General features: G+C 43.3%; 7 protein-coding genes and 1 long non-coding RNA gene across 17 annotated transcripts in view; 6 read left to right on the top strand and 2 right to left on the bottom strand.

The window, feature by feature from the left end:
* nkain2 (sodium/potassium transporting ATPase interacting 2) overlaps positions 1-5989 on the top strand; it is a 96813-nt gene extending 90824 nt beyond the window's left edge. Inside the window, exons 7-8 of the mRNA XM_017409269.3 lie at positions 975-1056; positions 5513-5989. Coding sequence (XP_017264758.1) covers positions 975-1056; positions 5513-5522 — 92 coding nt within the window. The 3' untranslated portion in view covers positions 5523-5989. The remainder of the gene's footprint in view (positions 1-974; positions 1057-5512) is intronic.
* A 6958-nt stretch (positions 5990-12947) lies between these two features.
* rnf217 (ring finger protein 217) lies at positions 12948-26918 on the top strand. Its single transcript, XM_017408987.3, has 7 exons — positions 12948-14005; positions 18435-18656; positions 19693-19857; positions 20734-20831; positions 20911-21014; positions 22112-22183; positions 23716-26918. The coding sequence occupies exons 1-7, from the start codon at positions 13031-13033 to the stop codon at positions 23799-23801; spliced, it is 1722 nt and encodes a 573-aa protein (XP_017264476.1). The 5' UTR covers positions 12948-13030; the 3' UTR covers positions 23802-26918.
* A 68-nt stretch (positions 26919-26986) lies between these two features.
* LOC112450293 lies at positions 26987-29851 on the bottom strand. The gene is made up of 2 exons (XR_005234511.1): positions 29718-29851; positions 26987-27653 (listed from the first exon to the last, which is right to left on the bottom strand). It is a non-coding gene; the product is annotated as an uncharacterized LOC112450293 (long non-coding RNA).
* tpd52l1 (tpd52 like 1) lies at positions 29783-46193 on the top strand. Of its 7 annotated transcripts, XM_017409166.3 has the most exons (11): positions 29783-29940; positions 31407-31505; positions 34508-34528; positions 36374-36492; positions 36572-36720; positions 38712-38813; positions 41019-41051; positions 42971-42985; positions 43486-43524; positions 43780-43840; positions 44729-46193. In XM_017409166.3, the coding sequence occupies exons 1-11, from the start codon at positions 29916-29918 to the stop codon at positions 44849-44851; spliced, it is 786 nt and encodes a 261-aa protein (XP_017264655.1). In that variant the 5' UTR covers positions 29783-29915; the 3' UTR covers positions 44852-46193. The 7 variants fall into 7 exon arrangements, with proteins under 7 accessions (XP_017264655.1, XP_017264660.1, XP_017264662.1 ...); XM_037981541.1 differs by lacking the exon at positions 41019-41051 and having other exon boundaries at positions 29784-29940; XM_037981544.1 differs by lacking the exons at positions 29783-29940; positions 31407-31505 and adding an exon at positions 32716-32938.
* Positions 45396-48470, bottom strand: hddc2 (HD domain containing 2). Its single transcript, XM_017409175.3, has 6 exons — positions 48348-48470; positions 47689-47810; positions 47444-47546; positions 47278-47346; positions 46984-47122; positions 45396-46905 (listed from the first exon to the last, which is right to left on the bottom strand). The coding sequence occupies exons 1-6, from the start codon at positions 48420-48422 to the stop codon at positions 46754-46756; spliced, it is 660 nt and encodes a 219-aa protein (XP_017264664.1). The 5' UTR covers positions 48423-48470; the 3' UTR covers positions 45396-46753.
* Positions 48471-48640: 170 nt separating this feature from the next.
* On the top strand, positions 48641-50733 carry cenpw (centromere protein W). Its single transcript, XM_017409176.3, has 3 exons — positions 48641-48922; positions 49020-49133; positions 50556-50733. Exons 1-3 carry the CDS (start codon positions 48836-48838, stop codon positions 50580-50582), a joined length of 228 nt encoding a protein of 75 aa, XP_017264665.1. The 5' UTR covers positions 48641-48835; the 3' UTR covers positions 50583-50733.
* Positions 50734-54443: 3710 nt separating this feature from the next.
* LOC108231829 (R-spondin-3-like) lies at positions 54444-59241 on the top strand. 2 transcript variants are annotated; one of them, XM_017409174.3, is made up of 6 exons: positions 54444-54801; positions 55078-55269; positions 56779-56919; positions 57009-57155; positions 57250-57436; positions 59083-59241. In XM_017409174.3, exons 1-6 carry the CDS (start codon positions 54717-54719, stop codon positions 59222-59224), a joined length of 894 nt encoding a protein of 297 aa, XP_017264663.2. In that variant the 5' UTR covers positions 54444-54716; the 3' UTR covers positions 59225-59241. The 2 variants fall into 2 exon arrangements, with proteins under 2 accessions (XP_017264663.2, XP_037837468.1); XM_037981540.1 differs by lacking the exon at positions 59083-59241 and having other exon boundaries at positions 54446-54801; positions 57250-57454.
* Positions 59242-60326: 1085 nt separating this feature from the next.
* Positions 60327-64724, top strand: LOC108231742 (E3 ubiquitin-protein ligase rnf146-like). 3 transcript variants are annotated; one of them, XM_025004423.2, is made up of 4 exons: positions 60327-60435; positions 60510-60541; positions 61493-61562; positions 61967-64724. In XM_025004423.2, exon 4 carries the CDS (start codon positions 61968-61970, stop codon positions 63033-63035), a length of 1068 nt encoding a protein of 355 aa, XP_024860191.1. In that variant the 5' UTR covers positions 60327-60435; positions 60510-60541; positions 61493-61562; position 61967; the 3' UTR covers positions 63036-64724. The 3 variants fall into 3 exon arrangements, with proteins under 3 accessions (XP_024860191.1, XP_037837603.1, XP_024860192.1); XM_025004424.2 differs by having other exon boundaries at positions 60340-60431; XM_037981675.1 differs by having other exon boundaries at positions 60336-60541; positions 61493-61642.
* The last annotated feature ends 3534 nt before the right edge of the window (positions 64725-68258 follow it).

Raw genomic sequence — 68258 nt, 5'->3', positions numbered from 1 at the left:
GTCTGAAGACGTGTGACTCAACATCTGTCCATTTTCTTTACTCACTTTTCCATGCAGGGTCGTGGGAAGCTGGTGTCTCTCTCCAGGGGTTGTGGGTCCATCACAGGGTCCTGTTCACGACAGTTTTGGGCAAAAATAACGAGGGAATCAGTCTGATTAATTATACCAGTCCTGAGATTAAGTCTAAGCGTTTTTTGGCTCAGCGTTGCCAACAAACACTGGGCTTCCTTTGCAGTTAGCTTTACAGATGCAGGTTATTTGAGCAGATCCTTTTTACACCTGCATCTATTGTCAGTGTGTGGTTGGTTTGACCCGTTGTTCTTTGTGCCACAGTAAAGTTACACAAACAACCTGAGAAAATAGGCTGTGTTATGGTGCCACAGTCTAAAATGGACGGCAACCGTTTAAATTTTAGGGTTTTTTTTAGGTCATTTTGCTGCAACACTTTACTTTCAACACTGCTAATCAGTGTTTTATTATTATCATTATTAATTGTAGGGGTAGAGGAAGCTTGGCGAAACATAACAAGTGAACTATCTTCCAGATTTACTGCAGACTTTATCACAAGCTCTGCGACATCATAGAAAAAGAAACAAACAAATAAAAAAATAAAAAAATCCACTTCCTGTTCTCGGCGTTCCAACCTTTCTGCCTCAAACCGAGGAGAACAACCACCTGCCGGCAGCTCCTCAGCTCAGAAATCAGCCGAGCCATCCAAGATAATTTAAGGCTTAAGTGCACTTCATAAACATAAATATATTGCAGCATAATTCGCAGCCCTGTTCATAAAAATAGACTTGGATTTGCAAGTTTTTCCACACAGTTTCATGCAGATTTATGCCTTTCGAGTCTGAGGAGCAGCAGAGCACAATATGTTCCAGTTAGCCCCGCTGTAGGTGTATGAGGTCTGGTAGGAAGTTCCCAAATCTTACAGGCTTTCTTTAACTAATGTTTGTTTGTTTCTGTGTGTCCAGTTGATTTTATAGGAGGATTTGACTCCTACGGTTACCAAGGTCCTCAGAAGACTTCCCACCTCCAGCTACAGCCCATGTACATGTAAGTGGAACCATTTCTGTCTACAGCTGTCTGGTTTAAACGCATTAGCCATGAAAATGTGGCTAAAATCCCACGCTCCAGTCAAGCACATCGGTAAAAGTGAATAACGTTGATTATCTTGTTACGACACGGCGTTCCACAAAGACACCTCCGGGGCTTTGACATTTATCCGTGTGTTATTTTGATAAATCTCGCCCTTATAAAGACCGCTGCAGACCAAGCACACCTCCGTGGCAACGCAGCTCCCCGGCAGCAGCAAACCCGGCGCAGAACAACGCGGCTCGCCACAAAAGGCCGGGCAGAAACTGCTCGAGTAATTCAACAGGAAAGCAAAGAGAGAGAGAGAGAGAGAGACAGCGAGAGAGAGAGAGAGAGGCCTGACCTTCAAACGCAACTGTTGGTAATCCGGTCGAGCGTCTGCTGGATGCGCCGGAACGGGCTCGGCCCACGTTAGGCCTCGCACCTGGAAAGCCCGAAGAAAGCCCTGCCGACGTTCAACGCTCCGCACCCTGCTGAATGTCAGGAAATGGTAGGGTTAGGGTGAAGGACCCGGACGCAGGAAGATGAGCAGATCCGGGAGTGTTTTACTAAAAAAAAAAAAAAAAAAAAGCAGAACAAACTAAACGGCGCTGCCTTGGTTGGGAAGAAATTTAGACGCAGAACAAAGAATAAAAGTGGCGTAAAAACAAGAATCAATCAGAAATCTAGTGAAGAAAGGACTACCGGAACAGGAAACCAGTGTGTTAGTTGACAGCTGTGAAGGGGAGCAGAAAAACTAGACTCAATGACAAGAACAACACCCAGAACCATGACACGGACACCCTCAGCTGTTTTAGAACACTGAGGGCGAGCAGCATGTTAGGCAGGAAGTTTAAAGACTGGGGATAGTTGGTGCATTCCTCACTGGTCCCTTAAAGCTTAATCAATTTGCCTATGATCCCTATCTTTAGCTTTTGAGCGTCTCCTTGACCCCTTGTTTGAAGTCACAAGGAGTTGAAATAGTCCACTGTGGAATGGGACGCAACTTCAACAAGCCGATTGGTCGATGAATTGCCGCCGACTCGTTTTAGTAAAATCTGTGCCATGCAGCTTCGTAGCTTCTGACAGATGCTGTCAACTCTGTTTGAGAAAGAACAACAAATGACAGCAAACTTGAAACGTTGGAAGACGCCGAACTTGACATTACAGTGGTCGTTGTGGTGGTAAAATATTTTTTAATGGAGCAAATACTCCATTAATGGATTTATAATCCACCCAAAACAGTGTCAGTACAAAACGCTGATGAGCAGTTTTGTTCACGCAGAACAGATTAGATTTTGATTTATCAAAACTATGTTGTTTTACAAAAGTCATTCTTGTAACAATGAGAATTAGAAACGATAATAAACTTGTAAAAGAGTTAAAGTAAATAAAAGTTTTTATTAGGGGAAATTCATGGTTAAATATCCAAGAAATCATTTAATTTCATGTTCACGTCTTTGAACCTCCAAGGCTGCAGCTACAGGCTTTGTTGTTCCAAAGTTGGATACTTTGTCGTTAATTTTGACATCATTTAGAAAGGACTCACATACGTTTTAGTCCTAACACATCAATAAAACCAATAACAGTTTATTGTAGTTCTGCTTTTTTCCACATATGGTATTTATGTAAAATTCCTTTAGCTGTGTTATCTTTCTTTCAAGTTTAAAGCAGGTTTACACGTCTGGAAGAATTTCATTTAGTAGCCGAGGGGACCGAAGGGACTCGTTTGATTGTAACGGTTAGGATGAAATGGGACTGGATGTAAATATTCCTAAAACCCCTCTCTGTCAACACTGAAGTCTAATTTTCCTCTGGTTTTAATCCACACTCACATAAGACGATGTAGGCGTTTTTTTGTCCCAAATGAGCGTTCGAGCTAATAATTTTTCAGCCTAATGTCAGTGCTTTTTCACTGCCCTCCAACACATTAAATAAATGTGGAGTGTGTGATTAAAACTATATCATTTATTTATTTATTTTGTTTACTGAAGCTGTATTTTATGATCAGCTTTTATAATTACCCTCACAAACTAAAAAAATGGGGGAAAAAAACGAACTCTTGTTGCGTTTGTTGCTGTATGATCTTTTTTGTTTTTGTTTTCCTGTATTTGTGCGCCGGAGTTGAGTTAGTATGAAACTCGAGGAGTAAAATCCAGTTTTGTCGAGCCCCTCGGCTGTTTGGAGAACGAGGAGCCAATAAAAAGTCCCAAAAAACTGCGCCCGCGGTCCAGGCTTCCCCGTCACCTGCGCTGATCTCGGCGTCTCGAGTTTGCCCCCAGGGGGGCAGCGGCACAGATAAAGCTACGGCAAAAAACGGCGAGATGGAATAACGGTGATTCCACTGATGTGCGGCAGACAGATTATCGATACCGGTTCGTATTAGACAAGGACCAGAGCAAATTAGAGGGGAGGCGCAGAGATGGAGACTCTGATGGAGCGAAGGAAGGGAGGCAGAGAAAGAGGGAAACAGAGTGATGGATGATACGGGGGACTAAACAAAGAAGAAAGCCAATAAAGGACTATTCTGTAGTTTTATGCGTCCCCTGTGAAAGCCATAACCTGGCTCATAAATCACCGACCCTCTAAATAATAGCTGCAAACACAAACACACCGCGGCAGCAGTGTAAATACACACATCTATGCACAAACGGCACACACACGTTCAGACGCAGTATTTGTGCTGATGGCTTTTGCTCATAAACATGTTAATGCACCCTCTCTCTCTCTCACACACACACACACACTCTGTTAGACTCTCAGACACACACATACTTACACAAACGTCATCAATATGCCATCATTGTGCTGCAGCCGTTGTCCCTCCTCAGTTTGGTGTTTATTGGCTCAGGCCGAAGGGAGCAATAAAACAGCATCAGCTGTGGCATTCTGTGGGCTTCTGTTTTGCTCTTCGGCACACAAAAAAACAACCATATATATACAAAAAAATAATGTCACAGCATCCACTGCTTCCACAACCCAAAAGACATCTCCTTAAATTAGCCGCTTATTAACTTTTATAACCGCATGTTAAACAAAAACAGTTTAAAAAGCACTTTTTAACATTTGTATTTACTCCACTTCTTGGACACCAGCAGCTCTCTCCTGCTTTTAGAAAGTTTGCATCAGAATGTTTGTGTCCAAAAATATAACAAGCCTAATAGTATTAATAAAAATGTATTGTCATGAGATGCTTTACTGAAGAAATGCAATAATAAACAATAAGTGACACAATGTTATAAATTAGTTCATGTTTCTGTGTTTTCAGTGTTTCTCCCTCATCTGCAGGCAAACAACGAACAAGTTAGGCTTTCAAAAACCTTCTTTCAATATTTTTTCAGCCCTGTATTTAAAAAGGCTTCCCAATGAGGCCGAACATTATACAAAGGGGTTTCCCAGCAGGGAAAAATGGCCAGTTTGAAAGGAGATTAAAAGGATTAGAATTATTATTATATTTCCTGTAAAAAAACGTTGATTCAAAGGTAGATTAGGAGGATTCGCTGCTAATTTAGTTACTGGGATCACAAGATGGTGTCTTTATTCACTCATTTTTACACAATTACAGCAAAAAGTTATGTTTTCACAGTCGTTTTTCCAGCACTGGTATTACAGAGTTGTTGTTTCAATTCCTGCTTATATCTAGTGTAGGATTGGGTTTTTTTCTTTTTATGAACAGAGAAACAAAAACGTGTTTGCAAAAATCCCCATTGTAGTGTAGATAGGGCTTTTTGTAGTATTGCAAAAAAACAACAACAAAAAAGCTAAATAATGTGTTTAAATTCAGCCCGAATGAAATAAAATCCAACTAAATGCTCCAACTACACCAGCTGCTAACATAAACTGGCACTTGTGTTGTAACTTAAGGTGTGATTTTCATGATTTTCATAGCAATTTCGGGCAAAGTAACACAAACAAAATACTTGTTCACGTAAACCAACGAGGAAATGTTCAAGTCGCAAAGTGCGATTTCAAGCAACTCTTAAAAGAAAACGTTTACCAAGGAAAATTAGTTCAACCCACCCAATTAAAACTAATCAGATTCAGACCTGGTTAAAAAAAAACAAAAACAGTCAACAGAGTGTTAGTGTTCCCATAAGAGTGTAAGATATCTCTGAGGTGTTATTATCTCTTTAAAAAAACACACAAGAGAAGAGCTCGTGATGTTCTTATCAAGCTGTAGTATGCTGTGGAGCTCATTTGTCAAAGTAAATTACTAAATCAAGGATGAAGACGAACAAAACGGACTCTGTTGAATTTATCTTAACCTCTAATTTGATCAATAATCGTGAAACTTTCCTCCTCCTTAATGTGTAATAATGTCATACCTCACATACTGAATGTTTTTATTTCAGCAGCCTGACCTGCCGGTGAAAACGGCTGCAGTTTAGTTGGTTGAATTTTTTTTTTGTTTTAACCATCTTCCTCTCTTTCTCCAAAGGTCGAAATAAAGCCAGAAGCGACTGAAGAGGCGCCGCCTCGCCAACCCGCAGCCCTGCTTTTACCACTCCGACCCTCTTTTACCAAACAGAGACACACGAGCAGACAGAGAACAGACGATGCTCTGCGATTCCAAGTCCAACCACCCGGAGATGCTTCATCAGATGGCGTCTTCTGGCTCTGTCTGCTGACTGATGAAACACTGACATCATGTGGCTGAAAGTGGTAACTGCAGGAGCCACACCGACACACGTTCTGTGAGACCTTTTTACGGACCAGTGACTATGGCTCCCTTTTTTTTTTTGTGGATATCAGCTCCAAGAAAGAAACCAAAGGGGTGCAAAGAGGCCGCAGCTCCTTGGAGATGCGTTTCCTCAGTCCTGCTGTGGAACCCAGCCTCAAGACTCCTTGAGTCCTGATAAAGTTCTGCATAAACATGTTTAACCAAAGACTGAAAAAACAAGCTGCAACCNCCTCCTCCTCCTGCAGACACAACTGAACCATCTTTGGGACTTATTTTTTGTTTCTCGGTGCCTGACAGATGACTTTCCGGACATTCAGTGAGGGAACCTGGGTGCAGGACTACCGATCGAAGAATGTTAGACGTCTTTTTTTCTACTTTGGGATCCCGGCCACAAGTCGGCAGCCCACACTCCGAGCCCCAACTTCTGCTCTGTTGTTTCTTGAATGTTAACTAACGGTGTGATCCGTGCATGTGGACAAGACATAAACACACATACACACACACACACACACAAGCTTATCACTGATTTATCACTCATCTTCTCTTCTGCTAATGTGAATCCTAACAATGTTTACAAAAGAAACTCTGTCTGTCTGACAGAAAGACTGGGACGTTCTGCGATCAGACGCAGAAGGATCGAGGATTTGTCTTTTGGTCTCCTTCTGCGCTGCTGAAATATTTTGTCTTCCACTTGAGACAGGCAGAGTGACAGAGAAGACGAAACCGAAGATGGGGGCTCGTCCTCCTCGGTCGCATCACCGAGCAGACTTTAGGTCATAACGTTCGTTCCCAGGACCCAACTTTTTTTTTTTTTTCTTACCTACAGCAGCTCAAATTAGCTGCAGGGGACGCCGACGGAAAAGAACAATCAGAGTCAGAGCAGCTGAAGTCGTCACCCGATTTTGATCTTTGCGACAAAAACTGATAGTCTTCTAAATTGAGCCGCTCGGTTCCTTATTTCTTACCGCTGGGACGGATGGCTGGTAAAATCCTGTGACTCTAAGCGGAAGAGCCGCAGGAGGCCGAGCAGCTCCCCTCCTGTCGCCCCACAACTCCAACTCAAAAGCTGAAAGTGCCAACTGACCCCCTTTTTCACGGACCGGGACCAAAAAACACGTCTAGGGATCGAATCGGCAGGGTTTCCACGTAAGAGAAGTGGACAGAAATTTGACCAAATGTGTTGCATTCACTGGACCAAAAGTCTTAAAGTCTTCTCCTCTTGCTGAGGGACACTTCAAGGGGGGGCTTCTGGTGACATAAGTAAAAAAAAAAAAAAAAAAAAAAAACAACTACACAGTTTCCACCACCGCCATCCTGCAGTTCTCTTCAGCAGATTATTTGTTTTGTAACAAAACTTTGGGTTTTAGGTTCCGGCAGGATTTTTATGTGTTTGCATGAGGTGTTTCCAAACTGTTGCATATTTAATCTCATGCTGCGTGTGACTAACTAGCTTTGTAAAAAAACAACAACAACAACATCAACTGGAACTATTTGGGTTTTCCTGGATGCTCCTCGACTCTCTTCAAAGAGTCCTAAATGTGAACTTTGTGGAGTTTTTTTCTATAAATAAGAGTCCGAAGTGTCTGCCTGCGGGAGCTGAGGAGAAAACTAGCGACTGCTATGTAAAAAGAAACGCAACTTTGGTCTTCTAGACGTTTTCTACTCGCGTGTGGCCGTGTTTACTGTTTTTTCTAGTTGACTAATAATGTATGACGTTGTGTAAAAGTGGGACCTTGATGTTTGATTTCTTCTAACTGTACAGAGTATTTAAAACGAGGACAGAACTGCTTGCACTATAGCCTGTAGGTCAGATTACGTTTCGGCAGGCGGTTAAAGGGAGGGTTCTCCTGAAAACCATCAACATCAGCACCCTTTGTTGTCACGTCACACGAGCCTTTGACCACAACGAGCAGCGAAGACATTCACGAGCTACTGGGGGCGTGTCTGCACGGTGGCGAGTACGATTTCGTCAAATATGTCGCGCTCCCCGAGAGTTTTCTCCAAGTCCAGCTGGGCTTTGGTGTGTGACCTGCAGTGTCAGCAAGTTTTAAATTGTTGAAACACACTTTGCTGTCAAACAGAGCTGCGCTGCCGTGTGTGTGTGTGTGTATGTGAATCCGTGGCGTTTACCGACCGGCGTCTGTCCATGTTTCTGCCTTACGCGCAAACATAAAACACACCAACCTTCTGATACTGATCCAGAGAAACCAAGAAATGTTAAAAAAAGAGAGGACAAACAGAAGAAAGGAGCCGCTCTCCTGCACGTTCCAGACGTGTTCTTGCTTTAAAACGCCTGATTTCAGTGACTGACTCGTGGACATGCTGCTGGAGAACTTGATGGTTTGGGGAGGAGGTGATTGAACCATTTGAATCAGGCGTGTTGGAGCAGAAAAAACCCTAAAACTTCCAGGACAGCGGAGCCTCGAGGCAAACAGGCCTCCAGGTAATCTAGAGTCAACAACATATATTTTAAGAAGTACTTTCACCACCAAGCAGATGCACTTGTGTCTTTTGAGCGTCTTTGCTGCCAGCTGGGGTTTATAATTTTGCGGGAAGTTATAACTAGGATGTTAAGAAGAGCCCTAACGTTGATCGTGTTTCTCATTCACGTTGGCAGTCAGATGGAGGTTTGTGCCGCTCTGTCTGGTTTGTGCGTGTCGAAGGATTCGTGGACTCACCAGACTGACGAGCTAACGGCTAGTTCGAGTGGAGTCGGGTCGAAAGGCCCTAAAACAACTTTAATCTCCAAAACGCTGATGTTCGTTCATGCAGAGGGTATTTTATTAGCCTTTACATCAGGTTCACGTGACAGGTTTACGTAGAGTTCTGTGGTTAGCAGCAGCTAGCTGTAGCACCTCTGGCAGGAATATTCTGATATTTCTGTGCAATGGGAACCCATTCTGAAGGTTTATAAAGCAGCGTTTTGTTCGAATTGCTGGTAAAACGTTGAGGCTGGACAGCAGCGATCCACTTTGGTTTTAGCCCAGCTCCAACTAGCCGTTAGCTCGTTAGCTCGGCAAGCTGGAGTTGTTCGGTCTTTCTGCCCGCGTGTCAATGAGACCCAAACCGGACACATCGGAGAAAATCTCCAGCTAATTAGCTGTTAGTTTGCTGTTAGTTTGCTGTTAGTTTACTGCGTTTCTCCAAACTGAGGCGGTCCACAGAGCTATCCGCAACAGGTAGGATGTTGATTACTCACGGCCTTTCCAAATGGCTCCGCTTCAAAAGAGCCGAACTGTTGCTTTAAGGCTAAACGTTTCACTCGTCCTGGCAAATAGTCCCACGGTCCACATTTCTTTTTAATAATGAAAAAAAACAAAAACGACGTGAAAGATGAACGTTCCTGTATCAAAATTCAAGTTCGGGAGCCTCGCAGAAAAACACCCGTTTGACTGAAATTGAATTATTTTTTTCTTTGTCTGTTGGTCTTTAGAGGCGGTGACTGATTTAACCCTAACCATTATTGATCACGCAGCTCTGATCGGAGCCTCAGTTTGGCAGGTTTAACGAATCATCAAAGGTGCGTAAATAATATGACCTGACCCACATGTATGTATGTATGTGTGTGTATGTGTGTGTGTGTGTGTGTGTGTGCGTGTGCCTACATGTGTGACTTTGTACCGCAGCGCTTTGTTTTCTGTGTCAGGGCGAACACTGAACCCTGCACCTACAGACCCCCCCCCCCTAAAATGTGGTGAAACGAGACGGCTGAACATGAACTCAGTCGTCTGCAGCAGTTTGAATCATAAACTCTTTCCCTCATTAGAAGAATGTGCCAATGTGGAGTCAAGTAATGCTGTGGTTCTGGGTGGATTCTGTTTGTTTTTTTTTTTAAATTTACTCCCGACTATAATGATGTCTGTTCACTCCTCGTTTTCTGATGGTCCCCCCCCCCCACACACACACAGGTGACTGTACATAAACTAGACAGCTGAGATTAAAGTAGACTGTGGAGAAGGACGGCCTGCTGTGTCCTCTGTTCTCGGATTTCTTTCAAGACGTTACTTTGAGTTAAATCATCTCGAGTTCTTCATAACGACGTTTTTTTTTTTTCCTTTGTCACGTGACGTTCGGTATCAATGAAGGGTGTCAGTGCATCAGCGCTGAAGCATCCCGATTGCTGCTGTTCATCATGTAATCCGTCTGTACGCCCGGAAACTTCGAAAATGAAACTCATCGAAATGTGCAGCTCCATCGGGAAGACTGCGCTCTGGCTTTTTACCTTTACAGAGGTGAGAGAACCCGGGCCTCTTTGGTGCTCTGGATCTCCGGGATTCATCAGTCAGACTACTAACGGGCCTCTGGTAGTTGGTCTTCACAGGTTTGAACCGGCATGTAGAGATCTTCTGTTTTTTTTTTTTTTTTTTTTTTTTACATAATGACAGTTTAAGTTTTAGGATTTTCTGAAACATTTCCGCAGAGTTCATCTGACCGCTGATGATGCTGCACGTTCCATCTGAACAAATGCTTCTTACTCCCACAACTTGTTCGTACAAACACAGGTTATACATCAAAACGTTGGCATTTCTGTCTTCTTTCACTCGGTGTGCCTCTCACTGCTGTGGGGCTTATGGTTTTCTCTCAGATCCCCTCGGCGTGCAGAGAGCGCACACCCGACCTTTGAGAAGACTTCCCTTATATTTCAGCTCAAATTTGTCTTTTCCAAACTGGAATTCAAGGCTCTTTATTTTTGACTTGTCATATATTCAACATAAAACACTAGAAAACAAAAAATTCATGTGTGACCTTCAGAGGCTTCTGCCGCTCACGACTCAAGAACTTTTGAGATCCGACTGTTTGTCCGAGGCTTACTTTCCAGTCTTTGCTTCTGTCTGCCTCTTTCAAGAACGCCACTGACAGCAGCTTTAATTTCTCTTTTTTTTTGCCTTAGTCCTTTTTAAATGTCTTATACAGTTATTACATCAGAATACATGTTTGTTTGATTTTTATCTTAGTTGGGAGTTCAAAATGTCATCAGAATGTTTTTTGGGTTTGTTTTAAAATCACTAAGAGGAAACCTGACGTGTTCTCAGCCGACACTGGAGCTTCAAACCTCTAGACAACACCCACGATCCCAAGTCACATTTGTTTAATCTCGTGTTCGTACAGTCTGATCAGTTATGGACTGAACGGGATCCCTTCGGCTTCCTCAGGCTGCAGCAGCAAGGCCGGCTGCTGAGCGGAAAGCAGCACTGAGGTTCTCACATATTTCTCTTAGATGTAAAAGATAAAAACAAAAACAAAAAGGGCCTCAAATTCCTCAGAAGGAAACATCCACAGGCCGGCGGACGACGAGGGAAAACTCCTCTTTATGCATTGATTAGTTTAAGGGTTCCAGAGTCAGAAGGAGCCTGAACCAATTTCACGGTTTGACCTGTTTTATGTGAAAAACGAGTCTGATGGTTTCCCCAGGCTTTGTGTAATAACCTCACCCAGAGGCTTCTTTTTTTTTTTAACACTGCTGGCATCTTCTGTTCAAACCAACTGGGCGCAGCCGGGACAAAAAAAAAAAAAGAACTTGACTAATTACCACGCAGCTTTCACCCTGGGGCGTTAATAAAGTATTGAAAATAAAGCTAACGACCCGTTTTTTACAGGCAGCCCAAAGGATTTGTTTTACGTAGCGACGGTTAAAAAACAAAACAAAAAAAACGTGCTCATTCAAGCTGCTTTCATTCCTCCGGTGTTTGTTTGTCTGATGAAATCAATCTTAAGTTCAGAAGGGACTTTTATGAAGGAAGGTGATGCAACGACGAGAAACTGATCTGCAGCATCTGCATGCAACAACCCGCAGCCGATGCCTTTATTCCCATCACTGCTAATATTTGGAGGATTTTAAGGATTATTAGATTATAAAATAGCTCTTGAGCAGCTCCCCCCTCCAATGAAGTGGCTTTTTGCTTCTCCTCATTTGTACTCAAGGTGCATAAATAACCAGTTAAATTAGTTTCAAATCTTTTTTTCTTCTTCGTATAATTGCTAAAGATGTTTGAGGTGAGCTTTTACTGCGAGGCGCCGTCCCTGCGTGGAAGAACTGAGGGAGTGCGGGATGTGAGGAAGAGGAGCGAGTGTGCAGAGGCTGTGGGTAAGTTTGAAAATATTCGGCTCCTCGGGGTTGAGGAGGAGTCGGGCTGACCTCAGGACAGTCAGGGTCATACTGATAAGAGCGTCTCAAGTCAGAAATGTAAACACTGCAGATTTTTCCCTAACAGGGAACCGGAGACTGCACTGGAATTTTTTATTTTTATTTTTTAAATAAATGCGCTGTGAGGAGAGAAAGGTTTCCAGAAATGAAATGACATCAGCTTCTTTGTTGACTCTTCACGGTCGACCTCAGAAAGTTGACATCTTGCTTCCTTGGCAACGCCGGACTCTGGCTCATTCTCAGTCCTGTAGCAGACCACTGTCAGACGATAGTTTTTTTTGTTAAACAACTGAAATCTGACCTTGGACTAAAGGTCTAGCACTCCTTAAGGGAAAGCGCATTTCCTTCCTCCTTTCAAGTCAGAGTTTTACACCGAAGTCTTCTTTTGTTGAGAAGTTCCATGAAACTGACGTTATGAGCAATCTCATGTGACATCGCAAGCTCCAGCTCAGTAGCCCTTTTTGTATCGGCTAAGATCGCTTAGCTGTGGTGGCCATCTTGAATTGAGTTGGCTCCAAAAGTTAATCGGTTGTAAAGGTGTACCCAGTGGTTACTATTTAAAAGTTTTATGAAAATCCATCCAGTGGGTCATGAGATATTTTGCTAACAGACAGACAGAGTTGAGGGGTGATAAAAATCACGGGCAATTAAAAACTTTAGTGCAACGCTGTATTACGAGTCTCTGCTCTGTCAATAAAACGTGTCCTGTTGTTATCCTACTGATTAAAAAACAAAACCCCACACTATCTTCAGTCCATTATTCTCACTAAGCCAAATCTAAATGTTTGCCTGGTGGGATAATCAGTGTTTTTATTCTTCTTTCTACCATCATGGTAATATAAAGGCCCATTTCTGACTCTCTGGTGAAAGAAACAATCCTTTAAATATGAAATAAATGCCTCATAAATATGAGACACTAAGTCATCATTGAGAGTATTTCATAAAAAAAGTATTTGAGGCTCTGTGTACTCCATCAGGTTTCTCATCGGCCAATCACAGCCCCGCTTCCTGCTTACGTCACCTCCCGGAAGCAGCGAGCTGCCTGCTTTGTTTTGTTTTGGTAGTAGGAGTTGGGGGGCAGAGACAGGCGAGCAGGCAGGAGGTCCGCCCGGGGCAGAGCCTCTCACTAAATGGGGAGAGCTAAATCGGGGATGGAAGATGACGGACCGATAGCCGACGCCTTCAGGATGCCGAGCTTTATTATTAGCAACATCGAAGAAGGGAGGGCGAAATTGTCCCGCAACCTGCCGACGGAAACTTCCTTCGCTGACGGTAAAGTTGGAGACTCGAACCGGGGAGTCATCCGATCCAACTCGCTCGACGAAGGCGACAGGACCTCCGCGGAGGAGAGGGATGCGGAGGGCAACAACAACAACAACTGCAACGGCGGCGGAGGAGGAGGAGGAGGAAGGAGAGCGAGGCGGAGGGCGAGCGCCGTCGAGATCCTGAGGAGAAATTTCGGGGATTCGAAGTCCCCCTCTCTCCGTCTGAGCACCAAAAGTCGGATGCCGAGCGGGCCCGAGCACGGAACCGACATAGAAAGCGGCAAAAACGAGCCGAGGGACGGCTGCGGAGCGGAATGCGGCGAGTGTCGAAAGTCGGACGCGGGAACGGGAGGTCCGGGAGATAAAAACGAGCCCACCCCGAGCGAGTCGACGGCTCCGGCCGTCCACGGAGTGGACGACGGAACCGTTAGAGATGAGTGCCGTCACAAGCGGGACAACGACGTGCTGCCGTCGGCTCCAGGCGGCTCTTCCGGCGCCAAACAGCACGTCTACTGCACCGTCTACTGCGTCGCCAACGACGCCCGCCGGGCGGACGCCGAAGCCCCGGACCCGGCGGTCGCCTCCGACGGGACGGAGGTCGGCTCGGAGACGGGGCGGACTGCGAGTCCCGGTTCGGGTCCCGAGCTGGAGCTGTACTCGCTGGACGACCTGGTGGACCTGATGGGGGACGCCTCCCAGCGCCAGCACGGGGACCAGGCCGACTCCGGCAGCGAGGCGGAGTGCTGTGAGGTGTGCCTGGAGGAGAAACTCATCGCACCCCTGCCCTGCTGCGGGAAGCACTTGTGCGCTGGCTGCTTGAAGCTCTACGTCAGTTCCCAGGTCGGTGTGCAGGGTGTGTGTGTGTGTGTGTTATAAAGACTGGTTTAAGCAGTAGTAACACACTCAAACACAATCATAGTTTCCTTTGCCACATTTGGCATCAGTCTCTGAGGCAGATTCTGGGAACTTCACCAAGAACTGACCTCACAGGTTTTAAACCCTTAAAGAAATATCTGGATGAAAGGCCCTGCTCTGCCTCTTCAGTGTTAAACCCAGAGCTGCCAGCTGTCCCCCAGATAAGGACTAGTCCTGTGTTTAAAACTAGTTAACAAATAACTCACTTCGGTCCTTGTTTTGACGAGCCGGCGTCAATCTGTCCATAGGTGAAAAAAAATGAAACAGTGATTTTCTTTTTTTGGTCTAATCAGATTTAAAGAATCATGTTTTTTTTCCCCTGCAGGGAAAGATGTCGAACACAGAAATGTACTTTGATTAACCAAAGCCACTGAGAAGATTGTTGTTCGAGCTGCTTTCAAAGTGAGAGCAGATTCCAAACAAAACTACAAAAATGGCATTTTCTGCTTAGCTTGAATGCTGAGAGCTGAACGACAGCTGAAACCTGCAGAGGAAGCTGAAGCTAAAAGGAGCAAAACATGAGCTGGATGTAGCAGAAATGCTAGCTTAAACCTTAAAGTACCAAAGCTAAATGTAAGAAAGGGCTAGGTAAATTCTAAATGCAGCTGAAGACGAGCTAAAAGTAAAAAGACAGTCGCTAGGCGCCAGAAGTAGCAAAAAAGTGAAAATAGCTAAAGACTAGCTATAGCTAAAAGTAGCAAAAGGTGAGCTACGGTGACCAAAACGCTACCCCGAAGTTGCAAAATGTCAGCTAAACTCAAATGACTAACTAAAAACTAAAAATAGCAACTTGTTAAAAGTAGCAGAAGGCTAGCTTAAAGGAGCAAAATGGTAGCTAGAAGGCTAGCTCAAAATAAAACGTAAGAAAAAGCTCACTAATGAGAGCGAAACGTTATCTAAGAGTAGCAAATAGGAGAAAAATGGTTTTTATTTGTCTAACTCTTCTAACGTGGCTCTGTTTCTGTCTGTCGTGTAAATGTTGGCGCGTTTTCCCTGGTGACGCCCCTCTCAGTCTCACGGCTCATTATTATGGAGGCAGAAGTGCCTTCTCCCTCTGCACCCGCCTGTCTGGTCAGGGTTTCTTTCAGTTTCCCAATGTTGGCAACCCAAGTTAAAAAAAAAAGAAGCAAGGCTTTATGAAATATATTTTGAAAAATAGGCCAACACCTGAAGGTTTTCTCATCTTGTGATAAATATTTTGGTGAATCTAGGTCAAAGAGCGGTTCAGATAATAACAGACTTTGTTAACGGCGGGGCTACAGATTGCTTGTTTGGTTTATCCTCCACTAAAGCGAGGCCCATAGAGACATGGATGATGGAAGAACCTGACCGGCCTGCACAGAGTCCTGACCTCAACCTGAACGAACAGAGACTGAGAGACGGACCTTCTGTCCAACATCAGTGTCTGACCTCGCAGATGAGCTTCTGGAAGGACGATTAAAACTTCCCATAAACACTCCTGAACCTGTGGAAAACCTTCTGAGAAGAGCTGAAGCTGTTGTAGCTGCAAAGGGTGGACCAACATCAGAATTAACCCCATGGATTAAGAATGGGATGTCCCTCACGTTAATATGTGTGTGAAGGGAGACGAGCAAATACTTTAGGCAATATATGAGCTTTCTTCACCTGTGTCTTTCTCTGTGCCGCTCTGGTGAAGAACCCGGGCTGCAGTGGTTATATTCACAGTCTGTCCCATCGGCTGCTGAAGCTTTAGCTCCTTCAGAGAGCTCCCAGGGGTCTTGGTGGTCTCTTTAACTATATCCTCCTTCCTCACGGTCACTCAGTTTGTGAGGATGGCCTGCTCTTGGTAGATTTACACACGTCCCATGGTCCTTCCACGTCTTGATGATGGATTTCACAAAACTCCTGAGGTTGTTTAGGGTCCTTGGAGATCCTTCTGTCTCCATCCCCTGACTTGTACTTCTCACTTATCTTTTCTCTGGGTTGAATTAGGACAGTCACTTACAGGCGGTGAATATTTTTGCAGCAGGTGCATTAACGCACAGCTGATGTAAAACGGCAGCGGAGTGTGGTCAGCTGCTGTGATGCAGATGGAATGATTGTATCAGGCTTGGGACATCCCTACAACAAAACAAAACGAAAAAAAAAACAAGTCCAAGTGTTGATTCAGACATTTTTTTGAATTTTCTACTTACAACATTCTCTTTTTTTTTTTTTTTTATAATGGCGCTCCTCAAATCGCTCATCGGAATAGTTGCAATTTTTCCCACTAACCCACCTTAATCTGTTTAGATAAAAAACGTTTTATCAGCCACCCAGAGGAATCTTCTTGTCTGCGGTTTGTGTTGCTTCAAATAATTACACAAGTGCAGAGCAGACTCGCTGATAAGCCGACTGGAAATAAAAATAAAAGGGTCGTGTAAACGGTGATGTGTAGGTGGGTTATATCTTTGCACCACAAACTGATTTTTAGCACACGGGCTTGGCGTTAACCTGAGCGACACGTCAGTAGGTGCTCGCAAAACGGCGGCAAGAGACTGGATTGGACTGGTTCGGTGTCAACCGGGCACGGACTGCAACTTATTTGTGTTTGTCGAACAATTGCTGTTGTCCTACTTAAACATACTGGAGTCAGCATGATGCAAGATGGTCGCCACAGCTAATGAGCTTAGCAAAGACAAAAATGGCTCCAACTCTTTCAAGTTTACAACTATAGAGCTCAGATTCTGTGAGGTAGTAGCTGAGAGTCATCCCCAACACATACTCTGAGCGCTAACAGATGCACAAGATCTTGGTTTAAAACTTCAGCATTAACCGCGGCAGTCTGCACTGTCTGTCTGTTAGCAAAATATCTCATGGACGACTGAAGAGACTTCGATGAAACTCTCAGGAAGTAACCATTAGATGTCCACCTGTAACTGATTAACATGTGGGAACGATACAGTTCAAAATGGCTGCCACAGCTGATCAGACTCTGCAAACACAAATGGCTACAGCTCATGCTTTTTTTTTACACATACTGAGGTCAGACTTGGTGTGGTAATAGCAGAGCGTTATCTCCATCACGTACTCTGAGCACTAACAGGTCGTGTGAGATTTCGGTTGAAAACGTTGGCCGTGCGAGGCAGAGGGAGAAGCTCGTTTTAATTGTCGCTGTTATTGCAGATCGTGGAGTCGTCCACTCTTGTGTCTCTGATCCGATTCGGGCTTGAACGTGCACAGGTGGATGAGAGGAGCTATCACTTCTAAGCAAGAACACGAAAAAAAAGCTGTTGCTCCGTCCATTTACAGATGAATTCAGTGAAGGAAAGGAGCGGTGATAACAGGCGAAGGCTTCCTGGGCGCCAGCCAATCAGAAGACAGAGTGGTTTTTAAAGAGACAGGCGCTAACGTGGTCATCCGAAGGCAGCGATGGAACCGAGTGACTAGAATAAGGGTAGCTTTAAGTTAAAAAGACAAAAACATACTGGACATATATGGCCCTAGAATTAATAAACACATACAGATGTATTTAAAAAGAAAACACTTCAGGTCTTCAGTTTAGATCACCACGGTCAGATTTGCTTCATACATTTTGTTTGAGATGTTTCACCATTCTCATTGTGTCCACGGTTTCAAACGGGCCCCCGGTCTGTCAGCACGCCGGGCATACGGCACACCGTGGCGCGTTAGTGACGGATAACGTGTCTGACCAGTCCGACCAGGCCGTGGCCTTCAGCGCGCCGGTGTTGTGGCAACAACAATAACGCCGCTATCGCTGCCTTCTCATCATCTGTTTGATAAGTTCTTGGTCTCCGTGCGGGACATCGTCAGAGATCGATGATTTATTTATTTATTTATTTTGTCTTGACCGTGTTCCAGATGCACACGCGTACAAATGACAAAAGAGCTGTGGAAAAGGAGGACCAGATGGTGAAGCATTCTGAGTGTGTGTGCATTATAAAACACACATTAGCATGAGTAAACTGAATGATTCGAAATGTTACACAGGTTATGTAATAGAGCACTCTAAAGCTGCAGCATCAGACATTCGGACTAGTGGACTTCATGAACAGATTGTGGATAGGGTGTACTTGCTGGAAGTGACTGCATTGCTCTCACTGCAGACGGATTTGTGTGTGTGTGTGTTCTTTGCTGCACATTAGCTTCCACTCTCTGCACCGCATCCTTCGGCCTTCCTCTCATCCGCCTCGCGCTCCCTTCTGTCCTGCGGTAAATTATTCACCGGATCCCATCGGCGGTGTGAAGATTTTCAATATGTAGATTCGATGCTGCCGGAACACGCACGGCCCGTGTTGCAGGGGGGAAAAATACCTGACATGTTTGGACCCATAAGGAGCAAAAATAAACTTGCTTCGAGATGTCGTAACCGACCTTTTGTTTCTTTTTTCAGGTGACTGTGGGCAAAGCTGTCATCGGCTGCCCGAACTGGACGTGTCACGGCACCCTGGAGGAGGGACTGGTGGTCTCAAACTTGACCAGCGAGGAGGCGGCGAAGTACCGCTACTTCGTGGAGCTGAGCCAGCTGGACGCGAGCACGAAGCCGTGCCCCCAGTGCAACCACTTCACCTCCCTGAAGACGCACAACCCCACCCGCTTCGAGCACAAGTACAAGGCGAGTCCGCGGACAGCTGCCGGCATGTGACGTAGCAGCGTTCTGCCTGCTTACATTAAAACAGCCGTTTTTGAGGAGAAAAAATAGACAAGAGTTAACTTAAATCACACACAAAAACCCTGATACCTTCACTGGAACAGGTGCTCCTACAAAATCACTTCCAAATCTTTTTGAGTCTACCATACTTAAAGGCTTTTCCGCATTTAAATGTGATTTACAACAGAGTTTTAGGGTCACTCGGAAAAGACAAAAAAAAAATAAGGAGGAAGATGTTTTTGTTTCCAAATTTTGAGACTGACCTTGTAATGAAGATAAATAATAGATTATAAGGTCTGTTGTGTTTTTAGGGTGGATCGACAAGTTGCCACCAAACAGGTGGATGTTTTTTTTCACTAGGTGTCAGTCAGGTACAACGCTTCGTATTAACATTTGATTCAAAGATGCCAGAGTGTTGAGTTTAAGGCTCCAAAACCATCTGTAAGCCAGTGGCCGACTACGATCATCTGTTTTAAACTGTTTATTTTATATTATATGCATTGTCTGGGAAATGAAGAGTTATTTTATTTATTTATTTTTTAATGTTCTTGTACAGCTTTATGAAAAGCTTACTTTGAGGCCGACAGTGACACTCTGCAGAATTTGACAGAAACGATGAGTTACTCACTGCTGTTTTGGTCAAACTAGGTCCCACAAATACATTTGTATGTTTGGGTCATTTCGATGTAAGTCCTGATGCTGCACGGTGGAGCATCGTTAGCATCGTTGTCAGAAGGTTTGACTCTCGGCTGGGGACTTCCTGTGTGGGCTTTGTGTCGGTTTGTGCCGGCGATTTGTCTGGGATGAATCCTGCTTTTAGCCCAATGATCAGAGGAGAAAGGCACCAGCTCTCTGTGGTGGGGGAAGAAAATGCATAAATGGGTGGTCATTTTGACTAAACTTGACAAATCCTACCTCTAATTTCAAAAGTATCTTTATTGTTTCCATTCCTCGGCCTGTTGGTAAACATTGTACATGCATCGTTTTCTCCCGGCTGTAGATCCAGTGCAGCAGTTGCCAGTTTGTGTGGTGCTTCAAATGCCACGCGCCGTGGCACGACGGCCTGAAATGCCGCGACTACAGGAAGGCGGACAAGCAGCTTCGGACCTGGGCGAGCGTCATCGAGCACGGACAGAGGAACGCCCAGAAGTGTCCACAGTGCAAGGTGCCATCCTGACTTCCCTGTTTTTCTTTTTTACCTTTAGAACAGATGAACGCTGGATGTGGTCACGGTATCAGTAGCTGGGTGTCTGTAAATGGCAAGCGGGTTGATGGATGGAGGCGGGGGGGAGTGGAAATAAGTGAATCACCGAAGGTTAAGAAGCGTGAAGGCGGGGAGGGATGATGGATGGAGAGCGCTGGAGAACGGCTGCGTGTTGAACAGCAGAGTACTGATGCATAGATGCTACATATATTGAAAATAACGATTTTTTTTTTACCCCCTACTGCACTAAACCACAGATAGTAGACTGAGTATATAAAACAAGCCTGGGTTTATGTCACAGATCTCCAGCTGATTAAAAAAAAAGACAACAAATAAGTCGTGCTTGATGTAAAATATGGGAGCTGTTTTTCCTACAGCGTCAAGCGTTTTCTCTCCGTGTTTGTCACATTGTTGCTCTGGGTCTCTGAATGTCTCCTCTGGAAGCACGGAGAGAGGACTGTGCCAGACTGCGAAGCCAACAAATTGGTGTCACGCTGCGTTCAGCTGGAATCAGTCCGCCTAACTTAACACACAGTTTAAAGGGAGGCTGCTCGCTGCCGCGGCGACTAGTGAAGCTCCATTTCACACGCTGCTGTCTGCACATTACTGAGCCGCTGTGCTGTTTTTAAGTCATCTTACTCTTAAGTATTATGAATAACTTTGTTTTTGTCTTGTCGAACAGCAAAAACTTTTGTACCAAAAGTGTGCTATTGCTTATGTAAAGTAGCTGCTTTAATTGAAAGTCGTTCGATTCTGGTCACACCGTAATAAATCAGTCCATCTCTGTCAGAAACTATTAATCAGATTTTCCTTCTTTATTCGTCCCTTTGTCCTCAGATCCATATTCAGCGCACAGAGGGCTGCGATCACATGACCTGCACGCAGTGCAACACCAACTTCTGCTACCGCTGTGGGGAGCGCTACCGACACCTGAGGTCCGAGTCCTCCTCTGTCCTCCCTCCGTTTGGCCTTTTTAGCGTCTTTCTGGTTTCATCTTTCTTTGTCCCTTGCCAGGTTTTTTGGAGACCACACGTCCAACCTGAGCGTGTTCGGCTGCAAGTATCGTTACCTCCCTGACAAGCCTCACCTTAGAAGGTTGGTCCGAGGATCTGTCTGTGGTAAGTCGGTGTGGGAGTAGTTGAAACACTCGCTCTTTTGACGCGTTAACTCTAATATACAGGGTGGGCCATTTATATGGATACACCTTAATAAAATGGGAATGGTTGGTGATATTAACTTCCTGTTTGTGGCACATTAGTGTATGGGAGGGGGGAAAACTTTCCAAGATGGGTGATGACTATGGCGGCCATTTTGAAGTCGGACATTTTGGATCCCAAACAGCGGAAGCCCAGACCTTCCTCTGTAGGGTAGTCAAGTTCAGCAGGAATCTTTATAATCACTGATCATAAAACTTTCGGATAAAACTTAAATGGCTGAGGTGGTTTTGTTGGTGGATCTATTTAGGATGTCTTGTCGGCATTGTTTCTTGGCACGTTCCACTCGAAGGAGACCCCGAGGAAGACCCAGAAATCTCCAGTGAGATTAAAAAAACCCTTTACAAAAATGTAGTTCTTTGTGTTTAATGAAGGTGTTAATTTGTAAATCTTTGCGTTTTAGTATCCGATGTGATGTCCTTGTGCAGCAATAAGTGCAACAGTTTTCACAACTTCTCGTCAGTCCTGCACCTTAACTTCGAGGAGTTTTTGCCCATTTCTCTGAACAGAGCAGTCCTAAATCTTCTTCCTCTTCTTGTCATATTACAGTCTGAGTTTTTGGTTCTAAAGCATCATTTATCTTCAGTCGTTCTTGGGTGAAATCACTGCGGTGCAGCACGTCTCACCATAGCTTCAGATATCCAGATGAATTTCTGTTAAATTCACAAGCAAAATGCGTGAAACGCGTTGTTTCGTCAGTGTACGGCGAACCTTTCTGACCCAGATGAACTGGACCGGAGCCCCGCCGAGGACAGCTTCGTCTTAATTATAATTATTCATTCAGTTATCAGATCTGTAAGGCCGTAAGGTTCCAGGAAGCTGAACTCCTGACATATCTGTTCCTCTCGACTCGCCAGAGTTGGTTATATCAGAACCGGGAGCTAATTTGTCCCCTAACAAGAGGCCATTTGCCCATTACGGCGTTTCGCTCATTTCCAGCTCTGGTTGATTTTGCATTTAATGAGTTGCACTGAGCTCCTGTCTTTCTTTACTCCTCGCAGCCTCGAAGATGCTGATAACTCCGGTGGTCCTGGTGCTGGTGGTAGTGCTCGGAGCTCTCGCGCTGGTGATAGGTAACACACACGCACACACGTGGACACACACGTGGACACACACTCAGACGAAGGCCGTCCACGTGTAGCCGCTAAATGCCTTATCTGAGTCACAGATTTTCTTTGCACAGCGGCTGCACTCCACTACAGTTTCAGTAACGGCTATTTTTACGTTTTATGTCAAAGAGAAGCAAACTATTCTTGTTTAAAAAAAAAAAAAGAGGCAGGGATCCAGCCACCGGATCACTGACTGTCACATCGTCTTCATCCAGCTGGAGACTCGTTTTTTCAGCCTGCGCTGGGAGTTATCGGTGCTTCAGCCAAACCGTAATTAGCGTTAATCTCTTTTCTGTGTTTGTAAATCCCACGGATGATCTTCTAAACACTAATATGATGTGATGGAAGATTCACATTTACTTTAATCGAATTAGTGTTGTGCAGCTGACTCTTTCCGTCTCTCAGCTCAATTAATTTTTCATGTGCCAGATCTGCTTGCTTTGAGCTGTGATGTGGAAAACTCACATAAAATCCCTATCCTAATGATCGCCTGAGAATATGTATTTGCAGATTACATATAGAGTTTACTGGCTGAGATTTATTTTTTTTTAGAAACTATGTTGATTTAAGAAGCAGACATTTTGGTTTCTTTTCAGTCCACATTCTTACCTGTGCTGCAATTTATTTAAGGTTCGCTACGAATGCAGTTCAGAGGGTATATTTTCTTCCTAAAAGTAACATTTCCTAGTTAACCAATTAAATAGAGTTAAATAGAGCCTCTCCATTCTATCTGGAAAACACGGCGCTGTTATTATGAAGTTAGCGTAATGTGCTGGTCAGCTTCCTTTGGGGTCTGCCGGTGTTGTACAGAAAAAAGCACCCCGGTCATTGGAAGCAGATTGATAAAAAGGTTTTAATATTTCAAAATGTTCCTGTCTTAAAATGAGCTTACGCTGCGTTCCATTTTACCTCAGAAGTCAGATCTTGTCTGGGAATGACGTCATTCCAGTTGCAAGTTCGGAAAACCTGTGGGATTTGTTGTTGCCCAGTGGCCCAGCTAACAGTTAGCAACACAAACCAAATTTAGCTGCATTTTATGGATATTTATTTGCTGTTTTTTGTCTGTGTCTGTAGTGTCAGCAAAATATTTCATGAACCCGGATGTTAGCAAACACAAAAGCAGCTGCAGTTCAGTAAATTTTTAGATATTTGGCTAAAATCGGGTGTGTTAGTAGCTGAACTCCTCAGCATGTCTTCTGAACTATTGTGAGTCGACCCTGTCTGTCTGTTAGCAAAATATCTCATGAACCAGAGGACAGATTTTGCTCAGACTTTCAGAAAATAACCACTGGATGTACATCTGCAACTGATTAACATTTGGAGTCCGTCCAATTCAACATGGCCACCAAAGCCATTCCAGAAATGGTTGTAACTTAGTCGGTTTTACAGATATTGAGTTAAAATCTGACGTGGTAGTAGCTGAGAGTCATCCTCAGCATATTCTTTGCTAATCAAACAGGTAATAATCTGTGTAATCCTCTTCTGCCTCCCTGCAGGTTTATTTGCTTTTCCAATCTACTACGTGTGTAAGAGGAGGAAGAAGCAGCAGCAGCACACCCGAGGCTCGGGACGGTGGATCTGACCTCCTCTAACCTTCGAACCCCTGCTTACTCGGCTCAAACGGACGAAAGCCGCGTCTCCTCAGAGACGGACAGGCCGGCCCGAGACACGAGAAGACTCTTTAAAAACAAACGTCAGCCAACGGACGCTGGGATCCTTTTTAACAAGCGAGGGAACGCGTAAACACAGAGTGAGGCCTTTTGTCGTCGCACATCATCAGATGTAGTTTATTTATACTGCATGGGAACGCTTTAATCGGGACGCTGGACGTTGAAACGGGGCAAAACGAAACCCTGTCTTGTTAAGTTAGGAAAACGGAATCAACAGCTGTCTCGAACGAAGCTCGCCAGAGTTTCCGAGCTGTCTAAATGTCACCTGTCAGGTAAAGCACACTCTCCTACTAGCCAACACTTGCCATAGACTGTTTTATTTTGTTTTTATTTCACCCCTTTGTCTCAGATTTACAGACAGGAGAATGAATCCAAACAACAACACGTAGTTTTGTTAGCTTTTCGGATAGCGTCAGCATTTCGGTCCTCTCCGGAGAAAGTGCTGAGGCAGGAAGCTTTTAGAGTGGTCGATAATCAAACTTAGGAAGGTGCCAAAATGAGACATTTGAGGGAATAGTTGTTTTTTTTTCCCTTTTTGCAAATACTCTTCGTGCTGGCAACGAGCCACGACGGAAACACGAGTGCAGGGGGACATCTGCGCGTCGGTTTTGGTCCGCCTGTCACCGAACAGAGGCTCAAATCTCGTTGAAGGTTGTGAATTTTTCCAGTGAAACCTGAGAACCCGCACCGGAGAAAAATCACATATAAAGGCAGGCTAATGCTCGAGACTAACCTGGATATCCAATTCCTGCCAGGAGCTTTGAAAACTGGGCGTGTGCCGAGTCTTGAGACGTGGTTTCAAAGACAAAACACACACACACACACATACACAGCACAGAGTCTGAACATGCAGACCCCTCAGAAACAAAAACAAAAAAAAACCTCCTCTTGTTTTTTTGTTTTGATTCTGCCTCAGTTCGTCTCCGGTGTCCCCCCCTGACCCCCCCGTCTACCTCCGTGTTGTCTCGTTCTTGCTGTGCTCGCACACGTTCCTTATGTTCTGCCTGATTATTGTGTCATCAAAAAAACAAACAAAAAAAAACAGCTGTGCCAAAAACAAAACGCTAACTGTGTTAGGACACGCACCTAATCCCGTACTTTCCCGTTCTTTTTTTTTTTTGCTTCTGGCGCCGTTTTGGTTGCCGTTACTCTCACATTCTGCAGAGTCCGTGTAAAAGGCAAACTCCAGACCAGAGTTATGAAACGATTAAATGGTGGAAAAACTGTTCAAAGGCGCAGAGAATAAGTGGAAATGTTACAATGTTACTTATTTTTTTATTATTGACGTGCAGCTTTTTCTTTATAGCTTCATTAGTTTGCAGTGCACTGGATATGTGGCTGTAAATTACAAGGTGGTCAGATTTCATACTTTTTTTTAAAGAATTAATGCAGAAAGGCTCGTTTTCTTTCTGAGTTTGGAGGCTGCTGTTGTTAAAATAGCCAAAAGCGACACAGGAGGAGGAGCACTTTCGCAGCAGGGATTTTTGAAACGCTTTAAAGGTCAGCTGATTGTCACATAACCCTTCGTTCCTTCCTGCGTTTACTCTCGTTCTGCAACGTCGCTGCTGCTCGTGGATGTTTTTCACCGGATTCCGACCTCAGCGGCGAGGTGGAAGCGAGGGAATGAGCGACAACTCCCTGGCCTTTAGATATTTAAAAAGAGTCGCTGAATATTTTGTGTGTCGATCGCACCGATCTGTGACATAATCTGCTTTTTTTTTGTGTGTGTGTTGTTGTTGTCGTAGCGCTCCCTCCCTGATGATTTACAGTTCAGCAGCAAACCAAAGAGGCGTGGCTAAGCAGGGTTATTTGTCACAGAGAAGATGATGCAGGGTCAGGCGAAAATAAACGGGCTGACAAAGTGATGGGAGGCGAAGACGGAGAGTTCGGAGCACTGTGTCACCGAAGCCTCACCGAAGGATTAATAAGACAAACAATAGGATTTATGTTTCTGCATGACAGAAATTTAGCGTCATCGCAGGACAGTGAAACCCAGAAAGCATCCTCCTCCGTGCTGACGTCTGCCAGGGTCCCGGCCCTCGGTCTGAACCCTCCCTCCCTTCCTCCCCTCTCCCTCTCTCTCAGGGAGTCAGCTTTGTGTCCGCTGCACCCAGAGCTCCTCGTCGGTGAGCCGTGCCAAAGAAAAGCGCCGCGGATCCGAAGCGCTTCCTGGTACGTCTGCCAGCCGCTCCCTAGCAACCGTGCTGGATTCCAGGAAGCGAGAGATCAAAACAGAAAAAAAAAAATGCGCTTGCGTTGCCAACTCTTGACTGTGTCTGTCCGCCTGACTCAGCTGGGATGTGAACGTTGCAGAGGGGTCAGGGGTTTGAAGAAGGGGGATGGGGGGGAAGACGTTCAGTCAGTCACTTCTGGGAAACGATGTGGGTCAGTGAAAAGGCCTGACTCAACCCATTTGACGTTACTGCACCGTCACGATTAACGGCTACCTTTTACTGATATGAAGGATGAAGATTTGGGCTTAAATCATTTTTCAGGGTTTTATGCAACGTCACGAACAAGTATTTCCTCCTTTTTTTTTTTCAAAAACGGTTGCCCTGAATGTGGACTTTTCCACCACTGGCATTGTTATCTGACTGATTATTAACCTGCTGACAGGAAACACACTTGAAAAGAAAGTGACATGAAATATGAAGGTGACAAGCAGATTACTTCCTTGCATGTTTTATTCCCCGAGTCTGAAATTGCAATTTACACAAAAACAACATCTTTTTCCTTTCTTTACTTTACTGTAAATGCAAATAAATCCGGTTGCGTTGTGTAGGGTACTTGTCAGCTGGGAAGTAGATTATTTTTCTTCTCCTGGTTGTTTCTGTTCCAGTCCCAGTGATACTGGCATAAATGGTGCCTTCACAGCAGCTATAGATCAGATTACCAATTTGTGGTACAGGGACTTTTTTTTTCACAGATCAAAAATGGGGGGGATAAAGATCGCAGCTCACCCTTCATCTTTTTCTTTTGTGTTTGTAAGACATTAAAAAAAAAAACAATCAGCGAACTAAACCAAAAATCGGGGAGAAAACTGTACAGAGGACCGAACGCGGAGACACATTCAGGTTTTTACATTTTGAGACTCAAGTCCGGGGGGATGGGGGGGATGTGTGTGTGTGTGTGTGTGAGCTGCATCTCAAGAGAACGCTTGTAAATTTGCACATGTGAAAAGTGTCACTTTATTTCGGCTCACGTTAGCCCGGACGAGCTGCTGAACTGTGAACCCCGCCTCCAGGAACCAGGTGGACTATATGAGACTTGCAAGAGGCGGTCAGGGCTCTCTCAGCGAAGACGACACAGAAACGGTGTGTTATGGCTGATTTGACAGATTTATTTCTGCTCTGAAGTCCGGACTATCCAGAATGGAGCAACGGTGGAGTTAGCAGTAACCTCAGGGTGGGTTTTCACTCTTTAGACATGCAAAATAGTTGGAAAAAAATGTGTATTTATGTGTATACACTACAATGTTTCTGAGTATCTTCTTACAAAGAAATAAACTTTGCACCAAGAATCGTCTTTTTTTTAAAACTGCTGCCACTGTTGGAGACATCTGCTGATAACACTGTTGCTCAGACACAAACACTGTTTCCCCTGAGCGTTTCAAAGACAATAAAACACTAGCTGAGGCAAATGACAAAGTGTGTTTTTCTCACCCGTCTGGTAAACGTCTCACCTCAGCTGTGATGCCAGTTTTACGTCAGCAGGGGTCACCATTGCACCACGAGAGGCAGCTTGCCATTACAGCTGCAGGTAGTCTGCAAAAATGAAGCAGCAGTGATTAGTTACAGTATTTGGATAATTAATGATGTGTAAAAATGGTAAAATAATATTAAATGTAACTGATTCCACTCGAGACAAAAACATTGTTTAAAAAGAGGAAAAAGCATTTTACAGAAACAAGTATTCACTCGGAAACGAGTACTACGACGATTTTACATGAACTTGTTTCCTACACAGTAAAACTTTCTCCACCAACAAATAATTTGCTGGTTTGTTTTAGAGTTTTTATAAAGTATGTTGCACCCAGCAAGCGAGAAAAGCTCTTTTTAAACAAGTACTGTACCCAAAGCAGCCGTATCATTACGACCACTTTCTTATTGCTGAATGCTGCCAAAACCAACATTAAAGAACAACTGGGAGTGCTTTTACCACAGCTTCTGTCGGAGATGAGATCTGCACGGATTAGGCTTTTGTCTCACACATGCCGTTAAGATTTTTTTGTGTTTTCTTTTTTTTTTTATTATTTTGTTTGCCATTTCTACATAATGTACTCATTTACTTATAGTGTTTTCCAGAGCTGACCAAGTATGGACGGGGGGATAGTATGCTCTCAGACTTATTCTCCTTTCTATTTTCTAAAAGAAAAAAGTCAAAATTTCTAAAGTAATAATTTGCTCAGAAGATAACGATATTTACAGATAAAGGTTTAGCTGACATTGTAAAACAGTGAACCTTACCAACTTTATAAATGTGCTGTTTCAGAGCAGAATTTTTTCACAGATTAGTTCAGCCCCTTTTTTCTATTTTTCTTTAAATAGGAATTTATTGTGTGGATGCCGACACTTTTTCAGTTTTTTATTTTTCCATACATCTGACTACTTCAGCAAACTTTGTGCCATTTTAGCCATCGATATATCCAAACTTTCAGCTCATTCACGAAATGGATGCTGCTACATTAGTTTTTGTAACTTTTATAGTTTATTTACAAATATTTTCCCAAAAGAAATCTCTTTCATTCCTTCAGAACACTGTTCTCTTTAATATCTACTTCAACATACTTCCTTTAACTTTTGACTACTGTTCTACTACTTTTAGCTTTGAGGCAGGCTTTTGGCTACTTTTAGCTTCTAACCAGTCATTTGCATTTTCAGCTATACTTTCACTACCTTTAGCTTTTAGCTAATCTTTTGCTACTTTTACTTTAAGCTAGCCTCTTGCTACTTTTAGCCTTCGACTAGTGTTTTGCTATTTTAAGCTTTTAGCTAATCTTTGCTACTTTCAGTTTTTTTTGCTAGTATTTAAGTGCTTTTACTGAAAATGTTGCTACATTTAGCTTTTGGCTAGTGTTTTGCTACTTTTTGCTAGCATTTTGCTACTTTTATCTAACCTTTTGCTGCTTTTAGGTTTTAGCTAGTGTTTTCCACATTTGGCTAACATTTGCTGCTTTCTGCTTTTATGTAGCCCGTTTGCTATTTTTTTAGCTTCTACCTATCCTGTTGTATTTTTAGCTAGACATTTATTACTTTTAGCAAAGCTTTTGCTACTTTTAGTTATTTTTAGCTTTTAGTTCGTTTCCGCCTGCGACCCAGAATGGAGAAGTGGGTAAAGAAGATGGATGGATAGTTAGTTTTACACATTTTAGCTTTTAGCTAACATTTGTCAATTTTAGTCTTTAGCTAGTATTTAACTGCTTTAAGGTAACAATTTGCTACATTTAGCTTTTAGCTAGCCTTTCGCTATTTTTAGCTTTTTGCTGTTATTTCACCTCTTAGCTTTTAACTCAGTTTTAGCTTCTAGGAGCAGCAGTCATTCAGCATTCATACTGAATTTCCACAGAAAATACATTTTTTCCAGTTTTGCTATTTTTTTAGTTCCCTTCAGCTAGCTAACACTTAAATACAGTCTGCACTGTACATGGACATTGATTTTTGTTTGTTTGTTTGTTTTGTTTTAATTTTCCAAAACAGCCTAAAAGTCAACTGAGAAATCAGGAAACTCAGGAAGTTTGAGCTGTGAACAGAACCATGAGTAGAGTGACCGGTATCCGACCGGACGTAGGTAGTTTTACCGACAGGATATAAACATAAACAGTACTTTACCCGGCGGTGGTCGTAATGTTCTGGCTGGTGCAGCAGCGCGCGCTCTAAGCTCCGCCCACGAGCTTTTTGCCAGGCGCGTGACATCCAAAGAAAAGCCTCCTCTCCTCCTCGGCAGCTCTCTGTCTCTCTGTCTGTTTACTGATCTTAGCTGAGCTTCACCTCCGGAGGTTACCGGGAAACTTCACCTGAGCGTCGCTGATGGAAACCAGACAACAACAACAAGGTGAGTCCGCGCCAGCTAACGGGCTAACAGGCTAACGACGGCACTTTTTAATGGCTCAGAGAGAGAAAAAAAAATAAAAAAAGAAATGTAGTTGTTTTTGTTTTTCAACTAGCTGAGCTGAAAACGTTTTACAGCAGCTCTACAACAACTACAACAGCCCAGGTGGAGGACGAAACGCTGCATTTATCTGGAATTTGAAGACATTTTCACTGGATAGGGCGAGAACTGCCATGAAGCTAGTTTAAGGAGCTCCATAGTTGATTGCTCAAAAAAACAAAGAAGCAAAAAAAGTCCTGATAGTTTCGGACTGCATGTTGTTTTCTGCTGCAGACAGGTTATTTGCATGCTTCCCAGCACCCCCCCCCCCCCTTCTTGTAGAACATCTCAGCTCTTGTTGGGTTTTGGACAGGAAAGAGATGTTTTAAAGAAAGAAGTGTGTTGCACCTCTGCCATCAGAGGGATAAAGTTGTGTTTATCCAGACTCCTGCTGCTCAAGGATGTGCATTTTAATCAGGGAATATAAAACTCCTGCCCCACCCCAAAAAACTAAACAACTTTATATTATCTTTATGTTATAGGTTATAGAGAATTAACTAAAAGCTGCGAACTTCTAACCTTTAGAGTAATTGTTTGGTTTTACAGGTTTGTGTTTACATTGCTGCTGTTGGCTTGTCAGCTTGACATCCGGTTTAGTTTTAATTGATTTTTTTTTGTTTGTTTCCAGCCGTATGACCTCTGATTTGGCGTGTCCTCATGACCACTGGGACAAATGGTAATCTTGTGATCTAAGGCATTTCAGCCCTATGAAGCTCAGACGGACATAGAAGGGTTATTCTTCCACAATTAAACAAATTTGGAGGCGGATGGATGCAGTCGCGAGCTTGTTAGTTTGATGCGAGTCAGGCCCTGATCCTCCCAGATGATGAACCAGGAGGCGTTTCAGTACCTAAGGGTCCGCGCAGCGAAAAACTTTGCATTAAAGCCTGCCATCGTTGCTTCCCTAAAAGTCGACTTGAAGGCCGTTGGTCGAATGTGGAACTGGGAAGGAAGCGATTCTGAGTGAGACTGGCTTTATGCTGGCCCGTTTCCTCCTCTCTGGCGTGTGGCGTAATAAGATCTCATCTGCGTCCGTAGAGCACGCGCTCCCTCGATGACCTCCGATATTCTATCTAGATTGTTCGTTTTGCTAATCTGCCGGGGCGCCAGTTTGTTCCCTGTGTGCAGGTGGCCGGAATCAGATATATCCTGTTTGAAGAGTTCAAGACGTTAAGATCTGTGCAACCCAGAGCGAAAAAACCAGATCTCCAGTCCCCGTGCAAACACACGAGATAAAACTGCAGCGACACACGGGCGTGGAGTGGACACTGGAGAAGCGCCACATCTCTGTGCTTTGTGTGAATAACCACTCTCCTTTTTTTTTTTTTCCTGCTTGTTTCCTCCCGTGCTGCTGCCTCGCTGCGCTGCAGAGTTGTACTCTAGTGTTCTGAGCGAAGCAGTGGTGGACTGGGGCGGCCTGGGCCCCGGAGAGGAATGGGTTAACCCAGCCGCATACGAGGGAGAGCTGGGTAAGACTCCACACTCCAGGTGGAACGGAAGCAAATCCCGCAGCCGGGACAGAGAAAACCTGCTGCTGGAAGCGGCCAAAGCGTCACTGATTTGAGTTGTCCAGAGAAGCTTAAAGGTACTCGCTGCAAACTATTAAAAAAAGCAGTTTGAAAGGGTTCACTACAGCAGTTTTCCAGATGTATGGAGACGCAGTTCAGAAATGGGGGTACGTGCTCAGTGTAAATAAAGCGCTTGGCTGAATCCAATGAAAACCAGGTGTAAGCTTGAGCCACGCTGACCGACGCCGAAATCTGTGTTGGCGAACAAATGCAGCGAAATCCTCGGCCTTCTTGATCCCCTCCTTGTTGTTGCCCTATTTTCAGTCACTTCGGTTGTTCCTGCAGGTAAACAAACTCAGGTGGTAGTTGGCACCTGCCTGAGTTTTAACTCAGAGAGACGTTAATACGGGAACAAAACTGTTTTTTTAAGTGGGCCCGGTCTCCGTGACTCGACAGTGCAGCGAGTACCTTTAAAAGCCACCTGAGATCAGTGCAGCAGCACTTTTCTCTTCTGATCTGATGTGATTTGGTGTTGATGTGGTGAAGGAGAGGAAGTGAGCAAAATGGAAGACAATGAGGCCGTCTAAGGATGGAAAAAAAACCTAAAGTTTACTTTGTTAACGACGGAGCGTTCATTTTTCTTATACTGCTACGCAGTAGGGGGGTAACGGTACGCCTGAGTCACGGTTTGGGACAAAATGGAAAAAAAGAAAAAGCTACTTTTTTTTTTTGACCCGTCTACGATGGGTCAGTGTTCCTGATCTGTCTGTTTGTCTAAAAGAGATGCGTTTGTTATTTTTCATGTTAAAGTGAGAACCGCTGGGATGTCGTTCAGTTAACAGGGAGCACGTTACAGCGCTTGTTGACGTGCAGACCGTCCTTTAACGGGGTGCACTTCTAGAGTTGCGCTGTGTTTTTTGTTTCGGAACAGAAAATGAGGTTCGTAAGGAGAACTGAAACATCTCAAGCGAATTGCCCTGTAGGTGTGAAGATTGTGGATTTTTCTCAGAGCAGGACCGATTTCCGAAGATGCGTTCAAAAACAACAACAACAGAAAAGAAAGAACAAAGTGCGACGAAACGTCCTTCATCGGGTTCCGATAGTTCCTCCGTCCCTCCCAGTCAAATTCAACCAAATCCGACGTGTTTTTGTTTTTATTACCTGAACCAAAAACTCACTGACTTTTTGCTCAGGTCCGAACCGGTTTCACTCCCCTGCCGAGGAGGAGTCGGCTGGACGGAGTTCGCATGAGGAGGACTCGGCTCAGTTGGTCCGAAACAGGGAAACCGGGACGGGCGGGGGTAGAGCCTCGTGGCGAGGAGGGCGGGATCAGTGGGTCCGCTCTGACAACTGGGTCCTGTCCACCGCCTGGGACATGCAGCGGGACGGCTCAGGTGAAACGGGACGTAGACTTAGAAACGTGGGCAGTAGGTCACTTAAACTCTGGTTGAACATCTAAACATCTGGGCCCCCGTCAGGACTACAAACACCACACATTGTCTGTTTTCCTCAGGAAATTTATGTTTTCTTTGACATAATATTGGCAATAATAATATAAGCAGATTAAACTTTTTTTTAAGAAAATCAATGAATGTCAAAAAGAAATGCGTGTTGCAGTATTTGCATATTATTTCCAATGTCAATCCACTTTGATTTCTTCAAAGTGGATTGGCTTTAAATAAACAAATAAAACCATTTAAAATACAAGTAAACAGTCGAGCAAGCATTACGGTTTTGCGGATTAAAATCCTTGATGTTCTTAGGTGCATGTTTTTGGGAATATACAGCCTGTTGAGACTTCAACCAAAGTTAGACGTTTTCGCCGATGTAGAGCATTTAGCCCACTGCATTGCAAATGTGAACACAATGAACATTTCTTAAACAAAATCATCATTTCTGTGAGACAGAAATTGGATCATTTTTAAGGCTCTTTTTCATTTTCCACACAACAGAAAAGGTGGACAGTGGTAACATTTGAAGACATAATTATTTTCTGTTATAATTTTGATTTTAAATAAACATTTCAGGTGATCCTAAACTGAAATGCAAAGAATCCGCATCACGCACCTCCAGAAGCAGCTCTGACATTTCTTCTGTTTTCATAAACAGTACGACTAGCCCAGATATTTAGCTTCCACCTTTTATTTGTTTCAGCTTAAATCTGGCATTTACACCACTTCACACACACACACACACACACACACACACACACAGACACACACACACACACACACACACACACACACACACACACACAAAAAGAATCATCTTGCCTTAGACCTAATCTAGCCCCCAGATTCTGGGTCAGCAATTGCAAAAGCATTCCCCTTTTAAAAGAAATCTTGCCCTCACCAAATAGAGGCCCGTGTTAGCTTAAAGAAACCCTGCTGAGTTAGCAGACTTGGGAAAATAAAACCCGTGCAAGCATTATGTTAAGAGAAGGGCGTAGTTTTTGTGGAAATGTGTTGCTGATCTTCAACTATTATGATCAGCCCTTTTTATAGATGTCTGCCTTTTAGACTTCTCAGATTTTAGAAAACCCTAAAAATAAGAAAAGAGTTTAACCCTTAAACCGGAAGCCCGCAGCGCTCCATCCTGATTCGTTTCTTTCTTTTACATTTCATTAGTGTGTAAACGGGAACGAACGCTCGACTCGGACGTGAAAAGCTCCCATTTGAGCTGCAGGGGTTAAAAAAAAAAACAAAAACAGGCTCATTGTCCTCCTCTTGTTAGCAGAAAAAGCTCGTCTTGAAGTGAACCACTGCATGCTGGGAGTGAGTCAAGTGCTTTGAGCTGCATGTGTGTGTATGTGTGTGTTTTAGCTGCTGGAGTTGCTGCTTGATTCCAAAGCACTGAACTGCCCATAGGTTTCCTGTTGTAACCGGCAGTAAGTTTAGCTGTATACCAGTTTTATTTTCTCACCTCATGTCTCCTAACGTGTCTCATAATGCTGCCTCATGAAGAAAGAGGACACCTCACTGCAGGTACAGTAGTTCTGTTCGTTAACGTCTGGTTTAAATGTGAAAAAAATCGCCACAGGTTCTCAACGCCAAGCGGACCTGCTGTTGTCTAACAGTGCGTAGTGTCTGCTGTATCTGCCCTGGTTAGCTTTTAAAATACCCCGAGTGAAGCCCCTCCCGTATGACAGGACAAATCATTCGAATGTTTGCGAGTGTGTGAATCTGTTTGTCTTCTGTTGGTGTCTGTTGGTTCTTGGGTTTTTAAACGATCCTCTCCAGCTGGAGGAAGCAGTTCAGAGCCTCGTTTCTTGTCCTGGCAGTTGGAGATCCTGTAATTGCTTGTGTGTGTGTTGGTGGTCTGTCAGCAAAAAAAATCCTGTGTAACACTCGACGCGTTTTAATAAAACACCCAGGAAGGAATGACAGGATGTACAAGTGATTAACCTTTGGAGTCAGTGCAACGCAAGATGGCTGCCACAGCTAATCAGCATGAGCAAACACAAAAATGTCAGACCTCAGGTCATTTTTTCTTTCTCAGATATTGAGGAAACATTTGTTGTGGTAGTAGCTGAGAGTCATCAGTGAGGTTAGAGCTGGGTTCAGATTTATCCAGCTTTTGTTTGGTGTGCATTTTGGATCCTTTTTTTATTTATTCTTTAATAATTGTCAACCAGGAAGTGTCCCCAAATAAGGACAATAGGTGTAAGCTGAACAGAACAGAATATGTGAAGAGAAGCCGATGTCCTCATATGAGGACGTAGGGACTTAAAGAAGTTGAGCACCATGTTTCAGAGTTAATTGGAAGGGATCAACCTTTCAAAAGTGCAAAATAGGCGTTCCACACGATCCCATTTTAGGACCATTGTTTTTTTGTTTTTTTGTTTAATTACATGATTTGTTTTATTTCTTGCCTGTATATAAACGACTGACCTGAAGGATGTGAAGTTGTTCAGAGTTAAATGTATGCAGATGATGCTATCATGTATGTGGCTGCAACGACTCCACAACAAACACCTCGCAGAGTGACAGAAAAGACACGACTTTACCGTTGTCACTGATCAAAGGCCCATTTTAGAGATTTCTTTTTTTTTTTTGCTTAAAAAGAAAAAAAAGACTAACTGGGACTAGATCTACAGATTAGCCTTTGGCTAGAAGGCCTCTGTGCTGTGTCTGATCCAAATAAAAAATATAGAGACTTGAATAGAGCTTACATTTTGTGTTCAAGCTGATTCATTTCCTCGGTGCCCGTGAATTCTTTAGCCTAACCTTTGAAATCTGGGCAGAGTTTGCGTTGGCTTGTGTGCCAGACGGTAGTGTTGTTCAGCCCGGTTACAGCAAGATAATCCACATCAGTTAAACCAGATTAAAGTCCTGCAGACTGCAGCCGCAGATTACGTAACTGTCAAGAGACGGCGAGCGGCCAGACGTGGAGACAAAACGATCAGAGAGACGCAGGCTGGACATGGACAGCGGCACTCAAACACTTTTCCAGCCAACGGCTCAGGAAGGAATGCAAAGTGGAAAAAGAAGTGGGAGCACTTCCTCTCTGACGTGGCCGAGTTAAAAATGCATGACACAGCAGACCACAGCTGAGGTGGTGTAACGTTGCATGCACTGTTGTGGCAGAAGTATTTAACTGTAGGGAGTTCATAAACTGGAAGATGTAAAAATTGGAAGTAAGTTGTGTTCCTCTTGAAAAAAAACAACAAAAAAACAGAAGTTAGTTTGTTCCCACCTGGCTACACAACCGGTTTCTGGTAAAAAAAAAAAAAAAAAAAAAAAAAAAAAAAAAAAAAACACCAGGCATTTAAATATCTGGGCAGCTTCAACATTTGCACGTTGTGGTTTTTTTTTTTTTTTTTCAAACAGGTTTCCTGGACTCGGAGCCGCTGAAAGAGGCCGATGAAGACTTGGTGTCCGAAGTCAACCTGAGCAACTCCGTCATGACGGAGGAGGAGAGGGAAGAGATCCAACAGGAGCTGGCCAAAGTATGCACAAACATGCCCGCGAGCCACCGAGACGTGACGCTCGTCTCAGTTCGCTCTCTATCTTTCTGTGTGCGCGCAGCTGGAGGAGGAGATCGGCACGCTGAGGCAGGTTTTGTCGTCCAAAGAGAGGCAGCAGGCAGAGCTCCGGCAGAAGCTGGGCGTCTCTCCGTTTAGCGAGCTCAAAACCAACTTCAGCAGAGGCTGGCAGGACGTGCAGAGCTCCACGGCGTAAGTTTCTGAGCCGGCGTGCGCGCGGCACAGGCGGAAGGCTGAAGCCTGGGCGATATACTTTGGAGTTTGGAGAATGTTTGCATTCATCTGTGTGTTGCAGCAGCACAAAGCTGAATGGCTGCTATGTTTGCCGTCAACAGAAGTGCCCCTTGTAGGACACAGGCTCAAAGTAAACCCACAGAAAACAGAAGGTCATTCTTTTTCGTTCACAGCCAGCATGAGCTCACAGGCTGAAGTGAGTGTGTTTAGCAAATACTGATCTCATAAAGGCAATTTAATGGCTCAAACCTCAGCTGGCAGCTGCACAGCGTGCATGCAGTTATCTTTGGTGTGCTCACTGAAACAGACATCATAAATGTAATTTTAAAAACATCACTCGAGGCAGTCGTTGACCCCAGGACACAATTAGCAGCTCATGTTCTATGCAGGCACAGGAACTGATTCTAATGTTTCTGCTAAATGTGAACTTCCTACTATGGGAACATTTTACTTGGGTTATTTTGCATTTGATACTTCACTTTTGTTTACATTAACCACTCTGTAAAAGATGACCACAAAATTGTGAGTTTTTCTATATATGCATGTATAAAGAAAAGGCTAAGTACTTCATGTAGTTTAAGTAGTTTATGTGCCGACCAGTTACGAGTGTGCAAATAATTTCATTTGCAAAACGCTGGCACATCTAAAACGGGCACCTGAGGGCACACTGTAAGCAGGCACACCATGAGTGGATCTAAAGTGTTATCAGGCAGTTGCTAGAGCAACCAACAGTCAGTCAGAGCAGCGGTGCAGGTCATCGGACGCAGAGGATGCCTCGCAGATGATTAGGTTAGACGGCATTACCAGCACATGAAGCGGGTCACATTGTGGGTTTGCGTGAGACCGGGTGGGCGTGCAGATGTCAGAGCGGGCCCAAAGTTGGGACCAATAAGTACGCGAGGGCACCCAGACACGTGAAGATTTCACCTGCCCAAGACAGGATTGTTGTATCCTGCGGCACATTACACAACCAGATGTTAAACCTTTTACATCTTTGTCTCATCATTTACTTCAGTGAGCAGCTGGACTACGGCTTCACCGTCGTGTGTGTGTGTGTGTAGGCTACCATCAGCACCAGAGACGGCTGCATTTACTGTGGCGCCATCACCAAGGAGGCATGGGCTGGTGACGAGTTGCGTCATCATAGTCATAGCTGCAGTGAATCTCGGTTCTGCGTCTTCGTGGATAACCACTGTGTGCATGCTGGACGGCGCCGAGAGGAGAGGGCCAATCCTCGCTGTTAGGGCTCCGCGATATTTGAAAAACTTGCGAGATTATTGTTTAATAATGCGATGACGATATCGGTTTCCTCACTCCTCGCTTTCTGTGCTGTCATGACGTAACAGCTGTGAACTTCAGGATGGAAAAAGTTTAATTCTTTAACATCTTTGAGTCATTTGGTCTTCAGATAAATAATCCCATTTTTTTAAAAACCGGTCAGAGAGCAGTTTTCTCTCAGACACCAAGAGACAGACGTGAGCAAGTGGATAGTCTCCGAAGGCTTCTTCTCTTATCCAGTTACTTTATTCGGGGGATCGCTTTACACACTCAGCCTCCATCCTCATCTATAATGAACCAATGTGACCACGGGAGAGTGCACTCCGGGGTAACGCTGGCGTGTGATTGGTTGTAGTTGTTGTATTCGATCCATATGTCAATGCAAACCCACACACCAACACAATGAGAACAAAGGAGGTGAAAACTGGAATTAATTTAAGAAAACTGGAATTCATTTTAAATTTGTTTTTTTCCAAAGGATGAGATTGGGATGTAAAAGTGAAAATAAGGTCATTTAAACTGCTCAGACTACCCTTTGACTTGACAGCCTGCACCTGAAAGCCTCGGTACATTAAAAAGATGGATTTTGTCCTCTGTTAGTGCAGGATGCCTTCCTCAGACCGATAAATCTCGTTTTTTAAAGACCGTACTTTTGTTCCTGTGTCCTTCAGATACAAGAAGACATCAGAAACGTTGTCCACGGCTGGACAGAAGACCTCGGCCGCCTTCAGCAACCTCGGCAGCGCCATCACCAGGAAGCTGGGAGACATGAGGTAAACGCTGAATTTCACATCCGTTAAAGGCGCTTATTTTTCAAAATGATATATTTGATAGAAGGCCGCAGTCCCTAAAACCTGACGGGCCTCGTCGCAGCACAGGCGCCGCTGCTCGCTGAGTTTATGATGGAGTTCAGATAAAGTTCGGCTGAACAAGAAAGGGAAGACCATCAGCGGCAACAAAAACAGGATCTTTGGAGGAGAGTGCCTACACAATACTGACCTCATGTAGCTTTCACTTATTACTGATGGTGTCAGTGGTGTAATGTAGTAGATATACCCTAAAATGATTTTCTTTTTTGTTAAAAGGCCTTTTTTCCCTGTAAACGTAATGGTATATTTTCAGCTTTTTGCTTTAAGTTGTGAACTTATTACTCACAATCAATAATATTTCTTTTTTTTTATTTTATTTTTTGTAATCTCAGCTGTAGTTTCTTTGTTGTTCTACAACACAACATGCTCAGCGGGGACAAAGCCAACCTCCTAATTTGATTTTTTTTTTTGTTGTTGTTGTATCCAAGTCAAACTCTGAACCACTTGATGATCGTGCAGAATCTTTGGACACTAAGAAAAACACAGAAAGCTGATCAGAAAAATGTTGCCTCGTTTAATGTTTGAAGAGCTTGAGGGAAAGCTTGAAGAGCCACTTTTTTAAATTTTATAATCAAAAAAAGTAGGTTTGCTCAGAGTTATACAAAGTGTCGTCTTTCATTATTTGCCATAAAGATCCGTAATCAACTTACGTGTTCCTGGTTCACCCACCCACCACCTGAGTTATCTCACTCCCCCCATTCTTATTACATGTTGCTGGCTTTCCTTATCCATGCCATCCATCTCTGTATCACAGAGACCAGAGTTGTAAGTCTTGCTTTAACAGCTCAGGGGAGCGTGGGATTATGTAACCCAACATTAAGCTGCTTTCTGAGCGAGCTGAAAGGCTCGTGGCAAAGCTTGTTCCCCCCCCCCACGCCCCACGCGCCTCAGCCGCTCTTCTTCCGTTCTCATCCACAACAGACTGTGCTGTTTTCGTTCGAGGCGCCGAGGAACGACAACAAGAAAGAGGCCGGGTGCCTGCATTGTGCTGCGTGTGAAATAAACGGAGCACTCGGTTGCGTAGCGAGACAAAAAAGACGAGAGTGGGTGACTTCATTCATGCTGACAAAAAAACACAAGGAGAAGCTAAGTGAACAAAGACGGCTGAAAGAAACATGAACATGTCATCCCATGGTTGTTGCTTAAATCAAACAAATACTAAATAAATTTGTAATGGCAAATAAAACAAACTGAAGTGTTTATTGCTTCGTAAATACGGAGGAGCATAAACTGAATCCTGAATCCTGAGTTTTCTGGGAAGCCAGTGTAGAAAGATAAGAACAGGGGTGTTGTGGAAACAGAACGGAGCCGAGTTTCGCACCAACTACAAACGCGAAACGTCGTCTTGGCTTAAACGGGAACGAGAGGAGTTGCAGTCCTCTGAGCGTGACGACACAAAACCACGACTTACAGTCGCTAATTGTTGATAAGATAACAGAGGGAGTATTTTGGCTACATTTCTCAGGTGAACGTAACTGGACTAAACTACAGATTTAACATGTTTATCAGAATTTGTGTTGGGTGCTTTTTGACTGAGCAGCTAGAGAACCAAGAGGCAACAATTCAGCTTTGCTCTGATTTAACTGCTGAAAGCTCGAAGACGCCCTCTTCCTGATTTTTAACCAATCAGTCGTGTAGACTGATAACATTTTGTACCATCAGCTTTAAGGACATGCACATTTGAATAACAATGATGAAACCCAACTAAAACTCTACATCAAGTGGTTCAGAAGGAGCATCTTTAAGGTAAATTAAATTGGTCTGAGAATGGAGCCCTGAGGCACCCCCACAAGTCAGACGTGCCAACGAAGAAACGCCATAATTAAATGCATGAACTTTTGATTAGAAAAGAAGGAAGTAAACCACTTGCACCTCTCTTTGTGCTTGATAAATAAGAACGGTGATCAAATTTGAACTAATTAACTAAAATAGAAGTTTCACCACAATTTAAGTTGACAAGAATGTCATTGGTCACTCTCTCGCTGCCGTGTTTCTAATGAAATCTTGATGTTTCCAGTGGTAAAAACCTGGTTCATGACCTTTATCATACACTGTGTGAAAATTGTTTATAAAAGGAAGGAACTTATTCCGATCGTTGCTATATTGTAGCGTGGCTGGGCTAGAGTTACTGTTCCCGCGCAGGTACGTCTCCACGGTCTGTTTGGGTTTGGTTTTAGGAAGCATGTTGTTGTCACTGCATGTGATTTTTTTTTTTTCAAACTTATTTTTTTTAAATCAACTTTTGAACTCTTGTTTTGTTCACTTCCTCAAAAAAGAAGAATCCATCCCTAGCTTGTGCTGTGTGTCCTGTACTTTACAACCGCAATTCTGAAAAAAAACTTGGATGCTGTGTAAAAAAAATGTAAATTAAAAGCGGAATTCAATGATCTGCAAATCTTATAAACCCACGATTTATTTCTAATGGAACATAGTAAACATATCACGTTTAAATTAGGAAACTGTAAAAAAAAGAAAGAATAAGAAGGTCATTTTAAATTTGATGGCATCAACACATATTTCAAAGAAGGTGAGACAGGGGCAACAAAAGGCTGTAAAAGTAGGTGGTTTAAATAAGAAATGGCTAGAAGAGCATTTTGTAATAAATTGGGTTAACTGGCACCAGGTCAGGAAGAGGACTGGGGATAAAAAGAGCATTTTAGAGAGGCTGAATATCTCAGAAGTAAAGATTCACCGTCCGTGACAAACTGCAGACTGCTGAATAATGTTCCACATGAAGAATTGGGAAGACTGAATATTCTAGCATCTGCGGTTTGTAATATCAAATTATTTCCAGAATCAGACTCTCTGAGCTCAAAGGGTGAGGCTGAAAGTCATCACAGGATGGCTGTGATCTTCAGGCCCTTTGCATTAAAACCAGGTCTGATTCTGTTCTGGACATCACTGCATGGACTCAGGAAGACTTCCACAGATCACTGGAAACACAGCTCACTGATGCAGGTCAAAGCTCTATCCTGCAAAGAAGAAGCCAGATGTGAACATCGTCCGGAAACGCTGCGTTGTGTAGTCAGATAAATCAAAATTTTCAAAATTTGAAAATATTTTAGAAGATGTGCTCCCATCCAGCAAAGCAGACTCAGGACTGTTGAGCAGCTAGAATCCTCCATCAGACCAATGGGACAAAAATCCCTCCAAAACCTCCAGCAGCTGCTCTCCTCAGCTCCGAGACGTTTACAGAGGAGAGGGAGACATGGCTCTGCCACAATTTCTCAGCTGTGTTGCTGCCATAAATTTCAAAATTACCAGTTTTTTTCCCAAAACAAACAGTATAATTTCTTAGTTTAAACATTACTGTGTTACACTGTGAATAAAAAATGGATTTATGAGATTCGCAAATCATTCCATTCCATTTTTATTTGTATTTTTTTTTTTTTTTGGAACTGTGGTTGTATAATCTTTGCGTCTTTTCATAATAATCAGTGCTTTTCCTGTATTTATCACAGAAGTATAAGAAAAGAAAACTGTTTCAAAGTGTTAATAGACGTTTAAAAAGATTGCATCTGCCACAGAATGTGAGAATGACCTTTTAAAGACGTTAAAGTTATTCATCTAGGCAAATGTGCATTGAAGTGAAAGTGAATGGATTACATTCCTTGTGATGAGCAGAATGCAACAAAACAAAATAAAACTAATTTTCAGGGTTTTTTTTTTTTCAAAACTCAGGTGTTTAACTCCACAAGAAACTAATAACACCCCTTTTTTCTGTGTCGTGTTGCTTCTCCTTTAACAAACTGCCAACTCTTCATCCCTGCTATTAAGTCTGTGTGTGTGTGTTGTGTGTGTGTGTTTTTTTTATCTTTAGGAGTGTTTGTTACATGCACACTGTCCTAGTGAAAATGTTCCACTACAGCTAAGTTAACCCTTCAACATGCCGCCGTTGACTTCGCTCCAGTCTGTTTTCTCGATCTGACATAGTTCTGTGTTACCAGCGTCCCCGTTTGACCGGAGACCGTTCCGAAGATGTGGAACTGCCCGTGCTTTTTGTCTTGAGTGTTGTACGAGTGTCTAATCGGTTCTCCGTCTCCCCCCTATGCCTTCCAAAGGTCCAACTCTATAGGGTAAGGATCCCCGGCAGCTGGTTGTGTTGCGTTAGCTGAGCAGATGTGGCCTCGGCCGCCTGCGACTCGAACAGGAGCTCCACTTTCAGTGCTGATCCATTTCGGTTTCTAAATTGTTTTTATTAGTCGTGTGACGGAGATGTCCTCAACTTTCCCGCATGTCCCTGAATGCATCGAAAAGCTTAAAATGGAGCTTTTTTTTTTTTTTTTCTCTGGCCAACAGACAGACAGGAAGTTGAAAGTAAAATGCAGCTCTGGGTGGTGCTTTTATAAATGGAAGACCTTTTTGTCTCTGTAAAAAAAATTCTACATTGGTTTTTAAACGAACAGCTCCAGCGTGAGGTAAGTTAATCCGCTGCTCAAGTCTAAAATCGGTCCGTCCTTAGCTGTGAGGCTAACTCGGCATGAAACGCTCCAGCTCTTTTCTAACTCTGGTGTTGCTTTTGTTTGTGATCTGTGCTAATCATTGACTCCTCTCCCATCATGCTCTCTGGGGACAGTTACTCTGTCAGACACTCGATGAGCATGCCTACAATGAGGTAACAGCGCTGTGTTTGCTTACGTTACCTGTTCACACACACACACACACACACACACACACATTATCAGTTGCCTTACCTGAATACCATCTGTGTTAATAATTGATTTTCTTAAAACCCAAATAATAAACATTCTGGTTCTAGATTTAGACACATTTACAGCCATTAATTTGTGGATTTTGGGGTAATTTAGAAAGTAAAGCGTCTAAAAACATTTTAGGTTTGTTTAAAAAAAAAAATGTTTTTTGTTCACAGAAACTCCCCCAGCTTCAAGTCCTTTGAGGAAAAAGTTGAAAATACAGTTTCCACCATCAAGGTAAACTTCATCTGTGTGTTTATTTGTGTTTTTGAGTGAAAGTACTTGATTTAAAGGTGTGCCGGGCAGCTATTTATTTATTTTTTTTTAATTAAAAATCTCTTCTTCTTCGCTTTTTTCATCAAACTGTACAAACCATTTCCTGTCACTCAGGTAAGTCCTGAACCTCTCATGAATTGTCCTCCTTGATCCCGCAGGCTCTGTAATTTAGAGAGCAACAAACACCGCAGTGAGAAATGCTGTTTTGTAAATCAAGAATTCGCTGCGTTGAACTGTCTTCCTGTTGCTGCTGGAAGCCCCGCGGTCAACTGAACTAAAACAGACCTATTAGTTCTAACGTCATACAGGGTCGCAGTTTTTTTTTTTGATTCGGCGTGAATTAAAAACGTCCCGCAGCTCGATTGGTGGCAGGAAGTCTCACAATAAAGGGAGATTTTAGCCAAATGTAACCAACCAAATAAACAATTTGACTTAATTTGATGTCTCGTTAGCAAAATGAATTGTTTGCATCTGTCCATCCTTGTCTGTTGGGAGGTGTTCATGTTTCCGTGACAACCGCATCTTTAAGATCCAACTAATTGTCACAGTTTTCGTTTAAAGCATTACAAACGCCATGTGGTGATTTAGAAATACACATTTTGTAAAAACTTAATTTTTTTTTTAACTAATCTGAGTTTATCTTCTATGAAAGAAACCTGAAGCCACTTGGTAGACAGTAGAAAATCTGTACCTGAATATTTTGCTGACACTATGAAAATGAAGGCTGTTGGTATTATTTGTAAAAGTGCGCCCCCTTCAGGCCGATCGGCAGCACAGCAGTGGTACGTTCAAGTCGTCGGTAAATAACCGCCGCCCTCTGCGTTTCCTCGTTTGTGTGTCTTTTACCAGACTAAAGTGGGTGGTCCGGGAACCGGAGGCAGCTTCGAGGACGTCCTCTCGTCCGCGGCCAACGCCAGCTCCCAGGACACGCCCACCAATAACCTGACGGACAGCCCCGAAGCGCCGTGTTAGAGCTGCACGGCGAGGCGGGGACTCTTTCTTTCTGCTGTGTCGCCGCAGTTTGTTGTGTTTCTACTGAAACTCCTGACACACCGTATGTTGTTTTTTTTTTTTATTCGTTAAGTGCAGACAATCCCGTTAAAGTTCCCTGGCTCCTTGTCAGTGTGCGTTACGCCACAGATGTTTGTTAGTCTAAGTCGATCACGGACATTTTACAGTAAAACCCTGATTCTCTGACTTCTACTTTCACATAAGTTCAGTCTTAAATGCTCAGATTTGTCTGGTTTTCTCACATCATGCTGGAAAAAAACTAACTATGGCTGGGATTCCTTAAAACTAAGAGGTTATTTATTTCTCCTGTTTGTTTTAGATCCAGCCGTGTTGGAGGGCTTTAAAAAGGACCTTTTGACACAAAAACTATTATTCCATGAGCAACTTTTAAAAAGATACTTGAACAAAACACACTAGAGGAAACGTTCAAGCACAAATGATTGTTACACAGCGCAGAAAATGTTATATTAAAAGACAAAAAAAAGTTCTTCTTTTTGGCTAAATGTCAGGCATGTTTCTGAGAGTCACAGTTTGGGTTTAAATGCATCATTTAACATCTGTTATTTTTTTCCTTCTGTTTATAACATCTGTTTCGCCATCTCAGTAACATCTGTTGAACGTAACCTGCATTTTAGAGTTTGTCTTTTTCTTTCACGTCCTGAGGATTTCCCTCCGCTGCAGCTCGAAAAGACGCCAGAGGTCACAACATATTTATTCATGGATACTCCAGCACTAAAACCACTTGTTTAGGTCTCCGACACAGAGGTGACGTGTTCTGATCATGTCTTGTTTATAGAAAAGGAACGGATGAAGGAAAAGAAGCATTAAAGACTCTTTTGCACGTATCTACAAACAGCGGGGAAACAATTGTGCTCGTTTGCCTGATTAAATAAACTTTCTCTAAAACTTTCATTTTAAATATGACTGGTTTGTAAATATTACAAGGGTCAAACGAAACCAAACACGAGGGGACTGCTTCTACACTGAACGTCTGCTGAAAATGTGAGGAAAACAAAAAAATAAAGCTTTGGATTCAAATCAAACGTTTTATACAAGATACTGAAACACAAGTGACCTTATATGATCGTGATTACGCCGTTTCTCTCGTCCACATTCTGCTACAGGACTAAAAACAAATTAACACTAGAAGGAAATAAACAGAGTGGTGCAACTTTTTTTTTTCTTCCCCCCTTCCCTTTTTTTATAATTAATCCTGTGATGTCAAATTTACCTGGAAATAAAGTTATATTACAAAAAAATAAATAAATGTATATGACACGTGCAATAAAGCTTGCTGATGTGAGATTTGATGGCAGCTTTTCTTTATTCGGAGAAACTCAACATTAACCGGAGAGAAAATGGTAATATCACAAGGAAGAAGCTCTGGAGAAGGTTAAACACTTTCAGGAGATTTATATTTACTTCTGGCAGGTCTTCGGTCGTAGTTAGATGATGCTGTACTGTTTAACCCTTTTAAAACCATGGGGATCAGCGGTGACACCGCAGCACATGTGTATCTACACATAGGGCATTTTTTGACCCAATTATTGGCAAAAACAGACAAGAAAGACCATTATTATGGTGCTAAAAGGGTAAAGCGATGCCTACAATAATAGTAACCGTCCTAAAATCTCATATTTTTGAGAAGGAGAATTTTTTAACTTGGATGTTTGCTGCTTCATCTTCAAAATTGTCGGATTAGGTTGACAGTAAACTCAAACCAGGCCACCTCAGAACAGTTTAGACCTCCCTTTAACCGTCTACAGAGCTTTATAACTTAAGACTTTTGAGGAGAGTAAGGTTGTGCGTCGCTGTACGTTTTGTGTTTCAGGTCCATCCTTTAAAAAGGCTTTCGTCACCCGGTCAGGATGTGGGCGAAGACGTGTTCTGGTGCTCGGGTCCTGATCCATCAGCCTGCGACTCCTCACTGCTCCTCGCGCCGCCGGCGTTCTGACGTCCCCTTTGTTCGTTCAGAGAGCCGACCAGCCGCAGAACATCCAGGTGGTGGAAACGACCTAAGCGACGAGAAGAAGTCGAGTCAAAGCAAGTCGAAGCCCGACACACTCGCGCACTCGCAACTCGAGGCGTCGTACCGGCGGTGGAGTCGAAGAACTCCTGCAGCCTTCCAGGCGAGCCCTCCAGCTCCTCGTACTCGTGAGCCTGCAGGATCATCTCCAGGAGGTCGAACTGTTTCACCAGCTTGGCCTCTGGAGTGCTCTGATGTTCGTATTCCTGCAAGCGACACACATGTCCACCTCACCTAAACATCCCGGCTATCGTCTGATCGTACTTACACATGACATGAACAGGATGCGCAGACTTTACAAGGCTTGTTGCCACAAAAAAAAAACACCCAAAAACTAACTTAAAACACCAAAGCAGCATACCTCCCACAGAGCAAAGATTTCCTGCTTGAGTCCCTCCGGCAGAAGGCTTGTCAGATGCCTCATCGCTTCCTGGGAACGAAGCAATACCAGCAAACCTTTTTACTTTTGTGTCATTAACTTAAAAAGCAGCGATCAGTGAGGCTGCTAGACGCCGTAGCTCACTTGCCTCCTCTCTCCGGTGCTTCTCTGCCTTGCTGACGTTGTCTGACGGAGCAATATCTCCCACAATGCACTCGGCCATGTCGTGGACAAGAGCCAGCCTTACGCACCTGAGGACAGAGCACACCTTGAGACGTCTGTGCAGGTGAGGACAGAGCACACCTTGAGACGTCTGTGCAGGTGAGGACAGAGCACACCTTGAGAAGTCTGTGCACGTGGACGGCTCCTCGCTTCGAGCGGACCTCCACCCACCTGTCTCTGTCCACTGTGGGGTCGGTGATGGTCAGAGACATCACAGCCATGCGGTACATGTGGTCGGATACGCTCTCTGGTTCCTTCACCTTCCTGTACACCCAGCCGGTCCGAGGCACCCTCTGAAGAGAAAACACAAGGCTCATCAGAGGTAAACCAAGTCTGTTCATAGGAGATTATTAAACAGACACGTTTATTTATTTCTTTAGGTAAACACGTGCACAGTATGCTGCCAGGTGCAAGAACTGGGTTGGAAATGACTTAAAAAGCCAAAGTCCAAAGAAAAGCATTGAAAGACCCCTCAGAAAACCTGCAGAACTGTTGATTAGGATCACTTTGAAGTATGACAAAAAACTGTGGCTGTCTTAAAATGCTGCAAAGTATTGTATACCTGTGGTAATCCCACATGTGTATTTGTTTATAATACGACGCATTTTAAAATAAATAAATTAAAAGACTGCATGCAAGTGCATGCATTTGATCCTATAAAAAAAACTCAGACAGCTCAAAATGTGTAAGTTATTTCAGTAACAAGTTGCTGGATGACTTGAATAGGTTGGTTAAGACCAAAGCTTTTACGAGTATTATCAATAGACACTCTTTGTTGTATCTGAAAGACACCAAATCCAACTTAAAAAAAACAACAAAAAACGTCTTACTTTGAGTTGTCCGATAAGTTTCATAAACTGCAGCATATTATTCATGCCGGCTGGTTTCTCACTGGTGGCAGCCATTACTACCGGATGTGGAAAAGCGGAATTTACCGGTGCAGTAGCACGAAGCAGCCGCTAGGTAGCAGCACAGGCTTTGCAATGAGAAAGTGGAACTGCGTCGAAAAGGGATATTTTCAACGGAACTGTTTTGCCCACGGATTTATTGACTTCCACGGACTTTGTGTTGTCGCGTCTGTGTAAAGAAATACACGCGCAAGCGCACGAAATTTTCCCCGCTCACGCAACAAAACGGGAAACGGTAGGTGGCGCGACGACGACAAAACGGCAAAAAAAGGAAAAGCACGAAGAAGAAGAAGAAGAAGAAGAAGAAGAAGACTTCGCACCGGATGTTAAGAGAAGCGGGAGATTGGAAACGTAAACAATTTTTGTTTTGACGCTTTAAACGCTCGTTTCGGGCGCAACAATAAGCAAACATGCTGAAAAAGATACCCAAACTAAAAAGTACTGTTGCACGAAAAGCGAAGGGAAACGTAAAGATCGGGCCCGCGTCAGAAGCGATGGTAGGTGGATCTTTAATGTCTGTCGTGTTCGCTTTTTTCCCCCCTCTGTTAGATTTTAACTCATTAACCAACACAGCTGGGGTTTACCTGCTCACAGATTGAACTGCTGACACTTCTGTTCCTGAACAACCTGGCTGAAGAGGCCAAGGCCAAGGCGTTTGAGGAAAAATCTGCGACGATACGAGGTCACCATGTCAAAGCGGTCTCCAAGGTAACAACAATCATATTAAATGTATGGCGCTTACATGAATATGAACATTACAGGCCTCCATTAACGGTACAAGGGGCAACAGCTTGTTTCAATAAGCAGCCTTAGGGGAGCATTTACCTCACATTAACATCTTGTTTAAGAAAACATAAAATTAGTGAACAACAGAGACAAATGCAGCCCGAGAGCTGAACGCTGGTGATGAAGCTAAAACTGACTTTTTAGTTAAAAAAGCAAACTGGGAGCTAAAAGTTGCAAATCACAGACAACTTCATTATCAGTATTGCTGTATGTGCAGGACATACGGAGGATCAAAACTAAGTTTCTCTCCCAGCCACGGTGCAAAAAGGCAGAAAAGTAAAATGCAAATGTAAGCAGAAATGTAAAATATACAAACTAAAACATGAGATGATATATATTTTACATTAGTGCAAGTTCGGTACTGTTGGAGGTGTCTCATGTTAGGAATAGTGCACTGTTTGTATTGTCCAAATGATTTGGTCCTGGATTAAAGAGTGGTTATTGTAGGGATGGTGAGGGGGGCAGTGTGTGGTGGTGGTGGGGTGGGGGGGGTCACTTTAATGGCAGAGTTTGTGTGTCAGAGATGGATGGGAGTGCTGGAGGAGGAGTTCAGCTTCCTGACCGCTAAATGGATGGAGCTGGTCCTCAGTCTCATCCCGGGTGGCAGGGGGTGGGGAAGGTCACCCTAACCCTAACCCAGAAGCTCCGGGGACCAGTCGTTTATAGCATTAGTCCTGGAGGGAACGGAGAGGATGATTATTAGAGCCATACTTTGGGGTTTAGGTGGGGGTTTTTTTTATCTGGTGTAATGCCTAAAAGTCACAGTGGGTGGCATCGTGGCTCAGAAAATGGAGCCACAGGTAACCTCTCAGCAGCCTCCCAATTTTTACTACTTTTAGCCAGTCTTTTGATAGCTTTAACATTGAAGTTTCAGCTTCTTCAGCAGGTTTTCAGCATTCAGGCTGTAGTTTTTGCAGGAAATCAACTTTCTCTAGTTTTTCTTGTTTCTTTTTTTTGCTCAGTGGTTTTAATTAGTTGTCTCTTTATTAAACATTTATCTAACAAAGTAGTTAGTTGAGTTTTAAGTTATTTAAGATAAGCCACTCAACGTAAACAGAAGTTTTTTAGTAAAGATTTAAATTTCGATTAGTCATCTGTTGTTAAAGGTGAAAAATGATTTGTTCAAAGACAGCTCCTTTAAAAAGAAACCGTGTGAAATTAGACGCGTTCAAATATTTTAATTGTTTATATTTAAAGACACATCTTCTTACATTATGTTTAAATTCAAAGCCAGTCATAACAGTAAAAAGTGCATTTTCTTCAGTTTTTTCTTTTTCCCTGGTGTTGCTTCAAACTTCACATCAACTTAAAGGGTTTTTTTTTGTTCTTTTTCTGTCTTTTTAGAAAATGCTAAAAAAGTCTCGAGGATGAAGACAATAAGGATCATTCCAGTCACACTATTCTTGTTTTTGTTTGTTTTTCTCCTTTTGTTTTGAAATTTTACATTTTTATAAAGTCTTTGTTCTCTTTCTTGCAAGCCAACAGTCTGTACCTGTTTCCTAATAAATCCTTTAAAATGTCACTCTGGCTCTCATCCTGAGCCTCACACAGACATTACTGCTGCCAAAGAGATCTTTTAATCAAAAATGTAAAAAAAACAATGAATGAATGAACCGTACAGGCTGAAACGATATAAATGAGCAAAAAAAAAGTTGTTTTTGGAAGTCATGTTCTGTTATTACGTGGGCAGTGCATCAGGTGTGTGTTTGTGGATGGTGCTCCGATCGTCCGTCACGCTCTCCGTCTTCAGCTGCACGCCTCACGGCCTCTTCGAATTCCTCCTCTTCGTCACGCCAAGCGGGAGATCTGCTCGCCGAGATTGGTATCCTGCTAATTCCTTTTCACCACACGCCTTTTCGCGGCGAGATCTCCTCCTCGAAAAACAAAGAAGTGTTGTTTGTATTGTTCCGCTCTAAATAAACTGCGCCACCTTTTTTTTTTTTTTTTTTTTATCCTGGTGAGACCCTTTCTGGGTTTGTTTTATGCTTCGCGTCGAGTCATTTTAAACCTAAATATGGAGAGGTGTTTGAATTTTACAGCTGTGAGGCAAGAAGTTCAGTTTTAGGGCTTGTATCTGAGAGAGGATTCCTTCATGTAAGCTTATCGTGAGGCTCCTGTCCGCATGGTTTATATTGGTCCCAAAGTCACACTTTGTTCTTACTCTGCTCCTCTCTTTCATGCTCAGCTTTCTTGTCCGTTTCCGTCCTTCCACCTACGCTCTTCAGACCTCCCTCGGCCTCTCGTGGTCATTCCCTTCAGGAATCTGATCCGGCACCCCGATGAGCCTCGCCTCGCCACGTTTCTGCCTCCTGTCAGATTTAGGAGTAGGGGCTTCGTGGAGCCGCCTCTCATCTTGCTTCCCTTTCTGTGTTTCACATATTTATTTATTTATATATATGCTTTTGAAACTGAGCCTCCAAATATCTGCTAAAACATCTGTGCATGTCCCCCCCCCCAAAACTGTCTTAACTCCCTTGTTTGTATCTCCTTCCCTGCTGCTGCGAGGTAACGCATCACCAGCGGCAGAGCTGGACGTTTCTCGTTGCTCTTTCTGTGCTTTTGAAGGCACCGCCTGCGAACGTGCCGCCCGCGGGGTGATGGATGGCGTTGCTCGTGCAGCAGCTGGACGCCGGCGTTGCTTTATTGTCCTCCTCCTTGTTCCTTGAGGGATTTGAGCCTCCCCGGCCAGCGTGTTGCCTGCTGTGTGCATGTACTGCATGTTGTTTTTTTTACGCTCGCAGGTCAGAGCCGCAGCCAAACCACGGAGCCCTGTCCAGCTCCTCGGCCTGGACTCATCCTCCTAAATCAGTCTCCCTGAGATAAATCAGCTCCGGAGCAGATCTCCTGCTGATTCCTCCAGGGACGCTAAGAGGCACACAACTCGCTCTGCGCTTGGTAACAAAGAACACATGCTTTTAAGGATGTAAGATGTGCTTTTACGCCTAGTTGTGTCTTTATGCCCACGTTCTCCGGCATCGTTATCAGTCCAGAAGCGAGACTTATGGAAATAAACACAGGCTTATTACCACGTTTGGTTTTTAAGGTTAAAAGAAAAGCTCTAAATCTGTTAGGTTCTGTAACGTTTTGAGACCAAACATACAAAAAAAAGTGAATTAAATAGAGGAAATCTTGCCGACAACATTCCTCGGCGTGACGTTAGCGTTCAGGTTTGTTTTGAGAAAATGGAACCACCGAGTTCCCAAAACAGCCGATAACACTTCCCCGGGATGCCAAACAACAAACCTGGAGGACGGAAAAGTTTCATTATCTTCCAGTGTATGTGTGTGTGTGTGTGTGTGTGTGTGTGTGTGTGTGTGTGTGGGAATCGCAGCTTCTTTCTGACACCCTCTTCTCTCATTTTGATTTTGCGCCCCAAAGGTAGTCAAATCATCTGGAAGTTTTGGTTTTCATCTCTTCAACCCAAATATGAGCAGAAAACACGCCGTGCTCACTCACGTTATGCTTAACTTCAACATTAAAAATGAGTGGAAGCATAAGAGCAACACTCGGGTGTTTTGTTTTTTTTTTCTTTTTACCTCTGAAATGATGTTTTCTTTAGCTTTGACACAAGTCACGAGCGAGTGGTGGTTATTTTAAAGGTTTATTCGCCTTTTTTGATCACTCAATTCAGCAGCCACTACTAGAACTTTAAAGAGATTGTTATAAAATATTAAAGAACCTTTTCCAGGCCTGGTGAAAGTGTTAAATCTGTTGTGTGCCCTTTTTGTTTGTTTTGTTTCACTTGCACTTAATTCTCAAGTAGCTTTAGGAACCAAAACTGGTTGGTTGACAGAGAAATGTAGTTGGCGCTAAATTCAAATATTTTCAAATGGATTCATGTATATTTTACGAATCAAAATTTTTGGACCATGAGAGAAGATGTTAAAGTTTTCTGAATGGATCCCAGTACAAAGCTGTACTCTCAAAGACACAAATGAGGACATTTTGTAAAGTAGACCTGAGTAAAAATCCTCTCTAATGGCAGGAATACGATGATGCTGAGGTGAAGCGTGCAGAAGGCAGCCATGTGTCGGTCTTAACAAACTCCTGCATCATCATCTGCACCTCTAGTAACCTTCTGCAGTGCATTTGCAAAAGCATCATATACATAAAACTCAGACTGTTTGAAGTAGGGTCCTGTGGAAAGGTCATAAACAGTATCTCACCTATCTCCTCCCGAGTCTTTGAACGACTCAGGAGGAAGATTTTAATTCTGACTGGGTTAACGAGTTCAATTTGTCTGAGGATTTGAGTTTTCTTCAAATATTCGACACGGGATTCCCGCGTCCTGCCAGTAAAACGGAGTTCACCCACGACCCTAGTTTCCATTTCAGAATCCTTTCAAAATAAACCGCAAACAGCACGCTCCAAGTTGTTTTTTTGGTTTTTTTGAGCATGCTGGGAAAGCTCTGTTAGGAAACAACTTTGCATGGCAATACCAGGTTCAGTGTAAGAAAAACAAAAAGGCTTTAAAGGCTAGGCTTCAAATATACAACTAACTAGCTAACTAACTAACTAAACTAGTCAGAGCACTACTAATACTTCAGTGGGTTATTGTGTGCTGTATTAAAACGACTCCACTCTTAAAACGATTCATGCGGTTCATAATTCCATAAACCTTTCCTCACCATTAATTTTACATGATGTGCTTTGTTCTCTGATTATTTTAGTTGTAAGTAATTACGGTGGCAGCTAGCTGTGGCACCTTCGTGGCAGCCTGGGGGATTTCCAGCAGGAGTATCCGTGCAGTTCCATGTAAATAACCGTGAAATGTGGAAACTGACGGCAGTGGAAAAGGTTTTATAAAATGGCGCTTGCGTGAACCGATATTAGGTTTTTGAGGGCGAAGCTGGTTTTGAGACGAGCTGTTTGCTCGTCAGTCTGGTCCAAACGAAACTCCTCCAGCTCTCCAGTCACAGAGTCTCAAACCAACATTCGGGTCGACCACAGAGGATCTCTTCTGACGAATGGGTCCAACTTCCAGGATCATAGGTGGAAAGGAACAAATAAAAGTCAACTGAACTGGATCAATGAGACTGGGGTGGGACAGACGAGGGTCAATATTTCCGATGAGACGATTCATCGTTCAAGTAAAAATAAAAAAGGAAGCAGGGATGTTACTCTGCTGCAGACGCAGAGACCCTGTAGATGTGATGATGGCTCAGAAGGAGGGTTTAGAGCGATGAAGAGAGGAGGGTGGGAGTGTGAACTTGTGCAAGGAAAAAAAAAAAAAAAGAGCGCTTACCCAAACTTTGGATTAGATCGGGGGCTGCGACTATCGTATGATGGTTCTCTTCTGTTTGCACTCTCCATGGCATTCTGGCAACTCCGGTGATCTCATGGAATGCCCGAGGGATTTTTCCTCCAGAAAACATCTTTGCACTTCTCTGCTGGAATCTCTGCGCGAGTACGTCTGAATGACTGCTGTGGAGCCCCCGCGACAACAATCTGAAATGTGCATTGGGGGATCTGGGGTGTGAACGCCGCTCCGGAGTGTGAGGGAAAATGAGAATATCCTCCTTCATTTGGATTCTGCACCTCATGAATCTTTCAGAAAGCCAAGGGGCCACGGATGTTCTGAGATGGAAACGTAAGTACCTTCCAGCCTTCAGTGGCTTGTGATTTATCGCTCTTTTTACGGACAGAGTAGACGGGGACGACATATGGAGACAATAAGTGTACAGTTCAGCTTACAGGGAACAATGTGCTCATAGATTTCCATTGGATTTACCCACTTGCACACTGGGAATTCCAGAGCTGAGATCTCAGTTTGTCAAACAGCACATAGAGTAGAGTTTTACTTGCCTAAAAACACACATATCCAGACTTACTCATGTCTAAAACCTCTGCCCATTCTTTGCTGCAGGTAGCTCCTCGGTGAGCAGCGACTGCCAGGCGGGATGCGCGACGTGCTCTGCCCCGAACGGCTGTCTGTCCTGCAGACCTCGTTTCTTCTTCCACCTGGAGCTGGACGGGATGCGGCAGAGGGGGACGTGTCTGTCCTCCTGCCCTCGAGGTCACTACGGCGCGCGCTCGCCGCAAATCAGCAGCTGTGCCAGTACGTACCGGCGAACGCAAGCGGGAGCGGGGATTTCTGTTACTCCAGTTTTTTTTTTTTTGTTGTTTGTTTGTTTGTTTCACTGTTCTTTTTTTGAAGAAAATATAATGAACGCACAAAAAAAAAGAAAGAAAAAAGTGGATTTTGGTGGAGCCGTTCTCTGAAACAGTCAAAAAGGCACATGGAGTTGTTTTAAATTCTGTCATTTCCTTTACAAAGTTATATAAAATGCTTTTGGCAGGGGTTTGGTTTGGTATTTCACCACTTCTCTTGGCAGAAAATATAGGATTTGTTAAAAAAAACAATTAGTTTCCTGGCACAGATTAATTTACAACCATCTTTGTAGCTTATGCTGGTGTAGATTCTCAGTCTTCCAGGCCATGGTAAATTCAAAAAAGGTTAAAAAACAAAAACAACTGGACTTCTATTCTGTAGTTGAAGACGTTTCCCTTCTCATCCTGAATTGAGAAAGCTCCTCAACTGCAAAATAGAAGTCCAGTTGTTTTTGTTTTTAACCTTTTTTGAATTTAGCTTTGATGCTTTTTTGGCCAGTGGACTAAAACTCACCGAACCACGTCCAAGTTTCAGCTTCAAAACTATGGTAAAGAATTTTCTAATAGTGTTCTTCCAGCTCCTATTCTGTTTACTTTGCGCAAAAAATAAATAATAATAATAATAATCCTTACTGTCACCAAAGAGGGCCCCGTGGCATGATGCTACCACCACCATGCTGAACAGTAGGTGTCTGTTTCTGGTTTCTGAACCAGTGGTTTCCAACCCTAGTCCTCAGAGCCCACCAGCCTGTAAGTTTCAGAGATCTGTTATTGTCCCATACATAAATCAGAAGCAGAGAAATGTCTGAAACATAAATGGTAGGGAGCCCTGAGATCCAGGGTGGGGGTCCTCTCCCCTCAGCATCCCTCTAAATATTATTTTCAAACAACTTTTTTCTCAGACACCCATAACATTTTCCTTTTATGTGTTTTGTGTGTGTGTGTGTGTGTGTGTGTTAATATATGTGGTCAGCTGCAAACAATAGTTGGGTTTCTGGGTGTTGATTTTGGAGCATGGACTACTCTCCCCATGCCGTTATCTCAGTCAGTCGTGACGTAAAACATAATAAAACTGTCTTCAGTGAAGCTGGTTCCAGCAGCTCCAGATTAACGGCAGCTTTGTGTATTTGTAGTTTAGATTCTTCCCTATAACTTCTTATAGTAATGAGTCTTGGTTGATTTAAAAAAACTCCAAGCAAAAAGAACTTTTTTATGAAAATCTTGTTTTTTCTTTTATTTTAAAAAAACTGCACGTCCCACAATCAATCTGACAAAATCAGTCCAAGTTCAAGATCACAGTGGCAGATATGTTGTTGCGTGGAAACATCTGATCGCAGTTGTATATCTGATGTGGTTGCGTTAACTTGCATGCGGCTGCGGGGTCTTCAGCGTTCAGGGACGGCGCAGGGAGCAGAAAGTGTTGCAGTGCTGACTCTGGGTTTCTATCAACCTGCAGAGTGCAACGCAGACTGCGCCTCCTGCTTCAGTGAGAACTTCTGCACGCGTTGCCATCCGGGCCACTTCCTGTTCCGAGGCAGATGTGAAAGCAGCTGTCCACACGGTATGATGGCGAACGCAGCTCTGCGAGAGTGCCTCGGTAAGCTGCCATTCCACAGAATCTGTGCAGTGCAGCTTCAACGTTGTTTTTTTGTTTTTACAATATTTTCATGTCTTTATTTGTGTCAGAGTGTCCTGCAGGCTGTGAGCTGTGTACGAAGAGGAACGTGTGCCAGAGGTGTAGGGCAGACATGTACCACCTCCACGGCCTGTGCCACCACACCTGCCCTAAAGGCTTTGAGCCTTACATGCAGCTAATGGAGTGCACCCCCCAAAGTGAGGCGAAAACAAACCTAATACATATTTTTCACATTTTTACTCCTCCACTTCAACAAGTTCTTTTCTTTTTCTTGTTTTGTGTGTTTTTAAGTTCACTGCCGGGTTGGTGAATGGACCAGCTGGGGTCCTTGTGTCCGGAAAAAGAGCACGGCGGTCCACAAGAGGGGAGAGGAAACCCGCACCAGACAAGTCCTGCTCTCCCCGAGTGTCTTTGGCGGCCCCTGTCCACATCTGTCCGAGACCAGGAAGTGTGGCATCAAAAAGAGACGGAAAAATAGGTTGTCATGAGCTGGGAGGGGGATGATAAAAAGAGCCATTTGTAAAATATTAAAATCATTAAACCTAATTGTTTTACATTTGAATATAGCACGAATGTAAGAAAATTTGTGTTTGGTTGATTATTTCTTTGTTGTAACGATGCTTCTTGGCAGTAAATCTTATACTGTTGGAAAGCCTGTTTATTTCCCCTTAAATGGAGCCATATTTGATAAGAAAATGCATTTATGGGTTGAGCAGCAGAGATGAGTTTGTTGGTTGGGCTCATGAAAATCTGACCAAATCTTCTCTGCCAAACAGCTTATTCTGACATTTTGAGCCTGAACTCTATCCTCCAAGCTGACTATGCTCACCCCCACTAAGCAGGGTTTCCCACAGACTACCTCCAGCCTTTGGAGTGGAGAGGAGGGGATGTCCTGCCTGCAGTCCTGACCTGAACCCCACTGAACACCTGTGGGATCAGCTTTGGTGTTCTGTTTGTTCCAGAGTGACCGACACAACCACACTGGCTGATTCACAGCAAACGCTGGTTGAAGAATGGGACACCGTCCCACAGCAGGGTGTGATGAGGAGGAGGAGCAAGGCTGTTGTGGCTGTGTATGGTTCTTCCACATGCTACCAAAGCCCCTGTTTGTTAGTTCAATAACTTGATAACTTGCCAATATGTCCTATTTCTTCAGTTCAATCCAATAAATGACACCAAACAAGAGCCAAAAGCAGAACAAGCAGTTCTGTTTTGACAGAGAAGATTTGGCAAGTTTTTCATGGGTGCAACCCACAAATTCATCTCTGCTGCTCAACCCACAGATGTATTTTCCTAACAAATATGGCTCCATTTAGTGGCAAATAAACAGGCTTTCTAACAGTATTAGATTTACTGCTAAGAAGCATCGTTACAACAAAGAAATAATCAACCAAACACAAATTTTCTGACTTTTTGTGCAAAGTTTGCATTGTGTAGTAGTTTGAAAACCTCTATATTATGCAAAAAGGTATGCAGCTAAAATATCAGATTTTCTAATGCTGTCAGTCAAAAAATGAGTAAGATGAGTATTTCACAAGAGGTTTTTTTTTTTTTTTCGTTTTGTTTTGTTGTTTTGCTGCAACGTTTGGCCTTATTTGAACCTACAGTGCTTGCATATTTTATGTTTAGATTATTTTTCACTGCAACATTTGAAGGGGTCTAGCACAGGTGGAACGTCACAATGGGGGCAAAAAAAAATCAGAATCTTATTTCTACTCATGTTTCAGAATACTTTGTTGTTTTGTTTCTCTACACTAACTTCTTCAAATCTGCTGCTGGCATTCCAACTGATAATCGCAAAGGTTTATTGTGCAATTAAAGAAACAGCAAACTTCTTTTTCTTTCAGCTGTTCCCTTTTCAGAGCTCCCCACAGCGAGTCGTCCTCCTCCATCTAACTCTGTCCTCTGCGTCCTCTGTCCTCACTCCATCTACCTCCATGTCCTCTCTGACTGCATTCATATATGTCCTCTTTGTCTTTTTCCTGTCAGCTGCATCACAAGCAATGCTACAAATCTCATCTTGCTTGAAATGTTTACATCCTATAACGTTGTAATTCTGTTTGTTCATACTGTAAATGCTTTTTTTTTTTTTTGTGTTTGTTTGTTTTTTTCCTGTCTGTCCAGGAAGAGGGATGAGCTCCTTTACATTTCTCCCATATATCTCAGAGTGTTTCTTCATCCAAAGTGGAGGGCGCTGGACCGAAAGCTTCCCATTCTGTACAGATTGTTAAAGCTAGGGGCAAATTTTAAAAATTTGTTTCAATAAAACATCCAGAAGTATGATTTCTATTCATTACCTCTGCTTACCCTGTGAAGAGATTATTGACAAACCTACTGGTCACAACTTTTGAGTACCCAAGCGTTGATTATTCAGAGGATAAAAAAATAGTGTAAATACGGAAAAATGACCAAAATCAGGGTGCAGAATGTACCTAATAAAAACATAAACATAAAACTGTTCAAAAACTAAAAACACTGCACTTTCTGCAAAAATGGTGTATCCGGAGCTAAATTGTTGAAGCTAAAATAAGCAAGATGTTAGCTAAAGGCTAAACTTAGAGCTGATTAGGTAAAAGCTAAAAGTAGCAGAAGTTGAGCGAAAAGTAACAAAGGGCTAACTGAAAGTTAACGTAGCAAAAAGCTAGCTAAAATACCAAAAGACCCATGAAACCTGAATATAGTAAAAAGGTTAACAAGAAGCTAATTATAGCCAATGGCTAAAAGTAGCAAAATGCTAGCCAAAAGCATAAGAAGCCAAAAACTGAGCCAAGTTTGCTGAAGAAGATTTCAAAAAGAGGTTTTAATAGAATATCTTTCTATGGGGAAACTATTAAAAAGTTATTTAAAAAAAACAAAAAATCACAGCATCCATTGCCTAGTTGACCTGAATGTTTTGATTCATTAATCGCTAAATTTAAAATTTAATATTTTAAAAAAAAAGATGTACAGAGAAAATAATAAAAAACAAACAAACAGGAAAACAGTAATTAGATACAGCAACAGTGCAACCATAACTGAAGGCAAAATAATTTCAAATGAAATTACTATTAAAAGCTTAAAAAAGGGAAACTATTACAATGTATAGCTGTAAAATGACCAAGAGAATCAGAATAAGTAAGATGCATATTTTCACAACATGACAAAAACTGGATATGGTGTCAAAATAACTCATTAAAAAAATACACAACTTTAGGGTGTCCCGATCCTTATAGGACAAAGCGGCAACCTTTTATATAAATTACGTTTCTACTAGGTTAAACTGGAATAAAAATACAACAAAAAGATTTGTTTGATTTGACTGTATGGATTTTTGTCTCTGTGGACAGGAATCATGTAAACATTAGGAGTGTCTGCTCCCCACTGCGCATGCGCAGTACTTCCAGTGTGTCGGAATATGTGTGAGCTCAACCCTGTAACACTAAAGTCACTGTAGGGTTTAAAGGCCGCACCGAGGGCTCAAATAACGCTGCAGCGTAGGTACTGCTTGGCATATATTTCATAACAAGTAAATATGACTGCAGCAGTATAAATATCTCCATCTGCACTTTCAGTTACGGACGCCTTCCGAGGGCTCTGCGTTCAGGTGAGTGAAGAAAGTGAAAGCTAAGCGAAGAAGCGCACCATTAGCTAACAATATGCTAACTGGAGCTGAAGTTAACATTAGCTTGGGGGGTGTTTAATCTCAGCGGACTGTCAGTTAGTAACGTTACTTTATTAAACACAGGTAAACATCACGACTACACTTAAAAAATATTTTTAAAACCATCAAATTCGCTGTTTTGTGAATGAGCTAACGTTAGCCTAGCTAAAAGCTAATGTAAGGTGGAGGCGTTAGCGCTGTCAGACAACCTTTGTGCTGCCATTTTTTTGGTCAGTTTTTTGAATGGGAAAATGGAAAGTTCTTAATGGTTTAAGACATTTTGGTGGAAAATCATGCAACGTCAGAGTACATCCGGATAATAACAATATATCGAAGTTGTCCTCGAGTTTGTGTCCGACTCGAGGGCGTTACCAGAAGTGTCAACACAACAGTGTCTGAATTATTGTTAGTCTGGGGGCTATTTCACAAAACCCACAGAGGGGATTGAAATGGGATTTTCTGTTTAACCTCGCTTGACCTGTCCTTGATTCGGTTTTTCAGAACAGTGGCATAAATTATCATTATAGAGACTTAATCTGTGTATTTAACATGCTCTAGTCCAGACTAACAGGTTTAGTTAAACGAGGGTTTGAGCTATGTGTTGAAATTAACGTCTTAACCAGCTTTGTGGAGCTGAAAGTCTGAGTTTTCGGTACCAGGGAGGCTCTCTTTGAGCCTGGCTCAATCTCCATGGTAACGGGGGCTGAACCTCTCCAAAGCAGGTTATGAGTTCAGCCTCCATAAAAAGAACTGCCCTATTTTTCTAACACGTTACAGGAGAGCTGCATGGTTTACTTTATGCTTACAAGAATCTTACAACCAGTCAAATAGCAAGCGAGACGGTCGGTGGTGAGATTTAGTCTTGCTCACTCATTTTTATTTTGTGCGTTTCAGGGGAAAGAAGTGGAACGGAGGGCACACCCTGCGGCACGAGGACAAACCAGCCACAGAACTTGCACAGGAAGTAAGACCAAGCTCGACCCACAGCATCATGTGACTGTTGTATGTTTTAAGTGTTTTACAGCAGTCCAAGACTCGGCCTCTGTGAGTAAACAGTTTGGTCTAGAAGAAGTTAGCGGCCACTGATTTACTGATCTGATTTACTGCACAAGAGCATAATTTGGGGCACATTTTGTTGCTCTGTGGTTAGAGCAGTTGTCCTCCAATGAGAGTTGGAGAGTCGATTCCTGGCAGCAGTCACATGTTGAAGTGTCCCTAGGCAAGACGCTGAACCCCTCATTGCCTCTGATGTGTGTCTTATTGGTCTATGAATGTAGCCTGGTTGGCTAGGAAGGTGCTATATAAGTACAGTCCATTTACCATTACATCCAACCAGGTTTGATGTGACAGTCTTGTTTCTCTCTGCAGCATGGCCGGCTTTGGAGAAGTGGACATGTCGGTGAATGCCCCAGCTCCCTCCAAGCTGAAAGAGGAGGCGGGAGAGGACTCCTGCAGCCCCACCCCCACCACCCCGGAGTGTGCCATCTGCCTGCAGAGCTGCGTCCACCCTGTCTGCCTCCCCTGCTCCCACGTTTTCTGCTTCCTGTGCGTGAAAGGTGCCTCCTGGCACAGCAAGCGCTGCGCTCTCTGCCGACAGGAGATCCCGGAGGACTTCTTGGAGCGTCCTGTTCTGCTCTCACCAGAAGAGCTCAAAGCAGCAGCCGCGGGACTGAGCCGAAGCCGCGGTGGGTCCGGCGCGGACTACGCGTGGTACTACGAAGGGCGCAACGGCTGGTGGCAGTATGATGAGAGGACCAGTCGAGAGCTGGAGGAGGCTTTTGTGAAGGGCAGGAAGAGCACCGAGATGCTGATTGCAGGGTTTCTTTATGTGGCCGATCTGGAAGGTATGGTGCAGTACCGCCGGAATGAGCATGGTCGCAGACGCAAGATGAAGAGGGACGTCGTAGATATTCCCAAGAAGGGGGTGGCAGGGTTGAGGTTAGAGCCTGAATCCGTCCCCATCTCTTCTGTAGCAGCTGCTGTCTCAGCAACAACGGAGCGTGTGAGCTCAGCTGACGGATCAGACTCTGCAGGCCAGTCGCAGTCTTCATCCTTTGGGATCATGGCCTCTCTGCCCCCTGTCAGACCTCAAACACTCCTCGGTCGCCATCTTCACAGTCCTCTTTCTCCTTCACCTTCTGCACCTTCCCCCCTGGAACAGTCTTTTTCTCAGCTTCTAATCAGCCAGCCAGAGGAGGATGAAGAGGTTGAGGATGACCTGCAGACGTACGAGTCTGCGTCTGGAAGCAGCGAGAGCGAAGAAGAGAAGGAGTGTGACCAAAGGAGAGAAGAATCAGCGGCGCAAAGGAGACTCCGGCAGAGACCACTACGAGAGAGCCAGCCAACCAGAATTCCTCCGAGAGGCATGCCTTCCAGCTCTGTCCTCAGTCTTCGGTCTCGTAGTCCTGATGGACAGTGCACTGTGACAGAAGTGTGACAGGACAGTAGTGGCTTGACCACAGAAGAGTCTTCTGGAGCTTTTATTAGCTCAGCAAAAACATTTAGAACCCAATATGCATCTTTTAGGTCAAGTGAAAGGAAAAATACCTCTGAATGATGGCATTTATCCACACAGATGATGTACCAAATGTTTGTTTTTCCTTTTGCCTACTTATTTTTCCTTAAAAATCCAAGCAGATTAGTCAAAGATCTTGGTCCATTTGAATGTTTGTGTCTCATAGGTGGATCACTCAGCTCTGTCCACTTAAACTTCACACCTTCGAAGTCAGTTTGCAGGATGCAACTTTGCTTTTGTTAGTTTCTGCTCCGCCGACAAAATAAACACCTGCAGGGTCCTGAAGTAAACTCGCTTGTATTTCTGTCCTCAAGCCAAGCTTGTTTCATTCAAAACTGGGTGGAAAAATTACAGCACTCAAAGGACTTTTAACATGCTTTAAAGCATTTTTTTAGACACAGTTCAAAAACTGTTTAACAATCTGGCTATGCATCTCACAGGAGCAACAATAGTCTATTGTTTTGTTTTTTCTTTAAGTTGTGTTCAGTCTGTGAGTGTGGGTTTAGCTGAAGGAACTTAGTGGGATCTCTTACACATAACTTACGCAGGCAGTAAAATGTCTCCTGAGATTAATAATGACTAATAATACAATCAGTTCAACTACAGCTGGTCGTTCTCCATATTTAGGTGCCAGCAGAGCGTCCAGAAACCGACGATCTGACGGAGGCAGCAGTATCTTGTGCTCTTCAAAGTAAAATTTCTGGGTTTTGTTTGGTTGTTCAATTGGAGATTGATGTTTTGAAAAGTGCACAGAAGGACCTGCTTCAATACCTGTCAATCTTCTGTCTGACAACGATATAGTGGTAAAAACAATGTAAGGAAAACTCAAGTCTTTTTGTTTTTAGTATTATTTTTAAAGGTGGACTAAAATGTCTCAACCTTTTGAGGACGCCGGTGACTCATCAGGGCGTTCTGATGTCTTTATTTGTTCTCATTCAGTCCACATCAACTGGAGCAGCTCAACAGTCTCTTTAAGTGAAATAAAACTTTGTTCTCTAGCTTTTTACTTTTTTAAACGTATTCATTTGGTTGATACTTTTCTAACATTTCCCGCCTTCGATTTGATCCAAGGAAGAAAAGAATGAAGCTTAAATGTAGCACCTTATGTGGAGAAAGTGAACAGTTTTTTATTTTTATTATTTCAGAGGAGGGCAATGAGAACGTAATGTATTTGAACTGGATTTTGGTGTGTGTGTGTGTGTGTGATCAGAGGGAGGCTGAACTCCCTCAGTTTTAGGGAGTGCGAGTCTTGTTTTAATCATGAAGCGTTTTTGTCTCTGTGAACAACTCCGGGTGCTGAAAAGCTACTGGCAGATCCACTGGAAAGTATTTGTTTATATGCGCAGCGAGACGCATTTGGATGTCTATTTTTTGCCGTACCGCTCCGAACAGAACCACTATCAGAGCAAGCGGCGCTGGCGTGTTCTCAGATGGGAGCCGGCCGTTTTCCCTCCAGCTGTTGTCGATTTTACCATCACCCTTTTTCACGGTTCCTCTCTCCTTTTTGTGAATAACTTAGTTAGTTTTTTGTTGTTGTTGTTTTTGTACGTGTAGTGCTTTTTCTTTTTCTCGTGGTGTTTTGTCAAGCTAATAAAAGTTGTTTATCAATGATTTTAACATATGTTTTTAGTAAAATGTACTTAAATTAGATAGATCTACAACTGATTAACTTGTTTAAGATGGCCACCACAAAAAAATGGCTCTAACTCAGTCAGTTTTACAGATAATGAGCTAATATTTGGCGTGGCATCCTCTCCAAAGCCTACTCCAATAGATCACGGCACGTATTGCATGAGATTGTACATAATGTCACGTTCAAGGTCTGACCACAACGGCTACAGATCAAACCCTGCCATGAGAAGGCGGTGGGTGATATGCATTCTTTCAGGCAATGGTTGGCCTTTTAATGAATTAGTATGAGGCGAATCCTGATTTTAGTGAAGGTGCAGTTTACCTTTAGTCCACAGGGTGCAGCTGTTGGACAAACAACCTCTTCTCAGCCGATGGTCTTCAAGATGCTCCAAACCGCCCCGATGGTCAAAAAGCTGGGAGGCAGAGGCCCAGGCAAAATGTGGTTCTGATCTACGTTTTTGTGCACACGGTGAGTAATAAAATGTTTATGCTGCTAATCTGAAACATACACTTTCTTACAGCTTTAGGTGTTAAGAAACTGGCAGCAAACCCCTCAGATGTTTTCTGATGGCCGTGACGGATCCCTCTCGTCTGTTCTGAAGTTTTTTAACACACAGGAAGAACGCGATCAGTAAAATTCATGTGTGGCTTTCGTGATAAATGCCAGAACTGTTAGAGCCGTAAAAGTATAAAATAACTCACTGCTCATCTTTAATCTGTGTGGAAAGGGGATTTGTTTCGTTGGACTTTTAACAAACCGCCGCCCTCGAAACTGCTGAGCTGCAGCCAAGGGAAGGAACCCACAGGCGCTCTTTGTGGAGTCGGACTGTGACTTGAATTAGAATCGCAGCTTAGTGGGTCCGGTTTTTTTGGCTGGAGACTCAGCGGAGTTTTCATTGAACTGCGTGCTCTGCATATTCACTGATCCTGGAGAGCAGATGTTTCTGTTTTGGGGTCAGATGTTTACACCAGCGGCCTGTAAAAGTCGCTCGTGCCCTGAAATGTCCCATAGATTCCTGTTTGTACCTCCTGTCAGGGCTTAACTCACAGCTGTAGTTACTAAATTAGTTCAGATGTGTGATGTAATGTTTCCCTAATGATCTGGATTAAATATTCACATTCATGTTTTGTATGAAGTTGATCATAAATCACATATTCTCTCTTATCCTGTGGTAAATTAATGAATTTGTGACACCTACTTGTATTTTTCTAGAAATACTTTAAATTTAATTTAAATAAAATCAGTTGAAGGGTTAATTTTTATCACTTCAAGTTGTGCTAACGTACATACTGTTTACTTATATTAATAATGATGTTTCTAGAGCTTACCCAGAATCCATTTGTAATCTAAAGAAAAGGCAAATGGAAAGAAGTTTTGCTTCTCATCCAAGGAGCTTTCTTTGTTCAAAACTGAAAGGTGCAGCCTTTCAAATTTATGAGTTAAAATGACTTAAATTCTTCTTTCAAAGTATAATATTCTCTCCTTTTTAGTTTTAAATGGAGAAAGCTCATCTGATAACGCAAAGTGTCCCCAATAAACAAGCCCAGCTGCATTCTGTTCAGGTTTGTTAGGGTTACTGTGTGTCCTGGATGACTGAAAATCTGCATCAACACAATCCAGCTGTAGAGAACTGGAAGTTACAATAGGTATGGGGGCCTTGGTTTAAAGCCCTATGAACTTTTTGAGGATGGTTTAGATTAAAAAAAAAATATACAACAAGTTATCTCACTCACTCATTCACACACACATTTATACACACCCTTGTCCATGAATGTGTTGTTCCAGTCATCCATTTTTCATCAGAGCGTTCTGGTTCCCCTACATCAGACGCAGACCTTGTTAATCCAGGCAACAGCCGAGCCAGCATGGCTTTATTTCTAGGCCTCACTCATCAAGTAACCAATGTTGCTCGTAGGTTGGCACCAGGATTCGAACCATGAACCCCAGCTAAGTGAGAAGGAGCTGGAGAACCTGGAGAAATACCAAGGGCTGAAAGAGGAGATAGAGAAGTTGTGGAGATTCGAGGCCTCATTGGTGCCGGTGGTCATCGGAGCACTCGTGGCTGTGACCCCCAAACTGGAAGAGTGCCTTCAACAGATCCCAGGAACAACCTCAGAGATCTACATCCAGAAGAGCGCAGTCCTAGGAACAGCTAAGGTACTGCGTAGAACCCTCAAGCTCCCAGGCCTCTGGAAGAGGACCTGAGCTTGAAGTGAAAGTGGAACCTCTCATGTTAAAATCAGGCCGAGATGGGAGTTTTTATATAATAATAGAATTTAACCATTTCTATAGCTCTGAATGTTTCCAGGATCACAACAGTGAAAAAAGCTGTTGACAAACATCAGGACTGAACAAAAGGATTACAGTCAAGCTGGGGACAAATAAATAAAATCTAATTCATCTGTTTGGCATCTCTTAAATGTCTAAACAACTGAACTGAACAACTGTAAGACAACTGTCATCTGACAAGTATCATTGCCATAGTGAAGCATGATGCTGGCAGTATCATGATGTGGGGGGCCTCAAACAGGGAAAGGGGTGTAGTGGGATTCAGCCTTACTCTTCAAATAATCATCACTAGATCCTGTTTTACGGTTAAACGTCTGACTTTACAGCGTGTTGTTAACTAGAGCTGCATCCATGTGACGTGATTGAATTCCAAAGGGACAAACATTAAACTGTCTAACACCTAAAACCAACATTAAGTTTTAAACAACTTAACCTTAGTCCTTCAGGAATAAGAACAAAGTGAAATTAAAGGACATTTAATAATGGTTGGTGTGGATATCAATTAGTTTTTTTGCTTTCATTAACCCTTCCTTACCTCCTTGTATGTATCTTTTGCAGCCGAGTCATTTTTAACAAATAGTTGAGATCATTTTGTTTGCCTTCTTGTCCATTAGTAATCATATAAATGTGTCAGCAGCATTTTATTCAGTCTCAGAGCAACACTGACAGATTTTCATGGCATGGAAACAAAGACTGTATTTAGAAAGAACGTGTACGGATGGACATTTGATGGTGGCAGTGGGGGGAATGCAGGGACAAGAGACACGTGACAACGTAAAAGACAAGGATGATGTCAAAGAACCCTGACTGGCTCAAGGAGTAGGCCTGATTGTTGCGTTCATCATACCTTTTCGCCTGCAGTCTTGGCATGTTGTACAGTTTATGATGCGGTCAATCAAGCTGGGGAGACAGACAGACAGGCGACCGTGCTCCTATACGTTTCCAGACACACAGCTGTCCTCTAAATATGAGCACCACATCCTGGTTAAATGCCTCCTGCTTCTTCACACTCGAGAAAACGCACGCCCCGTCTCCAGCACGTCCACAAATAGTTCCCTCCCGCACGTCTTCCACCGCCACAGTCGAGTATTATTGAACGTTTTTCTAACTGCCCAACATATCCAACACAGAGTGAACGCATTTGTCCCCTGCACGTCATTCTTTTAGGCCTTGTCTCGCAGCTGTGCGTGTTGTGTCTATGCGTTTTAAACAGCACGTCTGCG

Source organism: Kryptolebias marmoratus, linkage group LG19 (genome assembly GCF_001649575.2).
Source record: "Kryptolebias marmoratus isolate JLee-2015 linkage group LG19, ASM164957v2, whole genome shotgun sequence".
In the NCBI taxonomy this organism is placed as follows: domain Eukaryota; kingdom Metazoa; phylum Chordata; class Actinopteri; order Cyprinodontiformes; family Rivulidae; genus Kryptolebias; species Kryptolebias marmoratus.
The sequence above is the reverse complement of the archived record's forward strand: the minus strand, read 5'-3'. Positions and strand labels throughout refer to the sequence as shown.

Bases quoted from the DNA above. Each gene is read 5' to 3' on its own strand.
- rnf217 (XM_017408987.3), top strand. From the start codon at position 13,031: ATGGGGAGAGCTAAATCGGGGATGGAAGATGACGGACCGATAGCCGAC. The intron at 18,657-19,692 runs GCGAGTCCGCGG...TCCCGGCTGTAG, and splicing joins GCTTCGAGCACAAGTACAAG to ATCCAGTGCAGCAGTTGCCA. The intron at 19,858-20,733 runs GTGCCATCCTGA...CTTTGTCCTCAG, and splicing joins AGAAGTGTCCACAGTGCAAG to ATCCATATTCAGCGCACAGA.
- tpd52l1 (XM_017409166.3), top strand. From the start codon at position 29,916: ATGGAAACCAGACAACAACAACAAG. The intron at 29,941-31,406 runs GTGAGTCCGCGC...GCTGCGCTGCAG, and splicing joins AACCAGACAACAACAACAAG to AGTTGTACTCTAGTGTTCTG. The intron at 34,529-36,373 runs GTACAGTAGTTC...TTTTTCAAACAG, and splicing joins AAGAGGACACCTCACTGCAG to GTTTCCTGGACTCGGAGCCG.
- hddc2 (XM_017409175.3), bottom strand. From the start codon at position 48,422: ATGGCTGCCACCAGTGAGAAACCAGCCGGCATGAATAATATGCTGCAG. The intron at 47,811-48,347 runs GTAAGACGTTTT...TTTTCTCTTCAG, and splicing joins AACTTATCGGACAACTCAAA to AGGGTGCCTCGGACCGGCTG. The intron at 47,547-47,688 runs GTGGGTGGAGGT...CTCTGTCCTCAG, and splicing joins CCCACAGTGGACAGAGACAG to GTGCGTAAGGCTGGCTCTTG.
- cenpw (XM_017409176.3), top strand. From the start codon at position 48,836: ATGCTGAAAAAGATACCCAAACTAAAAAGTACTGTTGCACGAAAAGCG. The intron at 48,923-49,019 runs GTAGGTGGATCT...ACCTGCTCACAG, and splicing joins GGCCCGCGTCAGAAGCGATG to ATTGAACTGCTGACACTTCT. The intron at 49,134-50,555 runs GTAACAACAATC...CTGTCTTTTTAG, and splicing joins ATGTCAAAGCGGTCTCCAAG to AAAATGCTAAAAAAGTCTCG.
- LOC108231829 (XM_017409174.3), top strand. From the start codon at position 54,717: ATGAGAATATCCTCCTTCATTTGGATTCTGCACCTCATGAATCTTTCA. The intron at 54,802-55,077 runs GTAAGTACCTTC...TCTTTGCTGCAG, and splicing joins GGATGTTCTGAGATGGAAAC to GTAGCTCCTCGGTGAGCAGC. The intron at 56,920-57,008 runs GTAAGCTGCCAT...TATTTGTGTCAG, and splicing joins AGCTCTGCGAGAGTGCCTCG to AGTGTCCTGCAGGCTGTGAG.
- LOC108231742 (XM_025004423.2), top strand. From the start codon at position 61,968: ATGGCCGGCTTTGGAGAAGTGGACATGTCGGTGAATGCCCCAGCTCCC.